This window comes from Nematolebias whitei, chromosome 13 (genome assembly GCF_014905685.2).
Source record: "Nematolebias whitei isolate Nwh7 chromosome 13, NemWhi1, whole genome shotgun sequence".
Taxonomy (NCBI): domain Eukaryota; kingdom Metazoa; phylum Chordata; class Actinopteri; order Cyprinodontiformes; family Rivulidae; genus Nematolebias; species Nematolebias whitei.
This window is the reverse complement of record NC_056510.1, coordinates 18003320-18057987: the sequence shown is the minus strand read 5'-3', so window position 1 is coordinate 18057987 and position 54668 is coordinate 18003320. Positions and strand designations below refer to the sequence as shown.

The following is a 54668-nucleotide window of genomic DNA, read 5'->3' as shown; positions in this document are numbered from 1 at the left end:
CAGCAGATTTGGCTTATTAGATGGACTGGGCCAGGTTTTCTACACAAAAATGGGGTTAAAATGGCTGATTTGTGAAAGTAGTGCAACCAGTTACACTACTAGCATAAACTAACTAGCACCAACTAATGTTATTTTGATGAAGCAAACTCAATGTCTAGTTCAAGCCAACCAGGTAAATGTCTTCTTATTTTACACTTTTACCTTTATTACATTCTAAAGCAGAGGTCCATTCTGGTCTGATTTGGTCAACTTTTGGCTTAAAATGATGGACTGTGACAAATGACTCCAACCGGACCAATTTTTGATCCATTTGATCCAACCAACCCAACCTGTGACCCAACAGCTTCAACCCAGTAACCGAGTTATTAAAATAACCCAACATTTTTTAGTGTGTGTGTTAAACCTGTATGATTTATTTCAGCTTTGATGACAAAGCTTCCACTCCAAAATCATAACAGGCCAAAACACAGGTTTATTGGTTTATTTTTTATTTGTTTTCTGAGCACAAAGAGAAGACTTTAGAGGTCAAATCAGCATTTAAAGCAGTTGTTTCAAACTCAGTCTAAACAGAGACAAAAAAAAAAAAAAACATGGTCCTAATCCAATGGCACCTCAGTCAATGTTTATTGAGTAAAAATATAACTTGGCCTCATTTTTACAATTATTTATGTAGAAATATGAGTTATGTTTTTCAGAAGGCATGTAATTTAAATTAAACAGGAACCCAAAAACGTCAAATTCAAAAGGACACGTCAATATCACTTGCTCTTGATCAGATGTTTTCTTTTATTCCATGGTAAAACATTCTAATCGAATCCATCAAATCAGCAAAAAATTCTTATTGAAAATCTGAAAATGCCTTTATTAATATTCTTTAGAAATACAAATGAACACAGTGAAAAATAAATGAAATAAAATTAGGCAGACTGGTCTGATGCACATTAACACAAGCCAAATATGTTACATATTTTCTTGGCTTCAGTGGTTTGACTGGTCCTGTTTAGTTACTCCAAATTACAGATAAATTTAAACTTAATTTATTTGACCTAAAAATTGGCTGTTGCGATGTGAAGTTTCCACTAACTTTCCTTAGTTTTGAAGCAAAATCATAGGCCATCTCTCAAGCGTTTAAAACAAGTGCTAAAACACTGTAAATAGGGCCGAGTCTGGCCTGTGGGCCTTAATTTGACACAACTGGTCTAGCAGTTTTCTGTATTTGATATCATTCAGGATGGCTGCTCTGCCGTTTGTTGGTCTTGAAAGATAAACAAGTTACATTTTTGCGCTTTGTGACGAGATAGAAGCTGTGAATTCATAAAATTATAGGAGGAACTCATTTCCATTAATGCACTGCTGGCCTAATGGTCCTTATAAAAGCCTCATTATGGGTCATTATGGGTAAAATATTAGAAATTATATGATCCTCTATTAGGAACTTTCTCTTCTGGACACCGTTTCTTCCTCACTTCTTGAAGACTGTGAAAACCCACAAACAAAACTGTTCTCATGGAAGAAATGTTTATTATCAGAGAGTGGTCACTTAAAAAAACACTTCGTTTCTGTGTTGGACAGTTTGCATCACTAAAATTTCCCTCAGTTAGAGTTAATAGAGTTCACTGGCATTGATTCCAGGCTCTTATGTGCAGAGGCAATCCTAATTTATTTTCATGTCATTATATATACATTGGTAAGGATCCAATTTTATAAGGAGCAAATTAGATGCACTGAGTTGTTTTGGGATAATGCAGCCAAAGCAATTCCCCTTGTCTCAATGCATTGCATTGTTTTTCTCTGAGTGGACAATTTGATCAGCAAAAAGACATTTAGCCACCACGTTTTTTTTTAAATGCGTGGGCCGGGGTGCCACGTTTGTTATCGGCCTCCCTTGCTTCCTTCAGCCTCAGTTGTACTGGAGTGGTCCAAGTCTCAGCTCTTGGCTGCGATCAGGCCAGTCGCTGTGAGCGTCCTGAGTCCCACTGGACATGACAGAAGTGTTCTGGTCCTGCTGCCAATACACTCCCACCCCGGCCATCTGTAGACGAGCCTCTTCTCCTGCAACTCCCCGAATTTTCCCTCTCTTCTCCTCAAACAGGGCGCTGCTCCATCTGTCAGAGGTGTCAGCACAATGACGGAGGAATATTTTCTAAACTTGCTGCTTTTTTTTTCCTCTCTCCTTCTCACGTTTCTATTTCAATCGCCATGCTTACTAAGGAAAGGGTGAGAGAACTGACCTTCACATTTAAAGCCTCGGCTTGCAGGAGAGAGAAGAGATTTCTTACACCTAGACAGGGTTGGCTAATTTATATTTACCTTTTTTTCCTCAGTCACATTAAGATTAAAACACCCACACGAGAAGGTCCTGCTATGATTTTATTGAGCCAAGTTTTTTAAGCGCAGGTCAGGAGTAAAACAGGTGGTAGACGTACATCATCTATATCAAGATTAGTGATATATTTAAAAGAGCTCGGAGTGCAGGGTGAAAAATTACAAAATTCTCTTCTGTTCAGACAAATTAGGGCGTAATATGAATGCTTAAAGGGGAATGCTTAAAGCTGATCATCCAAAGTGTTTCTGTGAAAAATGTGGGATGGAAAATTAAATTAACTCCACTGTTGCACTTCATTTGAAATGATTTGAGTGTTTCATATGATGAATAAATGAATCAAAACCTTTAATTAATGTCTTTGCACTCTCATCATTATAACAAAAACCTTAAAGAGCACAAAAAATCATTTTAATGAGCTAAAATGAACAATTACTTCATCTGCATTCAGGGAGTGAACTGAAGTTATTTTAGCCACTGTGCTAAAGGAATAGTTCAGATCTTCTGAAGTGGGGTTTTCTAAGGTTATGAAGAAATTACATCTCACCTGTCGTATAGCTCTTTGAATGACCTCCGTTTGGGGAAGTAATGTTTAATTTTGACAGGACTCCAGTACCACCATCCTTCCCACTCACTATCTTTTGTGGATGCAATGTAATGTAATCTTTATATTATTTCACACATTCCTTTTTGTTTGAATTTTTATCATGTCTTTGTATAATAAATGGTAAATTATGATGAAAAACTCAAACTTCCTGTCATCAATTACACATTAAACAGTTATTTACACTGAATTCTCGTCAGTTTATCCACTATTAAACTCTCTATCTCCTAATTGAGGCCATTTAAAGAGTTATCTACAACAGGTAAGGTATTTATTTCACAACCTTTTCACAAAACCTCATTTCAAATATTCCCAGTTTATGATACTATATTTAAACAGAAAGCACATGCATTGCTCTGCTGTTTGGTGAGCTCAGTCAACCAGGATGTGATTGTCAGTAGGTAGTGTTACAAATAAAACATCATGACAGTGAGTTCAAAAATGTCTCCATAAGATTAAAACCCCAATTTTTTATTCAAAACTTATTAAAATGTGTCATTTTTTAAACTGCCTATTAAAAATTATAGATGCAGGACGGTTGAGCACAAAGTAAACAACGTCTCAAAGAAAAAATCTGTGTTTAGCAAATACAAACTGAAGAAAAGGGGGTGATTTGTTTTATGTGTATATTTGGTCAAAAGTTGCACAAATTAGTCACAACATTAAAGTGTCTGTGACATTAAAATTTCATGATAAATGTAGATACATTATTGAAAAGCTAGCGTTAAGAGACATATTGCAAAGAAAAGATTTCATGCCACTGAGATGAACAGTTGTTGAGATATTTGCATTTGAAGTAACAGGAAGTGATGTCAAAGGGGGACACCTGCATGTAAACAATGGTATAATGGCTAACAACGCAGACTGTAGAGAAGAACTGGATGTTTCTTTAGATTACTTTGAGTCACAAAGACCAGGGAGTTGCCCTATGGTGTCACTTCCTTTTTCACTTTGGCTAATCTAAGATCAAAAGAAAACACATCAGTTATTAAAGAAATTGTGTAAAATCCTGTGGATTATGCCAATTTTCCCAAATATTAGGATGTTTTCTTCCACTCTTTGTATTTGCACTACTATTTTAAATCTAGCTGTCTTGTGCTTTCCAAAATCCCTCTGACCCATCAAGGTTTTGTCTCTGAGGGTTCAGTGGTGTCGAGTTTTGGAACTTTTGTCTTTTAGGTCCATATTTTGAGCTTGATCTGGTACATCCCATGGATGATTTAATCTGATAAAGATCTATGAAATTTAGTGAAATTTAATGAATTTCATAATTCACGGCTTAAGCGATCCATGGCAGAGGGGTACTATCTACGTTCATGACAGGGACTGTGGGTTTATCAGATTTGATGTGACATTCTCCTCATCTTTTAGATGTTTTAAGTTCCTTTATCGAGCTGCCGTTTAGAAGTTCAGCGCAGTATTTTGCAGCTTAGTTACAGTTTGTTCTTTCACTGAAGCTTCAGAGTCTAATCCTGCGCATTCAATGGTGCTGGTAATCAAGTACTTTGCCTGTCAACTAGGTGTAAGGAAAAGCTTTCATTTCACACCTGACTGAATGGTGTGCTGGAAGGCTGCTGCGCGGTGCGGCGCGCTCCATGTTTGTGTGTGTGTTTGTTCATATGATGCCCTTTAAAAAACAATTTCAATGCAAGAAGGATGTATAGTGTATTTTGCATCCATGTGGGAACTATAGGAGGGTACATTATATATACTACCAAATCAAATTTTAGTTCAACATTTATAAAATTGACTGATTATAACCATTTGACTGTCCCTTTTAGCAGCAGGCGGTAAATATAACACAGTGTTCACGAGCTGAATACAAACATCAGGTTCTGATTGAATCTGTGTTTCTTCTTCAGGGGGAGCTGCTGAGCCCGTGTCGCTGCAGCGGGTCGGTTCGCTGCACCCACCAGCCATGCCTCATCAAGTGGATCAGCGAGAGAGGTTCCTGGGCCTGCGAGCTCTGCTACTACAAATATCAGGTCATTGCCATCAGCACCAAGAACCCGTTACAGGTGAGTTTCAGGAGCAAAGAGCACCGCTGCAGAAACGTTTTCAGATCAAATCTTTCTTTGTGAGAATTCAAGTCTAGAATTGATGGAAGAGAAAAGCAAAGCCCTAACAAGTAAATACTGTATGTTTACGTGTATATTTCATTTAGTTTATTTTATTTTTGATCTTTATATCAACATTTATGTGCAACATGCAGAAATACCAAAAACACATTTTTCAGGAGTCACACAGATGCAGCTCTAGTTTTGCTTTGATCACAAACCGAGTAAAAAAAATTGAGCTTTTTGATTAAACAAGATGTTTCTCTTTGATCCTTTAAAGAGAAAGATTGCAGTTTTCTCTCAGTTTTTGCCTTGGGTGGTATGACAGAAGGATTTGTGAGGGGAATCTTTCAGGACCTTTGAAATTCTGCTTTTCAGTTCTGTTATTTTTTTTAAATCTGATTATGAAATAAATCTGACAATCAGCCTAATTAACTTAGCACACTAATACTCCCATTCATTCCTTCAAACTAATGGTTTTATTCAGAGATATTGTCTTTGCCATTTTGAGTTTTGTTTTAGTTGGGGGGGGGGGGGGGGGGGTCAGCAAAGTTACAACATAAGCTAACAATTTTATATTTTCTGTGAAAATGCAGTGTGAATGCTGAGTGCTGAATTACTTTGCTGACATTTGTTGAAGAAGCTGAAATTGATAAAGCAGAAAGAAACGGGTAACAGCTAAAAATGCTAAGTGCTAACTAAATGCTAAAAGAAGCAAAATGTTACTTAAAAGCCAAAAGTAGCAGAATGCTAACTAAGAGCTACAAATAGTAAAATGCTAGCAAAAAGCAGTACAAGGCTAGCTAAAAGCAAAAAGTAGCAAGAGGCTATCTAAAAGTAGCAAAAGGCTTGCTAAAAGATAAAGTAGCAGAAGGATAGCTAAAAGTGGCAAAAGGCTTGCAAGAAGTTAAAAGTAACAAAAGGCTAGCTAAAAAAAAGACGATAAAAGTAACAAAAGACTAAAAGTTAAAAATACCAAAGGCTAGCTAAAAGCTAAAAATAGAAAAAGGCAAGCTAAAGGTGACCAAGAGCTTAACTAATAGCTAAAAGTCTTTTTTAAAAAACTGGCTAAAGGAGAAAGTATCAAAAGGCTAGTTAGAAACTGTAAGTCACAAAAAGCTAACTAAATGCAAAAAGTAAAAATATGCCAGCTAAAAGTATCAAAAAGGAAACTACTGGTAGCTAATAGTCTTGAATAAAAATATCCTCCATTCATCTTACTTATTCAAAGAAGCCACACTCGATGACAGAAGAAGATTTTTAACCGGTTTTACTTGCAAGGACAGATTTTCACAACAGATATAAAAAAGTTTACACGCATGGATCCCAGTCACGAGAATCTGCCACGGGCAGTGTGCGAGGCTTGTTTTTATATGCTTATCAGCTCCTCCAAGCTCACAGACAGACTCAGAGGTGACCTCGGACTGCCAGCTGGATCTGCAGTATCAAATCAGCTCCTCATCCAGCTCTCTGCTAACTCAAACACATGGTTCATGGGCAGTTAACATCTCAGCCATAGTAGTTAAAAACATCCATAAACCTTGACCAAAATTCCCTAACAAAAAGTATCAACAGGCTAGTTAGAAGCTAAAAATAACATAAAGCTCACAAACACCTAAAAGTAGCTAAATGCTAGCTTAAATAAATGTGCAGAAATACTAGTTAAAGCCTGCAAAAAACTAGCTAAATGCTAAAACTATCAATATTTAAAAAATCAAAACAGAGCAAGTTTTCTGGAGCATATTTTTATAAGACTTATAAGAAGGTTAACATTCTCTCTCTTGATTAGAGATTAGAGCGTAAACGTGTTCACCACGATAAACATTCATCAGAACAGAATGACTTTTCGAGACAACGGTTACATGGCACATGACTTTAGGTCAGAGGTAATAAAAGCGACCACGGTTAGACCTAAAAGCTGTGACATGTCTTCTTGCAGTGGCAGGCCATCTCCCTGACTGTGATAGAGAAAGTGCAGATTGCAGCAGCCATCCTGGGCTCCCTGTTCCTCATGGCCAGCATCTCTTGGCTGGTCTGGTCGTCTTTTAGCCCGTCGGCTCGCTGGCAACGCCAAGACCTGCTTTTCCAGATATGCTACGGCATGTACGGCTTCATGGACGTCGTGTGCATCGGTGAGAGCCGAACGCTAATGTGCTACTTCTTTCAATTTGACTTGATGTTTATGCTTCTTCCTCTGCAGCTAATGAGTGAGAAATATTGAGCGGTTCTCACCCGCTCACACTAATCCAGGTGCTTCAGCGGGCAAAAGTAAATGTCATAAGTATTCAGCAGAGTCTGTCATTTTACCTGACGGCTGTAGAGAAATATTTGTGAATGCATTGAACCAATAACTTTATTGAGAATCAATATTGTTAATCTGTTCAGCACAGTCAGCTGCTTCAGATCAGTACGGACACTTTGGAAGCTACTGTGGTTAGTAATTGATTTTTTTATCTAACTTATCCTCCTCCATATCCCCGTGACTGCATTAAAGATGATAAATCGCAAATGTTATAAATTAAACATGAATAATTGATACGGGAAACTCCCGCTTTGCACCAAATGAAGTTAAAAGCTTCAACCTGAAATTCTGGTAAAACTTCAAAGCTCATAACGTCTGAGGGAGTTAAAGGCCTCATGTTTCTTGAAGGAATGCGATTCGCTGGATGGTCCTCCTCCTGTGCCTGGAGCTCTTCAGGTTTTGTTTTCTCACGTCAGATTAAGAAAACTGTAAATTCCTGTGCAGCAGACATCATGGTGAGAGGAGGAGGAGATTGATTGTTTCCGGTTTGGTGCCGAGGACTGACTGCGCAGTCATTAACTTGGCACTTTACAGAGATTAACTTGTCACATTGTAGATGCTGCGGAGCAAAGACCTGATTATCCCACAAAGTTAGAGGGAGAAAGGAGCAGAGCTGAGGAGCAGAGACAAGGATTTAAAAGCAACAACTCATATCTAAGGACAGTGTTCCCCTGTAGCTGTAAGGAAATATGCTACTTTATGATTTATATTAAACCCTATAGCTTTTATCCCCTGTAGTAACACTTTATTACTTCCCATTAGATGTAATATATATGCCTTTAAAATATTTTTAAACACATTCATATTTAGTTTGTCTGAAGTATTAACAAAATATCTCATAAACCATTGAATCGATTTTAAGGAAACTCTCAGAAAGTAATCAGTAGTTACATCAATCCAAATCAAGATTGTTGTCATAGCCAAGCCGTAGCTCCGTGAAATTTAAAGATATTGAGCTCATTTTTGGTGTGGTAGTAGCTGAGAGTCATCCCCAACTTATACTTTAAAAGCTAATTGATCACATGAGATCTGTTCTTAAGACTTTGCCATTTACCACTAAAGTCAGCTTAGTCTGTCTGTTAGCACAATAGCTCATGAACCAGAGAAGGGATTTTAATGAAACTCAGATCCTAACCATTGGATGTATGTCTGCAGCTGATTCACTCTGAGTTAACCCCATTCAAGATGGCCGCTACAGCCAACTAACTTTAAGAAACGCACAAATGGCTGTACTTCGGTTAAATTTACAAATATAAAGCTAAAGTTTGGTGTGGTAGCAACTGAGAGTCACCCTCAATACATTCACCAGTGCTAACATATGCATTCCTTCAAACATGGGCCATTTATTTATAATATCTATGAAGATACTTTTAAATAATGTGTTCTATTATTATTTATAACCGGTTGTAAGTATCTTGTTGTAGGGCAAATTAAAGTGTTTCCAATTACTGGAATCAAATTATGCATGCTCTATTTTTGCACAACTCCACTATGAAAAACATGCTGTAAACCCCCTTGGTCCATGCAGACAACTGCTGGTGCAGATTAACTTCAATTTTCCAGATACTGAGTTCAGTAAACATGAATCAATAAGCAATTTTAGACCGAGATAAGATGTTATCGAGCAGCTGCAAAGAACAGATGCATCGTTTCTGCCGACCGAAATCCAGAAATGGTGTTTGTCCCATAGGTTGTTCCACAACTTCACTTTATCTCAGAAATAAAGATTTTATCTCTGTGCTGCGGAGAAGTACGTGAAAAATGAGTTGCTTTGTTCTGTTCTGTGCCAGTTAATGCTTTGTGCAGGCTTTACTGCTGCGAGCTGCAGAGATATCACTCTGTGGTGTCATTAAGCTCGCAGCCAGACAGTGACTTTTGTCTTTGTGACACTCTGATCTCCACAGCATTAATTGTCCACGAGGGACCGTCGGTGTTTCGCATCTTCCACCGCTGGCAGGCCGTGAACCAGCAATGGAAGGTTCTGAACTACGATAAATCTATGGACAGTGACGACCTGAAGGAGGCCACTGTGGACAGGACTCTGTCTCAGCCCAGTCAGAGCTACCACACGGGGATCGGAGTGTCCACCTCCACCTCCTCGCTTATGGTCGTGGCCTCCACAGCCGCCGGCTCCACGTCTACGACTGTGGTGACGGCCGCAGGGGGATTCGGACCGCACCTGGACCCCGAGAGCGGCACCGCGGTGCCAGACCAACACTGTCCCTACAACATCCTCCACCTGCTCAGCCACCTGAGGCAGCCGGAGACCCGCAGCCAACCCAGCAATAGCACAAGAGAGCTGGTGATGAGAGTCACAACAGTCTGAGGAGTCCGTTGAGGCCTTATCTCACAAAGATTTCTGAACCAGCTGACAGTTAAAAAACAAGAACTATATTAACTGCACTGGACTGATACCAAGTTCTTATTTATTTTTAAAAGCATCTTTAATGTCCTTACATTGGTTGAATAAACGTTAAAGTGGTTTGATTTCCAGAAACTGTCAGGAAATTGTTATTTTGAGCACTGATTTGCATTGTCAATCTTTGAGGATTGTCAAACCTACTTTATTTTTCTATAATTCTTCTAAATTTCATCGAGCAAAACTTTACAAAAAAGCAGCTGCCACGGTTTGTATTAATTGAATTCAACAATCAGGTTTAAGTCATAAAAACAAGCAAATCAAATGAATAAAATGAACTTTTTATTTGTGGTTTAAATGTATTAAATTATCTAAAAGCAATAGAGAATAATGAGACAGAGGTGGATTCATTTAAAAAAAAAATTCCTAAATTCAAACATTTTTACTTTGACGTGTGTCTGTCAAGAAAAAACAAAACCTCAGGTGGTAGGTGAAGTCACAAATGCAGTGTTCATGTCACACTTTTGTCCAAATATCTTACCAACATCAGAAAACATCCTTTTTTTAATCAAAATTAATGAAAAGGTGCAATTCTGTTTAAAGTCACAGGTGAGAAGACCAAAAATGCCAAAAAAAAAACAACGTAGATTATAAAAAGAATCTAGAATTCAAGATGTTCATAAAAGCATGTTGCTAAGGTTGAACGTTCATGAAGGGAATAATTCACATTTTCTGTTCCTGTCCTGCTCAAAGGTTTATTTTTATTCTGTAAAACCAACAACATTCAAAGGTCTTTTCTGCAAATGTGTCCGATTAGAGGTGAAATTAAAGCAGGTTAGATGTGTATACATGCTTTAAATCATAATTTTAGAAAGTTCAAAATCAACACTTTCTTTGTTCTGTTTTTCACAGGATTTTATTTTGTTATTGTGTCGATAGTTAAATAAACCGAGCTCTTTTTAACACCTTGACTCAAAAAGCACAAAATGAGGCCTTTTTATAATCCTCCCAACAATGCACCTGATCGAGTGCAGAACATCGTCAGCTGGTTTATTTTATCGCTTCATTTATTTAAAAAACACAATTGCTGCTCCAAATCACTGGTGTTACTTATGGACCATTAGACTAAAAGAGATTCATGCTCATATTTCAGAATCCGAATTTATTGTCTTTGCACAGAAGCGCAACAAAATTACATTTCAGTAGAGCCCGTCCAAAGAAACAAAAAGACACATGGGTAGATGGGTGCCTGAGGCTGCAGCCTCATGGGAGGTGCTGCCCTTTTTCGTTAGATAAGGTTACTGTACCGTGGGGGCAAAAGGAGGGAGTCCAGCGAAGGCAGTGAGTTTGAGGGGAGTAAGTCTGTGAACACTGTCTCAGATAGCCCCCTCAGTCATAGTCCTGATAAGTGATGGTGCAATGTTTATCAGGCGGCTCGGTAGAGCTCTGACACAGGTCCACAGATGTCCTCGGGGAAGGGAATGGGTAGGGGGGAACAGAGCATCTTATTCACATAACAACCAGGAGAATTTGAGATAGTCAGCCTTCCGAGGCCGACACGGGGGAGCCAGATTCAGATAACAACAGTTGTTTTGGGTCAGGCTGACTCCGTTAATGTCCGTCTGCCTTACAGTCTCACTGGTACGTCTCAATGGTGACTCCAAACAGCCACATTTGTGGTCAACCCCGCTGAGCCGAGCTTGCAAACTTCTCTAAGGTCAATTCCTTCCTGCCATGAAGATCCAGGAGCCGCAAGTAGCCTGCGATTCTCAAAAATCGTGTCCAGCTTACAGCTCAGCTCACACAGCATTTGAGGCATTCGGCTCATAAAGCTCACATTTTTACTTTTTTCCCATTTTCATAAAGAAACAAGCTTTTCTCCGTTTGTTTCTTCATGTCAAAAATCACTTTTATCCCCAATGCATTCTCTGTTTGTTGGAGAGAACTGAGTGATACGGACATTTTTTTTTTGTTCCACAACTAACAGATTGGACCATTTCTCATTTTTGTGCAGCCTCCTAAAAAGAAACATTATGAAGCTAATAAAAAAAAAAACTCAAAAGCTGATCGTGTTGTCAAACATTTTTTAGGAGCTCTGCCTCAGATGCGTCTGAGCTCTTTCCAACACGCATTACATTAAAACATATTCATGAAAAAATGAAGCAGATATTAATTATAAGGATTTATTTAAACAGCTGGTGCTTCATTCCATGCTGTTTTCCATTTCCACAGAGCCATAACTTTTTCTTATTAATGCATCAATTCTGAAACTTTTTAACAACTTCAAAATGTTATTCAAAGGTAACCAAAAAAAGATCATCTCATTTTCTGTAAATCCAGCTCATTATGAGCTTTACTTTAGCCTGTGCTGTTGCTTTAACCATTCTCCAAATAATGCATGCCCCTTTTATCCCCCTGCTGTTCCTCATCATGATCAAACGCCAGGAGTAAAATATCTGCACCGAATCAGACAGGTAGCACCTTTATTTCCTGCTGAATTATTTAAGCCCCGAAGTGCTGATATCAATGGGTGGGAGCTGCCGTACAGAACAAACTGAGCTGGCAGGTGGCAGAGAGTTCACCGTGGATCTGCATGCCTCGCTTTTCTTTGCACCTTGTCTCTTTGAATTCGCAGATGCACGAAACGTCGAGCTCGATGAGACACGGTTACAGAAGCACAACAGCAAAATGCACAAGGTTTTATCATCTTATTATCCCTAGCATTGGGTGCAGTGCGGCTGTTTAACTGTCTCCATGTGTTGAAACATGAGAAGGCCATAAAAAACATTTTCATTTTCAAACTGTGGCTCTTGCAATTTGTGTTTACCACCTAAAAATGTGTTTAAAGTTAAATATTGACCAAATGACAGAGGGATGTTTGTATTTTGCAAGAATCTGAGTTTTCAAAAAGCCGTTTCACTCTCTCAGAATCCCTTTAATCATTGGTATAAAATTGAGTGAAAAGGATTTTTTTGCAGACTACCGAGCCTTTGAGAGTTGAATAAATTGCATATGGCTAATGTGCTATTCATGCAGGTCGACTGAAGTCTGAAGCAAAAAGCTTTATTCACCTCCCTGCAACTCTTGAAACTGAAGATGAAAAGGAGCATGTTGAGGAGTTTTTATTATTACTGAAGTGAGATGAATTGATGAGCAACAGAAGCTGAAAGCAGAGATGGTCCGTGGATCTATCATTCTCCCGTAATCACTTATTCCTTTCAGGGTCACAGGCTGTTGAAGATTGATGAGGCATTCACTGCTTGTTCAGAAAAAATAAAAACATATTCGAGTTTACTGATTGTGAGAATAAATCCAAGATCCACGAGGAAACAAACATTAGTTGCTGTTTTTCCTCCATTTAGAGTTTTTTTTTTTTTTTACTTTATCAAGAAAAGACAAAGTCGCACTTGATCCATCCTTCTTTGTGGCTTTTGGTACAAACTGAGTGAAACTAGTGGAAAAGATGAAATGCTCCCCTGTCAGAAGTGATCATCAGTGGAGGAAAGTGTTGTCTGTGGCAGGTTTTTGCAGCATTTGTTCTCCCCCTGGTGGTTAATTCATAAACTGCTCGTGACAACATGGAAAACATATAATTACTCCGAATAATAAAATATGATGCGTGGGCATTCTGTAACACAGTTATCTCATGATGGCACACAGTTTATAAAATTACTAGTAATTATGTCTCATTGTATTTATCTTTTATACTTTAGCACAATAATAATGTTTTTATGTGTTCAGTTAACATTCATCTTGGCCTGTTGCAGCACTTCAGTCACAGCTTCTCCCATCATGCATCTCACCACCATCAGGGGATGGTAAGCTAGACATTAATATAACCCTCCTGCTGCCATTGGGTCAAAATGACCCACAAGGCTTAGTTTTAAAGAGAACTGTTGTGGTTTTCTGATGAACAGTTAGTATCTTACCTGTTGCAGATAGCTCTTTGAATGACCTCGATTTGGAAAAACTTTAGTTTGAACCAGATTGACGAGCTAACGACTGGTCCGGAACAAAAGTGAATTGTTGCCATAGTCTGGTCATTTTGAAGTACTGCTCTGTTAAGGTGAATAGTTAGCGCCTTTTCAGTCTTGACTTCAGTCCTAGAGCACGGTATAAGGAGAAAGGGCCAAAGTCTTCCAGGCTAAGCTAACGGCTAGCCCCTTTTTATTGTTTTTAAGTTTTATGGTTGTTATTGAGATGAGATAATAGCGACAAACTAAATAAACAGTGTCAAGACTAGAGGGAAAATGTTAGCTAATATAGTATTATCATACCAGCATGTCATTTCTTAGAAATAGCTGTTTTATTAGCCTGAATTGATTTTTTTTTTTAAACCAGCTATTGTTTGATTAGCCATTAGCCTATTGGATAGATTCAAAGAGCTATCTATTAAAACTATTTGTTCATAACATGTCCACAGAGCCCCACTTTAAAAATGGGAACTATTGCTTTATTAATCAGCCTAAAAGGATGTCACCCCTCGCCTGAAGCAAGCCTGAGGCTTTTTGGTAAAAAGTGAGCTCTACCTTCTCACTTTTTGTTTTCTACTTTATAGTCATAATGGCAAACACAATAACTAAAGGCTCCTGATTAGTTTATTGTCATTTTAAATAACATGAGCAGCCCATGAATAATAAATGTGTTTCCTAAAATCTGATAAAATAACATCTGCTGCTTTTTAATTTTTTTTTTTTAATTTTTTTTTTTTTTTTTACAGCTACTGAAAAGACAATTAAAAAAAATCAACAAAAAAAAATCAGTTTGCATCAGTAATGACCTAATTTCACACATTATCCAGGCTGGTGAAAGCACAAGAGAATAAAAATGCAAATTATCAAAAGAGATTAGCTAATGGAATATATCATTTTAGGTATTATTCTTAATGTTTTCATTCTGATTTTGCAACTGATTGTACCCTCTTTTTTTTTTCTTAATAAATTCTGCACTTTGTGTGAGGAGGATGTTTTACATTTTAAAAGAGCATATGCAAAATACATAAATAAACCAGTGTTAAACAATCTAAGAAAGCTTCCTGCTCTGCAGATGAACTTGCATTTAATTTAGTCTCAATATTCCATATGTCATACATCATTTTGTTAACAGCGCTGTTAATAATGAAGCTTCTACTCATTCAGTTAGCACCACAACCAATGGGTCTGGTTTCTCCATGTGCACCAGTTCACAAATAGGATCAGAATTGATGTTTAAAGTTATTTTTTTCTTGCATTCTGGCAGCTATAAAAATCCTGGATCCTTGTTCGTGTTTGTTCCAGTTCATCTGGATGCAGCAGGCGTTTAAAAAGAGTGGTACTCAGGTAAAAGACTCAGATTGCTTGCCTCTTCTAATCGCTGCATGCTTACTCAGCATCCCATCAGAAACACACACACCATTCACACACACAAACAGCAGAAGAGCTCTTGTGAATAGGTCAGTGGTGATGTATTTTTTTTTTTTTCTAACTGAGCCCCATACGAGGGATTTCCTGAGCTGGCTGCCTTTGAACATTCATACAGAGAAACAGCGTCAGGCTGCAGGGAGTGACCCCGTTTAAAGACAGCTCTCAAACTGGGGCACACGTCTCTGAATTTACAGTCTCACAAAGCAGAGCTACCCCCATTTTAAACATGTCAGCCTCTGGCTTGTTTAGAAATTTACAGCAGCTAAACAATTATGTAACCCTGCCTGCTGGTGGTGAATAAAATCTGGTTTTAAAAGGGTCACTTCTCTCCTCAAAGTGAAATTTACATTAAAAACAGATTACCTCCTACTTTTAAGATTCTTCTCCCTTAATTTTCTTCTAAATATAAAATTTTGCACAACATTCTTATTTTTTTCTGATGATGGAAAAGCTCTAAATCCTACAAAACACACCGTCTGAAAATAAAGCGTTAACAAAGCAAATCAGTTTTAGCCTTTTTTGTGTGTTCATGTACGCACAATTACAATCTGTGACTTCCTAAAAACATCGACTGGGTTGTGAGATATTTTGCTAACAGCACAAACAAGCACAAAGACACAGGCAAAAACATGGTCACCCTTCCCGCCAACTGCGAAGGGCGATAACGAATGAACTCCACTCAGAAATGAGATGTAGAAAAGTGGGAAACTTGTCTATATCTAATAATTTATTAATGCTTCACATCAGTGTCTGTGAAAATACTTGAGCAACCGTTGACTCTGATGCTTGATATTTAATTTTTTGCATAAAAACTTTGGAACATTTGGCATTTTGGGTTTTAATTCATGTTTACTTAATAAAAATCATCCACCACTGTCAGCTAGATTATGCTAAAATATGTGTTTATCAATTTCTAACAAAAAACTATTCTCATACTGTGACTTTATGTTCAGAAAAGTGACATTTGTAGCATAAACACAATAAATTGAATTGAGCTCTCCTGCTGCCCTGGGATCAAAATGACTCCCGAGACGTTAGCTTTAAAACTGAGGCCTCCTGGTCATTGACCTCAGGACAGCAGGAGGGTTAAATTTGTTAATATCACCTAAATAAATCAGTATTTTATTAGTAAAAGCACACCTTCAGGCTGCTGCAGCGCTCTCAATCTTTCCTTGTCTCTTGAAGGACATTTTTCTGTCATACCCGGTGGACAGATTATGACAGACGACCTGTCTGTATTCTCATGCTCTTGTGGTTTTATTCATACTTTAATGAGTCAAGGACGAGGACGTGCCCTCTCTGCAGCAGCGGAGACACTCTGTTGTCTTGATGATTGAAACTTTGCGCTTCATTTAACCGTGACATTCAAAATGAAGTGCCGATGTGCTCAGGTGAACATGTCCTGAGAGACGTTTTAAAGACTCTCTGGAGTTTACAGCTCAGTTTGAGTTTGTCTCACAGCTGAACTCGGACCCCGATCATTAAGACGATCATTTCACGCTGAGATGCTGGGGTTCATCTGAAGAGACGCAGCTCGTTAATGTAAGTACATTTGTCATCTGAGAGACAACTTACTGTATTTTCCGCCATATAAGTCACATCAGTCCAAAAATGTCTAATAAAGTGGAAGCAAACATAAATAAGTCAATTTGTCGTATAAGACACATCTATTATGCATCACCGCTGACCACATGGAAATGTGGGCCGGTGTTGTGCCAAAAAAGGATTGGATGCCAGAATGGCAGGACTCGTTGTGCATTTCTTCGAAATTTAACAAGATAACAACCTAAAAACATTTATTTGTTTGCTCGACATTAGGTGAGTTGAACTTTTTCTTAATAAATGCACTTTAATGGTCAAATCAGCTGCATTTCGCCTGGGCAGCGCGGTGAAATGCAGCTGATTTGACGTTTGCTCCAGGTGTTCCAGATTTAGACGAAGGTGGCTGTATGGCAAGCCAAGTGTCTCATTAATAGCCACTTTTACCTATTAATGAGACACTTGGCTTGCCATACAGCTCAAGGGTCCTCTAGCAGCTGCAAATGGTAATGCTAAATATTTTTCATGTCAGAATGAATGAAATCGTCAGATCTCAGACAAAAATTGGGTCATAAATATGGGGGAAAAAAAACATATATTAGTCGCTTCGGTGTGTAAGTCGCAGGACTTACAAATTTATGCAAAAAGGTGTGACTTATATGGTAAAAAATATGGTATAACCAGAACAGCAGAGAGATGATTTATTTAAGCTTTCTATAACATCCAGCTAAGGTTGACTAAATATTAGCTGTTTCTGTGTGTGTTAGCAAAATATCTCTTGAACCACTGAGCAGATTAGAATAAACTACAGGCAAACAACACAAAATAACTTGAATTCAACCAGTATTATGGACATTGAGGCAAAATTTGATGTGATAGCTGAGAGTCATCTTTGAGCACAAGATGGCGCAAAATATTTTCCAGGTTGGACCACAACTCAAGAAGGCCTTTATTTAGTTATTTCTGATCTATGTATTGGGATGATTCATTTTGTCCATGGTAAAGAGAGGAAATTCTGACAAATTGACAAATTTAATTAATGTGTTTTCCTCTGCTGAGCGGTTAATCTAACTGTTTTTTTATTCTGCTCGCTGCAGCAGCAGTTACATTCCTGCATGACATCTCCCGTGCTGCATCACCCAGAAATGTAAACAGGGAGTGAGTGTCAGCAGCTCTCTCCATCTAAGGGTACGCAGCCGAGCGAGTGGATGCGGCGTTCGCTCTTCGGAGAACATCGGGCTGAGGCTCAGACATTCATTCTGTCAATTAACGTGGATAAATAGCTCCTTCCTGTATTTACTCAAACCCTCGTCAAGTCTCCAGAATTGTGTCTCCGTCTTAAAGAGGGAGCTGCTGTTTGTGTCCAGCTGTTGTCCCATACAACAAGTCCCTCATCTAAACATCCGAATCTGGGCTGAGCCCCGGGTGGGACCACTGATGAGAAAACTTTCCAACTGAGATGACTATCTGAAGGTTGCAGGCTTTGAAAATTACTTGAATTTCCTGACACTATTTGCATTCTTTGTGCTGCTAACCCGGTGAGTAACTCACATTTTATTATATTCTTGTGTTTAAAGTAGAACTTTTATTGTGATCTGATCTGATCATTTTTAAAAAAGTGCTTTAAACATCTTTTTTTTTTTTTATCTGCATTTGGCTTTGAAGGTTTTAAAGGTCTTATGAAAACATGAATAAAACTTTTTTTGTGTGTTTGTTTTTGGGTTAGTGGAGAAAAATTCACAGCTGAGGTGGATCAGGCCAAAGTGTTTTGTTATTTTTAGCCGCTTTTGTCTTTTTTGGCTGCAACTGAAAGGAAAGAGTTGTATAAATCCTGACAAACGTGAAGTCAAATTTAACTTCTCAGGTTTTTGCAGTGTCCCATTTATGGGTTTATAATTGTAAACACAATTATTCAATTAAATATTGAATAATGCATCATTATGCTGTTTTTATTAGCCATTTGCTCTCTGAGAATCACTTAATGGTGCCAAAATACTATTTGAAGTCAAACTGTTGTGTTTATTACATTATTTTTTTTAAAGGAAACAAACTGTGTCTTTGGAAAAGTCTGCTGGGAACATATCGACACAAAACTGGTCCATTTGTTTTGTTTGGGAACCTTAAAACACCCAAAAGTCTCCTAGCTCAAAGTTAAGAGGCCTAAACAAACACAGGAAACATTAATCTGAAAACAGTCGGGTACTGAATTACAGAGGAGTGTAAAAGCAGCCAAAGTCCAGAAAAGAACTTTGAAAGACTTTTAGGAAAACTGACTATTTCAAAGGATTACAAGAAACTCAGGCACTATGTGATAACTCAGGGGTCTCCAATCTGTGGCTCTGGAGCCACATGCGACTCTTTGGTCCCTCTGCAGCAGCTCTTTCAAGCTTTGACCAAAACTAACATAAACCTTAAGTTTATTGGTTGTTATACAAACAACAACAAAAAAAGTACTAGTTTTAGCTGTTTTCCTGTAATTTCTTTTGCAAATATGAACTTTTTGCTTTATTTCTATGCTTAATTATATTTTCCGCCATTAAAAAAAAATTATTTAGGTCTGCATAGTTCTTTTTTTATTATTTTTATTTACATAACTAGTTCCCCACCCCGCCTTTTTTCAAGATTTTGGTCTTTTCATGTCTTAAATTGTAACAATATCAACAAATGTTAAAAATCATTAGATAGTTTTAGCTGTATAATGTCATCCCTACTGGCCACAAAAGTCTCCTCCAACAAACCTAAAGTGGCCCATGGGCCACCAGTTGACTACACAGCATGTGGTTGCGGCTCTAAACCTTTTTAATTTAATGAACAAAGGTGTAAAAATGGCTGTTTTGATCATAAAGGTTGCAGACCCCTGTGATAACTGAAGACTTTGCACAGTACTTTTGAACCAAATGGTTCTTGATTACATTTAGTCTCTTTGAAACACTAGATTGTTTCCTGGGTTTGGGTTTTCCACTGTTTTCATTGTGCTTTATTCTCCCAAGATAGAATGGAGGACTTCGGCTGCACATTTACACAGAAGGACCCGCGTTTGTTTACAGGTCGATCGTTTCGCTCTGTAACTCAGGAGCTCTGCATGTTTCACATTCTGGCTCGGCTCGGTTGTCTTCGTGTGAAACAAGATTCTCTCCAAAAGGAAGTTTGTCTTATTCTCCTGCCTATCTTCCATTATCTTTACTCGCTTCTTCCTTGTCATGGGAGTCACTGGTGCTCATATCCAGCAGTCGCTGTGCGAGATGCGTGGGGACACCCTGGACAAGTCTCCAGTCCATCACAGAGACACATAGAGACAAACAACCATTCACTCTCTCTCTCTCACCAAGAGACTATTTATCAGTTACCAATTAATCTAACATGCATGTTTTTGGTCTGTGGGAGGAAACCAGAGTATTTGGAGAAAAGCCACGCATGCACAGAGAGAACATGCAAACTCCACCCAGAAAGGCCCCCCAGCTGGGATTTGACCCAGCTACCATCTCGCTGAGGTGGCAGCTCTACTGACTGCGCCACCGTGCCGCCCCCAAACTTTATTATCATTGTGTAATTTCATTATTTTACTTTTTTCTTAACACTAAGATGTTGGTTGATTCTTATTCAAAAATATTTTTATCAGGTTGTTTAATATTTGCTCATGGTGTGGTAAATTTAGTCATAATTCATTCATTCATTTAGTCAATATTCATGCTTACGTTTGAAGTACATAACTGAATGTTGTTTAAATTTGAGGTGAACTGAATTAATAAAGTTTTCAACCATTGGACTTCACCTCAATACGAGAGGAGAAAAAAAAGGAAATGATTTTTACACGTTTACCCAAAGCTTTGACTGTAAGTAGAATGAACATCTATCTTTGTAACAACATACTGACAAAGGCCAAATGCACATCACCCGCCACCTTTCATGCCAGAATTTTAGACCAAGATCATCTATGTTAAGAAATGAGTGAGTAGGGAATCTTGCAAGATCTGTTAGTGCTCAAAGTATGTGTTGTGGATGACTATCATCTACCACCACATCAAAACTTAGCTCAATATCTGTAAAATTCACAAAGATATACCCTTTTATGTGTTGGATGATGTTGATTAGGTGTGCCAGCCATCTTGAATTGGATTAACTCTAAATTGTATCATTATTTCCTCAAAGTTTCATTAAAAACTATCCAGTGGTTCATGAGTTATTTTGCTAACAAGCAAACAGGGTTGACTTTAAGAATAAACACTAAAGTTTTAAGCAAAATTCTTGCACAATGAGTAGCACTTGGTGTGTGTGCGTGGATTACTCTCAGCTACTTCCACATTAAATACTAGCCAAGTATCTGTAAAAATGACTGAATGAAAGCTATGTTTGTGTTTTATAAGCTCAGTTGGCTGTGACAGCCATCTTGAATGGGGTTAACTCCAAAAGTCAATCAGCTGTAAAGGTACATTTAATAATTATAACCTGAAAGTTTTATAGAACCCCATCAAGGGGCTCATGAGATATTTTGCTAACAGACGAACACACTAACACACACAGGCAAAAAACATCAGCCACTTTCACCTCTCTGCAATGGGTGAAAATAGCAAAAAACAATATAAGAAGAGTCCAGTTTCTTCATACTGGTTAACATGATCTGGTTTGCTGTCAGTAAAGATGTTCCTCTTGGTTTTGCTGCCAGAAATTTATGACCACACAGTTTGTCTGAAAAGAGTTTATCAAACCAAGTGTCATGTAGTTTAGGAATTCCTGCAGTGGATTTCAGTTTTATTAAATAAAAAAGCTGTAGGCAACAAAAAAGAACATGTAAATAATCCTCTTGGGGTTAGTCTGACAAAGTTTGAAGCAGAGATAAACATTCCTCAGTGGTGCGGAGACGCCTTCTGTGAAGACTCATGTCTGACAGCTGGTTCCTTCCAAAATAGAACACAAAAAAAGTAAAACTACAAAACTCTTTTCTGCTTCCAGGGAAAATGATTGGTATCCATCCAACCACGACTGTGTTATCAGGGTTCATCTTTCTGTCCCTGCTCCGAGCTGCAGCAGCTCAGGGATTTGGGCCTCGTGGACCCAGACCGGTACCAGGGCGGGGGGACAGTCCAGAACCAACTCCACCTCCATTCCCACCAGAGCCCACACCAAGACCTAAAGGTTGTGAGAGTGAGTTCACAGTAAAACGTAATAATCATTTAAAAAAATTTAAAAAGTTCATGACATTTTGGAGTAAAATTTAATTATTTTATATATTTACCATGTACTAATGAAGTATTCAGGTGGAAATACTGTTGGACTGAAAGTACAAATAAAGATGAAGTAACACTAAATGCAATCAAAATACAGAAATGAGGTAAAGATACTTAGAAGTGTTTACTCAGTATTACTCAGGTAGACAATTGTATTTTAAGCAGGAGTTTTGTGCACAACATAAAAAGTGGCATATTTCTGTACTTTGGTTGTTATTCCTCATGTACTGATGTTATTTTTTTAAATGCTCAGGGTGTGGATTGGAACTTTGTACTGATTGGCTTTTGATAATTTACTGAATCTGATTGGAATAGATTATAATTAAAATGAAATTCAATTTGGTTCATTTACCATATTTTTCAGACTATAAGGCACAAAATCCTTTAATTTTCTCAAAAATTGACAGTGAGCTTTATAATCCAGTGCGCCTTATGTATTAATTATGGTTGTGTTTACTGATCTCAAACCAGTTTTATATAATACACAGTGCTCAAAAATCTGTCAAAATGAACTTGTTTCACTTAATGTGCCTTATAGTCCAAAAAACATGGTATTTAGCACGAGTGCACAACAAACGCCTTCTCCGGGCACCACACAACAAAAATAAGTCCATTTAGGACGGATTCTGATCCATTTACTGTCAATTGAGTACAATTATACCACAAAACATTCACATACAAGTACAATATGAAATGACAGTTAACGAAAGTCGTTTATTTAAAGAAGCCAGCAGGTTACGCTGAATCTTCACTTTGTTGCCAATCTCTATCCTGAGCAGCTTATTGGCGACAGTGGAAAGGAATGACTCCCTTTGAACAGGAATAAATCTCCTGCAGAACCAGAACCAGGATCGGCTGCAGCCTTGACAGTCTGGAATTTGAGAGGACAGGAAAGAGATAATTACAGAAGAATTGATCCAGGTGTAATTTTTTTAAAAAGCAGGTTGATGATGGCAGCAATATTTGCAAATGCAAACATTGAGACAGAGTAGACAGCAGCAAAGTAAATATATATATCTGTATGTCTGAACCTATAGCAGCATAACCAAAGGATAGCTCAGGAAACCCAAGCCAACTCTAGCGTTGATTGATAAAAGAAATAGTCTTAAGCCTGGTCTTAAAACGAGACAGGACGTCAGCCTCACAGAGAGAAACTAACTAGTTCCACAAGCGAGGAGCCTGACAACTGAAAGCTCTGCTCCATTCTACTTTAGGAACCACAAGTAAACCTGCAGTCTGAGAATGGGCTGTACACAAGTGAATATGAACGTGTACTGGATTGAGTTGTAATTGGACTGTAACTGGTTTAGACCTGTTAGCTTTTGTTGTGTAGCGCCCTGAGAGGACGGTTGTTTTGAGCTGATGCTATAAAAATAAACTGCAGTAAACTGGATTAGTTTATGTGAATGTGCACGCTTCATAAAAGTACCAAGCCATGCACAGAAATTGTCCTTCAAGTACTTAAAGCAAAATTTTGTGGTTGTAGTTTTGAATGTTTCGTTTCGTGTTTAATTTGATCACATTATTTCGTTTTTGTGTGCAGCAAATCTTTTATTAGTTCTCTCCCTGTGTCATTTACTGTCAGCCATTCCTGCTCTCAGCTCTCCTCTCACACCTGCACTCCATCTGCTCATCAGCCCAGGTGTATCAGATCAGTAATCAATGCTCGCAGGTCACACAGACGCTCTTGGTACCTGCTGGTTCGTCCTCTTTTGTAACCAGTTCGCTGCACTTATTCTGTTCGTTTGTTAAAACCTTTTGTTTTTGTTCATTTATTTTTTTCAAGCCTGTGGTTTTGGTTCATTTGCTCACTGCCACATGACACAAAGGTGCATCGACTGAAATAAACATGCACAATTTATGTTTTTTCTAAATAAACTTTTATAATTTTCTCTAAATATTCAGACAAAGATATTCACACATTGTTAAAAGTTCCACCTTTATATCGCATTGAAGTACAGTTGGAGCAACAAAACATACTTTTTCTGGACCTGTCCTTTAATCTCTATGTAGCAGGGATGCAATGTGTTTTCTTAATGTAATGTTTCCAGGTTTGTAATTGTTAAAATTAAATTCAAACAGTTAGAACAAATGTAGACATAATGACATTGCATTGTATCTGTTTGTTCTATTTAAAAAATAAATTAGTCTCACAGGCAGTTCAATGGTTTAATATTTGTATTTTTTTTATTGCAAGTCTTTGTTGAAACCTGTCACCATTTGTTCTGATGTTTGTAAGAAGTTACTGAGCTCCTCTTTCAATTGCACAGTACAGGTATTTCTTCAGGGTTTTTTTTTTATTGCCAGTTCTTACACTAAAAAAGAGAAGCTCATGTGCTTCTCTTTAAAGCATGATTTTTACCTCAGCTGGTGTAGTTATTGCAAGAACAAACATGACGGTAAAGTCGTTTTTTAAATATTCCATCTAATCTAATTAAACTCCACTTGGTAGTACTATACAGGTAAAAGCTTGTCAAAGAGACAAGCAGCACTAAAGATATTTACTGATCTGTCAACTCATTTATTGTTGGAGTTCTTCTTTCTGACGCCGAACATCGTTCTCTTCTCGGTCAGAACTCATCAACTGTCCCATCAAGGTGTTCTTCACCATCGACACCTCAGAGACCATCGCTCTGCAGGAGTCCCCGCCTGGCAGCCTGGTGGAAAGCATCAAGGAGTTCACAAAAATCTTCACCCAAAAGCTCGCGGACGAGGAATACAGGGGCCAAATCCAGATCACTTGGTCCATCGGAGGCTTGCACTTCTCCCAAACACAGATGGTTTTCAGCCAGTTCACGACCAGAGAGAGCTTAATCCGGAGTCTCAGTCGGATCAGGTACCTGGGCAAAGGCACCTACATCGACTGTGCCCTCAAAAACATGACCCACCAGATGACTCAGCACTACTATTCAGGGCCAAAGGCCGTCCTCTTCTCCGTGGTCATCACGGACGGCCATGTGACCGGAAACCCGTGTGCTGGGATCAAAATTATGGCGGACAAAGCTCGAGATCAGGGCATTCAGATCTTCTCAGTGGCAGCGTCCAGGAGCATCGATGAGCTGGGGATGAGCGAGATCGCCAGCTCCCCCACAGAGATGTATCGTGATGACTACATCGTCATGGAGGTCGTTGATGGGAAACCACAACTGAGCACCAAATCCATTGATAGGATCATCAAAGTCATGGTGATCTTTATTCCTCTAAAGATTAAAATAACAAATCAGATCTGATTTTAAGTTGTCGCCCCACTAATCTACAACTGTGGCTTTTGATTTGCAGAAATATCAAGCCTACTTACAGGTAAGAAACAAAAGCAGCAAGTCGTGAGTCCATTTTTATTCTGTTTTCAGACGTTTAGGTCACTGCAAGAAACTAGTAGGTCTTGAGTCAGTTCTATGCAACAAGAAGCATTTTCCTATTAAAAAAATAATTTCAGCCACAAAAAGAAACACTGCATCCATTTTACAGAAGCCTACTTCCACCAACAAACAGGAAGAAAACTGACCTTGTTCAAGAACGTTTTCTGTACCAATGTGTTTTTAGGAAAAAAACTTGAAAAATATTCTAGGGATGCACGATATTGGATTTTTGGCCGATATACGATATGCCGATATGTTAAAACTTATTTGGCCGATAACCGATACCGATATTTTATATACTTTCATTTGTCAGAACATAGTCCTCTTATTTAGGCTTATTTGCTACAAAAAATGTTTAACAACTGTAAGAGCTGGTGACATATTTTCAGTAATAGCCATATGCATAGCACTTTAACTTATATTAAATGAAAAGTGTTCAAATGGTATTTATTAGCATTAGTCACCTGCAATAATATCTCACTTGTGGAGGCTTGTTCCAGGTTCCTAGCTGCAGTGTGGGATCCTCTGCACTCCTGTGCATGAAGGACAGCCTTTTTAAGTTCAAAGTTTTTGTCTATCCATTGTGCCGTAAGACTAATCACGCTAACGGGGCTAACACTTGACGTCCAAATGTCTGTGGTAAAACTCACCCAAGTGCTATCGACTATTAGCTTCTCAATGACGTAGAAAATGGCGGCTTGTAACTCGGATAAGGTTATGTCAGAAAAATATATCCATCTGGGGACGATGCAGCGAGGCTCGATATAGTGCAAAAATCTTTGGAATCCAACATCCTCACCAACGAACAAAAAAACTTCCACACCACCGACATCTTGAATTTTCCTCTGTCGTGAGATCAGGTAGGTGCGCGTGACGTCATCACATTGTGCTGATGCTGCAGGCATCCTTGTCACTGGGTTGTCATATAAAAACAGCGCCTTTTATGTCGGTGAGTTATTTTGATGGAATGGCCAATGTTCGATATTGAACTTTAACGCTAATATCGGCCGATACAATGCTGATAATATCATGCATCCCTAAAATATTCCATAACAATAAAAAGACATTGCAAATTGAATTAGTGCATTTTGAAATTTACTGAACAGCTGCCTTATCTTAGCAATAATGCCCTACAGTGGTTATTTCAGTTTACTGTCATCCATCAGCACAGATTAAATACACATTATTCAACACTTTAATGGAGGTAGTAACACATTTAGTTCTGAACATTCGCCAGATAATCTTTAACTAAACTATTATTTAGAAAAAGAACGTACTGAGAAATAGCGTCAGTGTGTCTTAATTCATGAAGAATGATTGTTAATGTTTATATGTTGCTTTATTTTATAGTGTTATAAGCCTACATGTTTGGCTGTTCCTGGGATCCCAGGGCGAAGGGGGTCTTCAGGTCCAAAAGTGAGTCTTAGTTCAAACTCTTGTGAGTCTGACATGTTCACTTTTGCTCACTCGATGTGTTGAAATGTAAACAGTTTTGTGTTTTTTTCAGGGCACAAAAGGAGAAAGAGGTAAGACTGGGCAAAAAGGAGAAAAAGGTAAACAGGTATGTGGAACTTTAAAACCTAATTGACTGAAATATGATTTGAAAGGTGTACATTTTACTGCAAGTTGCTGCTGAATATGATGTTTAATATTTCAGGGTGATCCTGGGATCGAAGGTCCCATTGGACGACCCGGATTAAAGGTTTGCTGAGGCCAAATAGTCGCTGAATTTTGGTGATTTAAACAGTGGTTCCCAAACTTTTTGGCTTTTTGAGCAACAAACTAAAAGTTGAGGAGACTGCTGCAAGCCAGTATTTAGTAATAGGCCATTTAACAAAGAGCATCGTCAATTATTACGTTTTTTAACTTTTTATAACCACAGTTTTTATTTCTTTGTGAAAGTTATTGAATAATATATAACTAGTAATTATTTTAAAATGTAATTCTGTAGATCTCACTTCTTGTTTTTACGACTCATCCTGAACTTTGGGAGCCACTGCTATATACTGTGGTTATGCAATATTTTTTTGTTTTTAAATCTTTAATTAAATAATTTCTCTCATTCTGCTCAGGGAGAAATTGGATTTAAGGGTGACAAGGTGAGAGCTAAATCTTTCTCGTGTTCTTTTTTCTGTCCAACTGAACTGAACGGAGTTTAAGGGGTTTGATTTATTTTGACAGGGGGAACGTGGATTCATTGGAGCAACGGTAGAAACGGCGTGTTGTTTTGTGTGCATACATGTTTTTATGTTGTATTCATGTTCAGCACTGTCATGTAAAATGTTCACATGTGTTCAAACTGTCAGGGTGTCGCCGGAGCGCCTGGCAGGAATGGAACCGATGGACAAAAGGTGAATATCAGGATGTTTGACATCACAGTGAAAGCTTTTATGTTCTAATGTCACACAAATTAATTAATTTTGGCCATTTTCAGGGTAAAATAGGCCGAATTGGAGCTCCTGGTTGCAAAGGGAATCCAGGCGATAAAGTAAGTTAAATATTTTTTTAATTTTTTTAAATACATTTATTTTAAATCATGTTCATAATCCCAGTACTTGTTTCTATATTGAAAAACATCACCAGTGGATTTGATGACCCTGTTGTTCAACATTAAAGCTGATAAAAGGATTTCTGGCCGGAATCTATCTGTAGTGTTCCCATCCTAAACCAAACCACTATTCTATTGCATCTTTAACATTGGTCCTTCGAGCCGGATACTATAGTATAAAGTATGAATCACACTGAGAAGGTTATGTTAAATCAATTATAACAAATATATTATGTCAAATTTCAAACTTTTCTGCTAAACCAATTTCTCTTTTTTTCTTTTTAAGGGGCCAGATGGGTACCCAGGAGAGTTTGGCAAGTCTGGACCCCCAGGTCACCAAGGAGAAAAGGTGTGAATTACACCTTCGTAAAGACTAAGAGGAAAATTTAAATGTGAAAAGAAAAACACAAAAATAATTTCAAAACAAAAACAAATCAATCTTCTGAACAATGTGGGCAAGCAGAACAATAAATACAGTTTTAGAAGAGAAGATTTGGTCAATGCAGACCTGCACAGGAAAGCAGGTCACACTGAGACCAGAGAACAACGTGTTAAATTAATAACTTCTGAAATTTACGTCAAAACAGATCATTTGTTCGTGTTTTGGCTGCTCAAACTTTCAAACTGAATGACTCAAGAACTCATCTTGTATCTGGTTCTTCACAGAAAAAATAAAAATAATTCAAAATTGTCAGGATGGTGGGATTTTTTATGTGAAGAACTGAAGCAGAAAAAGTAACAAACACATATGATAGAAATACAAAATCAGAATGAGATACAAAATCTAAAGAAAAATGGTGTCTCACACACACACAGTTCAGTGTTATTATCACACCTGTTGGATGAATTGAGGGCAGCACCTTCAGTTTACTGAATTTAACCTTATTTTAGTTGACAAAATTAAAGAAATGTGAATTAAATGAGTCATAGATCTATACACCACATGTAACCTGAACTCTGCTGTGGGAACTCTTGTAAAATATTGATACCACTTTACAATAAGAATCCCCTTATAGATGGCTAATAAGTAGTTTAAAGATATGACATTAATTCCTCTATAAACACTTTATAAATCATTAATAACTGTTTATTATGTATTAATTACGGGTGACAGAGAGACAAAACTGACCAGTTTATTGCCAAGTAGTGAGCCAAATCTGCCACCTATATATTTCATCTAGAGTTGTTATATTAAACATTTCAGACGAAGTTACTACCTTGTAAGCACAATAAGCATTTGTATACCTAATTTTTTTTAGGATATAATATTAGGTGTAGATACTTATAATGCAGTGATAAAGTAGACACTATTGGTGTTTATTTCCATGTAAAAACAAGCAGCTTGTTGCTCATTTGTGTATTAGTTTAATCTCCAATACTTAAAATTCTCAACATTTTGACCGCTGCACGTTTTGCTTGTATGAAGGCAGGCAATCATGTAATCACCTGTGTTTAAAGTAAAAGCTTCTTATGAACCAGTTACATTTTAACGAAGCTCACTGGATCATCTGATTAACTGGAGTGAATTCAATATAAGATGGCCGCTTCTACTATTTGACTTTAGCAGGCACGAAAATGTCTATAATTCAATCAGTTACCCAATGCTGAGCTAAAATTGGATTTTTGATGTTCTCTTTGAGTCAAACATCCAGGATTTTTTTTTCCTTTGTTCATTTTGATGTTTTAGGGGGATCCGGGACTCCCTGGAAAGCCGGGCCCCCATGGCCCTCAGGGTGAGCGAGGACCTAAGGTGATTTTTATTTTATTATAAACAAGTTTTATTGAGCTTTAAAAGCACCAGCAGTGACCTGATCATTGTTTGTTAGGGTGAGAATGCAAATCCTGGAAATCCAGGGCCACCAGGAGAAAAGGGAATTCAGGTACGTTTTAATTTCACCTCCTGCAAAATAAATAATTTTCAGAAAGCTGACCCTTAAACCAAATTCTTCTTCTTTCAGGGACCTGAAGGTGGACCTGGACCCAACGGCGACCTGGTATTTCATAACACTTCCATTTTTAAATATATATCTTCTTAAGTTGTGAAATGTTCAGACTTTTTGTTTTTCTGTTTCGGTAAATCTGAGCAGGGCAGGAGAGGAGATCCTGGAGTAAAAGGGGCAAAAGGACCTGGTGGGCAAAAAGGAGTAAAAGTACGTTCATGTTTTAGAGAAATGTTTCGTTTCATCTTTTTCGTCTTGTTAATTTTGGGTTTGAAGCAGTTTTTTAAAACAAATCCTGCAGATTTTAAGCAGCAGTGTGACTCTTTGGGCTGTAGAATGAATTTTCTGATCATTTTTAAAATGACAAAGTTTTCCAACCTTTCCTTGTTCACTTAACAAACCACCTTATGTTGTTTTCTTACATATTATTTTATATTTAAAGACAACTCTTCACTCATTTCCTCCCACTCCTTCTTTAGTTTGTTCACACTGAGCAATAATTATTAATGTGGTCCAAACTCTCACAAGCTCATTTATTTTCAAGGGAGAACAAGGACCAGAAGGAGGCCGTGGTCAGCCTGGGGAAGAAGGATTTAAGGGAGCGAAGGTGAGGAGATCATGGTGGGTGGATTCTGACTCAGCTTCATTAGAACTAAGCGGGTCTTGTAGGACCAAACAAATCCTGAATCTACAGCTTCACAAAGTGCCAAAATACACAGAGTCTGTTATCAAAGAAAGAGGCTCTCCAGATGAACTATAGACTTTGTAAAATGACTCGTCCAGCGCAGCTTCTTGGCAAGCTCACATCAGATTGAGTGAATGTGCATGTGGGGGCTGGAGTCGGTGCTGCGTCCAGTAAAAACTTTTCTGTTCCTGTCAGGGAGACCAAGGCCTACCAGGACCGAGGGGTCAGCCAGGAGAACCAGGGCCGCATGGAGGAAATGTAAGTTGTTAGTGATGTCACCGGCAGCAGGTGTTCATTATCAGCTGCTGCTGCAAGGTGAGGGTGGACAGTTATGTTTTTAACTGCGTTTGTGCATGTCTGTTAGCAAAATATCTCAAGAACTACTCTACACATTTTATTAAAACTTGCAAGAAGTTGTCATTGGGTAAACATCTGCAGCTGATGAACTTTTAGAGTCAGTGGCATTAAAAATGGCTGCCACAGCTCAATGACCTCATAAAACACTAAAACGCCTCCAATTCAGCCAGTTTTGCCAATATTAAACCAAATATTTGTGTGGTAGTAGCTGAGACTGATCCCCACACCAACTCTGAGTGATAAAAGTTAGGACAACATCTTTGTTTAAACTTTGTAATTAATTATTCGTAGTCAATGCTGTTTAACTGTTAGCAAAATATCTCAAGAACAACTGAATTGATTTTATTGAAACGTGCAGAGAATATTCCTTTGGTTTACTTATATGAATTAATAACTATTGGAGCCAACCCGAATTAAGATGGCCTCTACAGCTAACCATCCCGGAAAAACATTACAATGCCTATAATTCAAACAATTTTACAGATATTTAGTTGAAAATTGGTGTGGTACTATCTGAGACTTATTCACAACACTTAGTATAAACATAAAATCGTACTTAATATATATATATATATATATATATATATTTATAAAGGTTTGACCTGAAAAGCTACAAATTTGTCGTTTCTCAATAGATGTGCATTCCTTCAAGAAATGCAAGATAAGTAATTGGTGGAATTTGTGTTTTGAGTTTATGCAATTTTTTTTAAATCCTGCTCAGGGCACTGTGGGAAATCTAGGAGAACCTGGACCAAGAGGAGATCCTGGTCCACCAGGTCCAAAGGTGAGGCACCAATAAATCAACATCCATCCATCCATTATCTTTTACCCGCTTCTTCCATTTTGGGTCACGGGGGTTGTCAGTGCCCATGTCCGGCACAATAAATCAACATTTATGTGTAAATTTTAACTCACTGATTGTTTCTTCTTCTAAAGGGCGATAAAGGCAGATCAGGATTCAGCTATCCAGGACCGCGAGGATCCTCTGTACGGTTGTCCATTTAAAGTAAAAGATTTCCTGCTCATCGTGGATGCTCATTCAAACTTAATTGTTTCTTTTTTTTCAGGGAGATGTAGGGGATCGAGGTAAGAGAGGGCCCAGAGGAACCAGAGGAGAATGTGGCGCGAAAGGAGAGCCTGGAGAGAAAGGACCTCGAGGAGAACCGGTAAGAATAACAACCACATGTCCTAAATAGAAAAGCAGTTTTGAAAGGAAGCAGAGATGTTGTCCAGATATACGGAGAGTGATGTTTATGGAGCTCTGCTGAAACAGGAAGAAAACCCTTATCTGAAAACGCTTGCTGTGCAGACGGCTCGGCATCCATCACTTAATGACTTGTTTCATTCAAGAAGCACTTAAAAGTACTCGTGTGTGCAAAAATATTTTTTTAAAATAACGTCATGCTCATGTTACGTACTAATAACTTCAAGTGGACTTTAAATTAACAAAATAAAAGCCTCCTATTGTAGAGTGTCAGATTTTGTGATTAATTTTGCATTAATCTCATCAACTCTTTGATGATGAACTATTGTGTGATGTTGCATGTGATTTTTCTCCTCGGGTACTAATGAACTTTTCTCTCTGCACCCAATATTTCATCATATCTAATTTATTTTATTTTGTGCCGTTGCCATATGTCTGTTGTTGTCTTAATTAGATCTGAAAGTTAGGACACCTCCTCGCTGCGTTATCGTAGGATTTATCCCCACGGGATCACTTTGACGGCTTAACAGCAACCTTTTAGCTCCACCTCTGAAGTATGTCTTTAAAAATGAATAATCTACAAACCTCAGTTATAAAAAGAAAGTAGCCTAAAAATAACTCTTCATAAGCAGGACTGTTTTAGGTCATTCGAGTAGCTGTGAGGCAAAAATATTAGATATATGCACCGATTATCAGAACAGCTGCAGAGATCATGAAAACTCAAGAACCATCATCAGCTCTTAAGAACAACTTTGCAAAATCTGCGACGCGTGTTGCCTTTATCACGAGAAATATGACTTCTCAAATCATCAGCGAAAGAAATTAAAACAACTTTTTTGTTGTTGTGAAAGTCTTATGGCAGTGTCCTTTCAAACATACGCAGAGGACATTATGCTGAAGAATGAGCCATTTCTACGTACAACCTGTTTTTCTGAGTTATGAGTCACTTCTGGTGAAAAATGGTTTGCATTCAGGGAGAACCAGGCCAGCCAGGGGAGCCGGGGGAGCGAGGACCCCGGGGAGAAGCTGGAGAGGATGTAAGCATCTGCGCTGTAAACACAGCAGTGCATGCAGACTGCACACCAAACCTTACAGCTCAATCCTTGTCTTGTGTTCGTGCAGGGGGGTCCAGGACCGGTCGGCGATCCTGGGATCACTGTATGTAAAATAAACTCGAAAACAAAACGATCCACCATAAGTGTTTCACATCTAACCTGTGTGCATGTCCCTGCAGGACTGTGACGTCATGACGTACATCAGGGAAACGTGCGGTTGTTGTGGTAGGCGGATCATTCAAACACATCTGGACAGATGAGATCCTGCGACACACTGATCCACCTCCTGTTTGGTTTCCTTCCTCAGACTGTGAAAAGCACTGTGGAGCCCTGGACATTGTGTTTGTGATCGATAGCTCAGAAAGTGTCGGGCTGACCAACTTCACCCTGGAAAAGAACTTTGTCATCAACACCATCAACAGACTGGGATCTATGGCCTCCAACCCGACATCGGCAACTGGTAAACTGAGTCAAATCCTTCGAGAGACCAAGAAACAAGGACGGTCAGAAAAGATCAGCCATCTGAATTTTCCAGTACAACACATAACTGCAGCAGCATTAGAGTGATTTCCAAGTCCAAGTCAACTCTATTGTCGTTTCCACTACATGTGGCACATGAGGTGGAACAAAATTATGTACAGTTACACACAAAAATAACAAAATATAAAGTCTAAAAAGCAACAGTACTTAAGGATCTAAAACTAAGATGTACACTAAACAAACGCCAAACAATATGCCAAAAGATCTAAGATATACACTAAACACTAATAATGTACAACAATACGGCGTAACAACAGCAGCCCGACCATGAGTCTTTGGTGAGCAGATATGAATGAATACAGCAGCATGAGATCAGCAGCAGCATGAGATCAGCAGCAGCATGAGATCAGCAGAATGTCTGTCCCCTGCGAGTGATTTTTGACCCTAAAGCTCATTTACGTTAGTGTTACAGCACTTTGTACACGTTCATTTAATGTACAGGGTTTTACAACACTTTGATATTCTTTTTTGTCCAGTAGTTTTAGTGTTATGAGTTTATAATCCAGTTATATTTTTACATCAGGTCAGATTATAAATTCAGGTTTGGTTCCCGTTAGGCCCGGTACTTTTTCCCTCCCTTTACTCATTCTCACAGCACCCCACTGTTCCCAAGGCTGTGGGTATTTTTATATTTTGTCAATTATTTTTGTTTACTTAATTATTATTTTGTTTGTGAGTGGTGGCGCAGAGGTTAGAGAGGCTTGTGATCGGAAGATCGTTGGGTCAACTCCCAGTACTGACATCATCAAAATGTAGGTGGGAAAGGTGAAACCCCCACACCTGCCTCCACTCTCATTTGCCCACTCTGGGCCCTTGAGCAAGGCCCTTAACCCCCACCTTCTGCTCCCCCTGGTGCCCTATAGCAGCTCTCTGCTCCACACAGAGGGCTGTGGTAGCTCGGTGGTCTGTGGTTGTGTCAGGAAGGACATCCGGTGCAAAAATAATTGCCATGTGGGTCTTCTTTAGTTTTGCTACATTTGGTTCTGTTAACCTTAAAGTCTTTATACAAATCAGGTTATTTTTTAACCTTGGTGTAAAAAAGTCTTGTTGTAGTGGAGATTAGTTTTGGACTAAACAGTCTGTTCAAACAGCCAAACCTGCATTTAATTTTTTATTTATTTTATTTCTAATTCTTGCATTTTGTCTTGATTATGTCCCTGGTAGTTTCATGTCTTAAATTATGCCTTTTAAATTTTTTTATCTTTATAAGCAGTTGTCTAGAAATAAACGTTAAGCACTAAAAGAGAAAATATTATTTGCGTAATTACCAATTTGGCGTTTGCAGTTCTTCTTAAAGGTAAATTCAATTCAATTCAGTTTATTTATATAGCGCCAAATCACAACAAAGTTGTCTCAGGGCACTTTACAGGAACATTCACACACACAGAAAAGCCATTTAGTAAAGTTCTCTATCTAAGGAAGGAAACTTTCAAGTACACCTCTTATAAATGTAAGCTTCAGGTAATTATAGAAGTGTAACGTTATGTTTAAAATGGCCTCTTTAATGTGAAAGCTCACCAGTTCTCAACCTGAATAAACCTTGTTTTTGTTCAGCATTTGTAGGACACCTTTCGGTAACACTAAATATATTTACTGTACTTCGAGTTTTACTAGGTTTTTGCAGCCGTGTTGTAGCACTGTGCTAACATACTTGGTATCTCCTGCCCATAATAATTATATGGTATAGAAAAAGAAAACACTTAAAGCAGAACTAATCTATGTCTGTATCTTCCAGGCACACGAGTTGGAGTTGTACAGTTCAGTCACGAAGGGACCTTTGAGGCTATTCGCCTTGACGACCCCAACATAAACTCCATGTCTGCCTTTAAAACAGCAGTGAAGAACCTGCAGTGGATCGCAGGGGGAACCTTCACACCCTCTGCTCTCAAATTTGCCTATGACAACCTGATTAGGGACAGCAAGAGATCCCGCGCCAAGATATCTGTCGTCGTGGTCACCGACGGCCGCTTTGACCCTCGTGACGACGACAACAAGCTCAGGTACCTTTGCAACGACCCCGACGTGGTGGTGAATGCCATTGGGGTTGGTGACATGTTTGATAAGAAACATGATAGTGAGACCCTTGTGTCAATAGCTTGCAACAATAAGAACAGAATCACCGAGATGAAGCAATACACCGACTTGGTGGCTGAGGACTTCATTGAGAGGATGGAGACTGTGCTCTGTCCTGGTAAGACCGTTCTACTACAGCAGGATGACATCATAAGTCAAATTCAAGATTGGTCTAACCTGCAGTTTGTTTACTTTCCCTCCAGATCCAGTGATTAAATGTCCAGACCTCCCCTGTCAAAGTGGTGGGTTTTATTCCTGGCTTGGTTTTTAGATTAATTCCAAAATGGCGTGCAGCTCAGAGAATAATTTGTTCTTTCATTTCAGAGCTAGACGTAGCTCCGTGTGTTGGACGACCTGTAGATCTGGTATTTCTTCTAGATGGCTCCGAGCGTCTCGGAACGGAGAACTTCAACCACGTCCGTAACTTTGTGCAGGCTGTGACAGACAAACTGGTAATGGCGAAGGGGAAGAGCGATCGAAAGTGGGCTCGTCTGGCGCTGATAGAGTTTGGCAAAGAAAATGAAAATCAAGTGGCTTTCCCTCTCACGCATGATTCTAAGACCATCGCTCTGGGTCTATCAAGTTTAACCTACATGGATTCTTCTTCAACGGTGGGGCCTGCCATCATCCACACCATCAATGACTTCCTGGGTAAAGGAAGCACTCGCAAGACGAGGCGTGGAGCTGAGGTGTCGTTTGTTTTCGTCACGGACGGAGTCACTAACAGCAGCAGCCTGGACGAGGCGGTCAGTGCGATGCGCAGGGAACAGATTGTTTCCACAGTGATTGCCACAGGAAGTGACGTTGATCAAGAAGTCCTAACAAAACTAGCAATGGACGATCAGGAAGCCATTTTCAAAGTACAAAAATTCTCTGACGTGTTACAATCTAGGATGTTAAACCGTTTCATCCGGTGGGTGTGTTAACTGTGTCATGTGAGCATTGTAATAAAAGTTTAATTCAACATGGTGGATTTCCCAATATTGATAATTGGAGTTTTATGGCTATGCCAGCTGTAAACTTTCCACTTCAGCTGTAGATTTGAGGTTGCAAAGAGGTGTACACAATGACATTCAGTGTAAATTTTAAATAACCCAATTTCTTTTTTTTTTTTTACACTTTCCTTTCAAGAAACAAGACTTTTGCGATATTTTCAACTTGTTTTAATTCTTTTTCAAGTGTTCTGAAAGTCTTTCAAAGTTCTTTTTATGAAATTTTGCTGTGTTTTCATTCATTTTCAGACCATGGCAGAATACTGTGCAGTGTGTGGTTTAAATAAGAAGTTAGGAAAATGGAAAAGCGTAAGGCAAGGACATGTCACACCAACTGTATTCAAGAAATAGAAAAAATGTTATTGGACTACCAGACACAGAACCAAAAAGATGCATCTGTCCATTGATCATCTACTTAAGAGTTTCTCAAAGTTGGTGTCAGGACCCAGGAAACATCAAATAAGAGGTTTTGATGGTCACAAGCCTTTTCCTTATTAGTTTGTCCACGCCATGTGGTCCAGAAACCACAACCACCCATCTACTGTATGTCATAACAGCTCCTCTTTGGAGACCATCTTGTCGGTAGTTAATATTATTTTAAATTTCTGCTATTTTAGTATTTTCATATATTTAACCAAAAGAATGCAAGATTCTATTTAAAATATTTTAATTGCTAAATTACTTGAGTCAAAAGTACAGAAGTTCATGAGTTTTGGACTTTTTTATGTCAGAATAATTTAAAACTCAAAATGAACATGTCTTTAAAGAAATCCTCTAAAGTTCGGTATGTAATTAAAAATAAGTAAAATAATTAGCCAAAGTCAATAGAAAAACCTTCGAATAGATTAAGAACATCTATTGATCCAAACCAATTAAAGTTTGGTCTCTTAAACACAAAAAATGAAGACTGACCCACACTTTTACACTGCATTGTATTTGGGATAGAAAACAGAAGCTTGCAGAAGTTTTCTAAACAACTTGATTCTTACAAGCATTGTTTAAAATATTTTCTGGATGTCAATGCAACTGTAAATGGCATCTGTATTAAATATTAATCTCTGCTGAGCTAAATATCTTTTTTACTTAAGAACAAAAATAGAAAATTAATTTCAATTGCAATGCAAAATGTTTTTAATCTAATTTTGCTATTACTTGTATTAGATTCCCCTGTGAAACTTGCATGGCAAAGTGGGTTCAAGCCCCGATTTGGATCTGGGGTCATTCTTTTTTTTTTTTTTAATTACTTTATTTACCAGGAAGAAATCCATTGAGATCATCAATCTCTTTTACAAGGATGTCCTGGAAAATTCTGTGTGGAGTTTTCTTGCATAGACCAAAAACGTGCTTGCAGAAGAGATCTGTGATCTCAATAATAAGCTCAACAAAGCTTGGTTAAATAAAGGTTAATAAAATAATAATGATAAAAGAAAATGAAAAGATGTTTAGTTTACACAAATCCAACCTCATTACAGCAGATGCACGTGTGATTAAGAAAATGTCAGCAATGTTCAAATGGAAATCTCCAGCACAGCGAACACAACTGCTAATCGTGTAGTTTCTAAATCTTGCCAAAAATTAGCAGAGAAATTAATCTATAGATGCAAATGCTGATATTTGGCATTACCCAATGTGTCATGCCCCAATTAGCATGTATGACTCCCATCATGTAATGACAACACCTGACTCAGAAATTAGCCCTATAGCTAAAGTTAGCCTGTTAGCTTTAACCAATGACTGCTCACAAATACTCACAGCTTTTGTTTTAATTATATATTTAAAAACTACTACACTTTTCTGAAACTTCCTTTTCAAATAAATAACTATTCTATTTAAATTAAATGTAGCAAAAGTGCAGCATTTTTTCCCGCCAAAACTGGCGCTGAATACCACGTTAGCCTTTTTGGTGTTGCTCCAACACCTACTTGTCTTAACGTCTACAATAAATTAACAATGACCCATAGAGCTACATTGATCTCATTAATGGGAAATTCACTATGTTGAAAAGAACTGGAAATATTGTTTTTAAACAGACTGGTTTATAATGGCTCGAATGCACTGAAATGTTTTTAATTAATCACAGCATTGTGCTCTACTATATGCCACAGAAACATACACAAAAAACAAATTGCACTCTAATTTTATTATGAATCATATATACTTCATCATAAATGTACTGATTTAGCATAATAAGCAGTGCTGCTTTCAGTCCAATAGGATGCACAAACAACTTTATTTTGGATTTCCATATCAAACAACACTACAAATAAAATGAAATTACAAAAAGTCTGACATTTAAAGCTGATCGCAAAGCCTTTGGTACTCTGAACCATTTTTGTGTAATGCTCAGTCAAGTGTTTTAGAGCATGTTCAAATTGTGACGTTTACTAAAATCCCTCTCTGTGCAGTATGCTTGGAATGTTTCCATTAACAGCAACAAAGTACACAGCTCCCATAAGCAGAACAATGGACGGCTGAACTGGTTTGGTCTGAGTGGGTTCAAAGAACGCACTCCTCAAATTCTTCCTGCCTCTCTTCTTACATCATGTCCAGCTGCGCAGAGGAGAGCAAAAACAAATATATGAGTTTATAACCAACGCATTTGTAGCTTAAAACCCATAAATAATGATTTTAAACATGAGTATACATTTAAAGAAAGGCAAAAAGTCTAATACTTTTTCTGAAGGGAAAAAAAAAAAAGGTGCACAATCACATACCAAGTCATCAACATCTCCCGTATCTTCAGCTGGAACTGCAGCTGCTTCTTCCTTCTTTTCCTCAGCCATTAAAAACTAAAAACATTTAGGCTTTAGTTAGAATAAAGGACAACTCAGATCATTTTGAATTTACAGTTTAACAAGCACATATTTAGGTCACCTGATTAGCTTCGTCTCTTGAAACAGTGCTCGCTTCAACCTCAACCTTGCTGATCAGCGTTACAGCGTCTGTTCATCATACAAAGTCACACACTGAACTCTTCAACAGACTGTTTGCACCCAGATCATGCAGAAGTTTCATTTCATTCCCCAGATGAGTAATAATTTCAGAAAACCCTTGCAGCTCCGTATAAAGAGACTCATCATACCTTGAACGAGCAGGTCCCAGAAGACCTCGAGGCCTCTGCTGGGAATGCTCCTTTTCAGGGACTGAAGGTAACTGTTGAACAGATCAGCATTCCCCTGCTGAATTATGGAAGACATAAAACAGTCGGATTCCATTTAAGGAGCCAACATACTTTAAAATAATTGGAATCGGTTCAAGTCACGAGAAAGGAAACAAGACGCCGATGCTCCTAATCTTTAAGGATAAGCTGAACTATGAAGTCAAACAGAAAGCAGCACATCACGGTGAAGAGAGTGAATGTTTACTTACCTTAACAGACTGCTCTCTGAAAGCCTGGATACAGGTGATGCTTTTCATGTAGTAGTGTGTGTTCTTGTTGCTAAGCAACTGCTCAATCCTGTGAGTCAGTTGCTGACAGACTGAAAGGACACGGGGGTCAACACAACCAAAGAGAGAAACATAATTACAGGGGCTGAGCGTGAGTTATTGTAGTTTAATACACAGAGGAGGGTCTGGGCAGCTCTACAGAGAAGAATCTGGACCTCACCCTCCCCAAATGGAAGACTCTTCTGCTTGATCAGAGTGCGGAAGTCTCGGGCCGGATCAACGCTCCCCACCTGGTCGGAGAATAAAACGGGTGTTTATTCAAGACCCATCTTGTCAAATCAAATATTGGACTGCTTTATTTGGAGCATCCATCTTCGTGGTAGTTATGCCAGCCAGATTCTCTTGATACTTACAGAAGAAACAGAACCTTCAGCGATGTCTGCCAGGTTATACTCCTCTGCTTCGTCTTCCTTCGCTTTTTTAGCATCTGGCTCCTCGGAACTACGAAAGACAATAAAGCTTGGTTCACATATTTTTCATAATCAGAAAATACCACCCAGTTACACTGAAAAAAACCTTTAATGACTGATATGATTTTGTCTTAGCGTTTCCGACTGCGCTGGCATGTTTTAAAACGTGACCTTGGACGGGGCGTTGAAAAACCATCGCCCGCTCCTGAATCCAAACTTACTCTTTGCCAAAAATCTGAGCGCTCGTCTTGAGCCGTTTCTTCTTCTCCACTTCGGTGAGAGGAAACAGCTTCTTTAAAGCCTCCAGCGGAGCTTGGCAGCGTTCCTTGATGACCTCGGGGCGATCGAGAGCAGCCGCCAGCCATGGCTCCATGGCGGGAAGAGGAGAATCTGGGTGCACCGCTCGGTGGTGCAGACACTAAAAACAGAAGAGAAGGTGAAACCAGCACTGAAGACGCTGAAAATATTTCTTCTAAATGTAAAATTGCATTTCATGTACACCTCCTTGATGTTTGTAAGATTTCTCTTTTATGTTTTTTTGCATAAATATGACATTTTCCCCCTGAAAGTAGACAGAGAACCCAGTAGCACGAGTGGCAAAAGACTGCAAAGCCTTAAAGTTAACAGCTTCTATTTATTTATTTTTTACATACATGACTAAAGAGTTTAGCTGATAGTTGAGGATGTAAAACAGTTTAATGGTTCATCAGAGAAGTGGAATGTTTAAAGAAAAGTCACCACCTTAAAATATATTTGTAGTTCTGGTCTGTTTTACTGCATCTGGGCTGGATTTCTCTCCATCATTGATACAACAATACGTTCTAAATTAAACCACTTGTTCATAAAGAAAATGTCTGATGAGCTGAAGCTTTAGAGAAAGTGGGTCAAACAGCCGACAAAGACTCAAAGCACTGAAGTAATTTCCCTGAAGAACAAAGAATCACCAAGTCAAAGGCTTGAAAGACAAAAGCAAAAAAAATGTTGAAGTAAAGCAGACATCCCAGAGTTTGTCTTTTGTAGATGAATGGTTGAAAATTCAGATATGATGGACAGTTTTTCAACTTTAGTTGAAGGTATTACTGCACAAGAAGTTGTCACTAAATATTTAAAGTAAAACCTCACATTCTTTAATCACATAAAATAAACAATGAAACATGTCGTACAATAAATAAATGATCGAGTATTTTTATCCAATCTGTATGTATTTGTTCTAAAACAGCTTGTAGAGTCTGGGTTTTCAGTAAAATATCTGCAGAAAACGAACTAACAACCCTTCATAGTTGTGATAACTTATGTCGTACCTGGAAGTGCCTCTGGAAGTGCGGGTTGGGAAGATGGTGGGGCTTGAACAAATCCTTTTGGTCATGGTTTTCATCTTCTCCTACCAGCATCATGGAGTCAATGAGACTGTCTACGGCTGACAGCTGCGGCTCTAAAGAACATAAACATTAATTTACTGAGTAGATTTTTGGATTTTAGGAGAGTTGGTAGGAGACATCATATCTCTCCGGTTTTAGATTCTCTCCATTGGCTCCCTGTTAAATTAAGAACTGAATCCAAAATCTTACTTCTAACCTACAAAGCTCTCAACAACCTAGCTCCATCTTATATTACAGATCTTATTGTTCCAAATTTTCCTAACAAAGCACTTTGCTCTCAGACTGCAGGCTTACTTGTGGTTCCTAGAGTTTCCAAAAGCAGAATGGGAGGAAGATCTTTCAGTTATCAGGCTCCTCTCTTGTGGAACCAACTTCCAGTTTCTGTCTGTGAGGCTGACACATTGTCCAGTTTTAAGACGGGGCTGAAGACTTTCTCTTTGATAAATCCTATAGTTAGGGTCAGCGTGGGTTTCCCGAGATATCCCTTAATTATGCTTCTATATGCTTAGACTGCTGGAGGACAAATCACATCTTCTCACTCTGCTGCTATCTTTATTTGCTCTATCTGTTTGTATTTGTAATTATTTTTATCCTTAACATGTTTTTTTTTGTCTTTCCTCCTATAGAAAGTACACCTGGACCTGCCATTCTGTGTTTGTCTGTTCCTCATTCCTCTCCTCTCAAACCCCAGCCTGTCAAAGCAGATGGACGCTTGTCCTGAGACTGGTTCTGCTGGAGGTTTATTCCTGTTAAAAGAGAGGTTTTCCTTTCCACTATCTCCTTTGTGCTTACTCAGGATGGGAGACCACAACAAAGTGAAGATTCAACACAATCTGCTGGCTTCCTTAGATAAGAGAACTTTTACTAACTGGTTTTCTCTTTCTATATATATATATATATATATATATATATATATATATATATATATATATATATATTTTTTTTCCTACTTAGCAAGTTAAACCAGATGTGCTGTTTTAGAACAATATCATAAAACCTAAACATGGTTTGTAAACCATTATCCATCAAAATCCCATTAGGTTAAACGGGAAACCAAGACATTGAATTAACAACAGTTGGAATATTTATAGCTTTTTATTTTCTTTTGAGTTTTTGATAAAAGACCCATTGGAAACATGCCTGGGAAGGATCCTTATTTTCATTGCAACTATTAAGAGTTGTGGGAGCCCTGCAAACGTGTTGTCTGTGTTTAATTTACATGCAAACATATGTGAGTAACAAAAACAGATTTCACTCTCTGCTCTTGGAAGAAGCAGAAAAGCTCGAGTTAAAAATAATAGGTGTGAGGGTTTATGAGTTAGTGATAAAGTTGCTACTTGCGGTGTGAACAGAGATTTCTTCAGTGCATTACAACAGTACCTGATGGAGCGATCTTTTTGTTTTTGTCCAGCGACGGGAACAGATAATGTCTGAGGTCTTCCAAGAAGGGCAGCTGGACGTACATCAGACACTGTAGCGAGTGGGAGGAGCAGCGTTAGTACTCTAATCCTGCAATGAATCTAGATCAAAACTGCATTTTAAGGTTCAAGACCCGACCTCATAGCTCGGCTTGATAAACGGGAAAGCAGCGCCCACTTGAGGGTTGCTGCACCGGTTATAGGCGTATCGTACAACGGCCACCATTTTGAGTTCATCCAGCGCACGAATAAGAGCCGACAGGGCCACTGCTGCATGCTGCTCGGACAGAAGTGTATATACATAAAGTTTAACAGTTTGGAATCAACACAAGATAATAAATACCAGCTCAGTGGAGCTCACCTCATCATCTCGGGCAGGAAATATCTTGAGAACATTTGATCCCATGAACAGATGGCGAAGTATCTACAAAATGGAGAATGAATGAAGACAAACTAAAAAAGTAAATCAGTCTTAAAGTTGTATGTGTTTTAGATACCAGGTGCCAATAAAAAGGAACAATACCATGTTCTGTTTGGTGAAGCCCAGTACAGCGAAGCACTTCCCATCATGCTTGTACTTCATTTGCTCTTGATCAATTTTGGAGAAAGGAACAATGTCGCTTCCATAACGAAAACCTGCAATAAGAAAAATATGACTAGAATTCAAGAGGGATTACTAGCAGATTCATTCATTCAACCTTTATTTAGACAGGTAAATCCCATTGCGCCTCGAGGACTCATTTACAAGAGAGACCTGATCTCAACAAAGAATGATGACAACAATGGACAACAGCGACAACAATAGACAGTTATTAAAAAAAGCAAGCTCAGGCACTTTTATTCCACACAGCATCCTCACCTTGTATAATGTCCTCCCTCTGCACCTCTGTCTCGTTGTCGTCATCCAGGCAGTAGACCGTCTCTTTCTTCACGTCGTCCTTCTTTTTACTTTGAGCATCAACCGTAATCCACGTTTTCTTCAGTTTCTCCTCAGTCACCTGGTGAAGAGAAGTACAAGTTCTGGGTCAGGTTTATGTATCATACTTATGAACAATCATTGGCATTTATGCATGAAATGATACAGAATATGCGACGCTGCAGACAAGAAGTGGCTGATTTTTATCACATCAACAAGATTACATCTACAACAATGCTGCATTTTCCCCACAATTGACCTCTGCTTATCTTAAGCTTCTAATAAACCCAACTTTTATCTAAACTGTGTAAAAAGTATGAGTTATAATTAAATACAATTCAGCTTGAACTTACAGCTTTATAGCCGACAATAGGGATGGACAAGGAGCTGCCAATGGTCAGCTGACAGGGCCAAGCCACGGGTCTCCTCTCAATGCGTTTAAACATGCACAGCTGCTCGACTGCATTCCTACATTTGAGCAAATGGACATTGTGTCATGCAACACAATCATCAATCACTTCTAAATGTAGACAGAAATGTGAGAATTACGGGTGAAAAGATTAATAGGAAATAAAGCATTTCAACCTGAATGTGTATATTTCATCCAGGCCCTCCTCCTCATATAGGCTTAGCATGATGTGCTTCACCATCTCCAGACCACTTTTCTGTTCCCTGGACAGACCTTTGCCTGCACCAGGGTCACCAGGTCCTCTTCTGTCTCCATCACCTTGACCTTCCTCATCATCCTCGACAGGGAAAGGCAAACTGGAGATCCAGAAGTAGTCAAACATAGATAAATTAAGAAATAGAATGTAGTAAAACTTTCCAGTTAGAGTGGACATGGAGGTAGTTGGAGTGAGGACAGAGGATGCAGAGGACAGAGTGAGATGGAGGAGGACGACTCACTGTGGCGACCCCTGAAGAGGGAAAAGCCAAAAGAAGAAGAAAAGTTTCCTCAAGTTTACTGTTACATAGTTGGGTAAACACACAAAAATGTGTTCTTTTTGTTTTTACATAATGCATATTTCAATAGAAATTCAGAAATTGTAATTTAAATACTTATAACCCAAACACATTTAGGATAGACATTCAGAATATGTTAAAACCTACAAAAACTGCAGGGTGATTCCAGCTTTTTTCAGGTTTTCAACGATCACATCCAGGTTGTCAGAACTGGCCGCAGCGTTCAAGTCCGTCAGCAGGATGATGCTCAGACGATCGTACTTCTTCCCACTTTAATAAAAGCACAATCAAATAATCTTATCAGCACGATGAGCACTGATATACATAAACTCAAATTAGAGTTTGAATTTTTTGTGAATCGGAGGGGCTTTCAAAAAGAAACGAGCAGTTTCTTACCGAGTTTGGGTCTGAAGAAGATCCATGCAAACGACAAGAGCATCCAGCCCTGATAAAAGTTAATTAAGGAGCTTGTGGCATGTGAAAACATAGAAAAGCAGTCAACTCACAAACAATTGGGCAGAAAGCTCAACTGTTTCCTTTTTAGCAGTAATTTGATTATTCATATAAAATCTACCAGCCATCCATTATATTTACCCTCTTCTTCCTTTTCAGGTCATGGCAGTCACTGGTGCCCATGTCCAGCCATCACTGTGTGAGAGGCGGAGTACATCCTGGACAGGTCGCAAGTCCATCACAGGGACACAGAGACAAACAGTTCATTCTCTCACTACTAGGGACAATTTGGAGTTACCAGTTAGCCTAACATGCATGTTTTTGGGCTGTGGAAGGAAACTGGAAAACCCGGAGAAAACTCAGGTGTGCACGAAGAGAACATGCAAACTCCACACAAACAGGCATCCCAGGTCAGGAGGCGATTCTGTGACTTTCCTGTTGTGAAAGTAGCATTCACCAAAAATGTGTCCTGTCTCAAGAAAAATAATCATCGTCCTTCAGTTGATTATCAACTGTATGCTATGCTTTCAGCTAACAGCTCTTTGGAAATCACCTTATTGGTGATAAAATAATTTATTTCTGTCTGTTTTACTTTAGCAGTTTTTAATATGCAAGCAAAGAGATGGGAAAAAATCTTGTCTTTGCAACATCCTGAACAGCTGATGGTTTGACAACTTGTCTATCTCATACAGAAACAACTTTGTTCGAGTTAGGTGCCTGTTTATGCTTGAATCATTGATTTAAAAAAAATCTTCTACGTGGATTGGATAAAAACCATGAAAATGCACACCGTCTAAATTTTTTTTAAACAACATAAGCTCTGTGAAAATGCATTTTGTTTGAAGTCAGATATAATGATGAGTGACCAGGCTTTCCTTCTGTACTATATTTTGTTTAATTAAATCTAATCATAAATAACTATGAACCTTCAAAATGAAAAACATATTGAACATAAAGGATACAGTCTCCCTGCTGATTCTCTGGATGGAGCTGGTGTTCAATCTCCTCCAGAAGCGTAAAGTCTGGCACCATGAAGGGACAGTGCACTGTGATGTTCTGGTACTGGCCATCTTGGCTCAGAGGGTTTTTAGTAGAATCTGTACCAAACAGAACTAAACTCAGTTCATCCTTAGTTTCTGCAAAAACCTGTTGAAAAAACAAAAAGAAAAGTCCAATAAATGTTTTTGCTGATGACAATGACCTTTCTGATTAGTTGATGTTTTTGTCTTGTTTAGTCAATGTGTCAGTGTAGTACCTGGCGCTGAACAAACTTCTGGATGACTTTTTTTGCAGAATCAAAAGGAGATTCTTCCCCTGGGGCTGAGTTGGACATGGAGAAGCCCACATCCATGCACAGCACCAGAGCTGACTGCAGACAACAAACAGATCAGGTTCATCATGGACACAATTTGAATAAATAAAACGTTTCTGAAGGGAACAAAATACATCAGCCATTATAATAAACTATATTTTATCATGCCGATTAAAAATCACAACCTACGACTAAATTATCCTACACATAACTACATGTACAACAAAAACTGGGAGGTCAGGGTTTGGTCTGAACATGTCTGAACGTCTTCCTGGTTTCTGAACGAAAATCTATTTCCGTTTGTTTTTAAAACGGCAAATTTAAAAGAACAAAAACTATTTTGTAAATCAAAACTCGTGTATAATCACTTGTTTAAGTCGCGAGCAAAAAAGTCAAAATAAACAAAAAGAAAATTACTTACTTTGGAACCTGCCATTCTCGTTCTTTTTCCCTCTTTCAAAGCCTGTGTGTCTCTTTATTATGACTCCGGACGGAAACAATCGTCTTCTGCTAGGACAAAAATAAAGTTCCTCTTTGCAGCGCTGCGTTCATCTTTAAAAACTTTAAATGAATCTATTTAATTTAGAAAAAAAAAAAATTATTTACCTGTTTTAAAAATGTGCTCTAGCTTACTCAAAACATTTAAGTGTTTTTAATGGCGCTACGACGACTGACTGAGTTAAGTGAAAAGCAGGACTCAGATGTAGGTCAAACGCCCTCCAGTGATTGTGTGGCTCTGTTAAATTATGGGTCTATTTTATTTGTCCTAATAAACAAACACTGAGTGGTACTGTATAAAGAAACTAAAAAAAGTATTCATTTCCCAAATATGTAGTGCATAGTTTTGGTTTCTGATATATATATTTTTAAGAATTTTAATAGATTTTTGGAACACGGTGTTTTCTACACTGTTTTTAATATTTATCCACATTAAATATATGCTTATTGTTTTCCAGTTAAATTTATTCTGATTTTGTTTTATTTAAATTGATTTACTTCATATTCCTACAGAATATGGTTTACAGTCACTTGGCAATATTTAGCAGCAAGTTTATTTTTAATTTAGCCAAAAATAAATTTGATTTGTCCTGATCCATTGCATTAATAGTTTATTATGTTTTATGTTGTCAAGTTCAGTGTGATATAGCATTTATTAAATGTTGATTTAGAAAAATTTTGTTTTCTGAGCATTGTACCTGATCACGCAAAATCTTCACTTCACTCCTGCCCTGAACATGTAAAAAAAAAGTACAGCAATGGATTAGTTTTTATTTTAAAGTACAAAAGCAGTCTAAAAGGACCTCTCTGGGCCAAATAATCCATCCAAAAAATAAAGTTTAAAGCTTGATCTTACAAATAAACTAAGGTTTTGTGCTTCTTGCACTGGTCTGCAGCTACAAAATTTGATAATGGATTTTAAATTTAGTCTTAGGAAAGAAGTAAAAATAATATAAATTTGACTTTTTCTGCTAGAACTTCCATGAAAAATAATTCAAAGATTGCAGTGAAAGCCAAGATTATGTTATGCAGTGCAAATAAATACACGGTAAGTCGTATTCCTTCAAAATATCAAACTTCTCGTCTTTACAGGACAATTTTATTTTTTGGTCACCACCGTCAATGCATTTGTGTGTTTGGTATCTTTAGATTGCTTCATGTGTTCTAATGATTAACAACTTTGTCTTTTGTTAAACTAAATCAGTGTGACAAACTTGTTTATTTCCCTGTAATTAGTTGCATTTGTGACTTACATTTTTAAGCTTTTTTTTTTTTTTTTTTTTTAAGTTTAAACTTAAACTAGACAAACAAAATAAAACAGTTCATTTCATATTTTGGCAATTTTATTTTGCATTCTGTAGATTCACAATAAGTAATGTGGAATACAAATTCAATTCTCAACCACGGCAGTCCTTTCTTTACAAAATAAAACTGAAAATCCAGCAAAGGTTGCAGATAAAAACTTAAATAAACTCAAACATACTCCAACATTTGACTCATGTCTTTTAATGATCAGATCTTTTTAACCCAATCGGTCAGTTTTAGATGTCAAAGTGCCAGAGGTTTTCAAAGTATTCAAGAAATACACTTAGGGAACATATAAAATACAACAGTGTGGAAATCTCCAGAAGTACTTTAATACAAAAAATAATATTTCAGTGAAAACAACACAAGTAGTTCAGATCACATAAAACAGTTGTGAAAAACAGCTTTCAAATGGATAAATAAACCACCTTGTGGTGCCCTCCAGGTATTCAAAAGTTCAGAAAATAACATGCATTTATGTTCTCTGTTGACCCATCTTGACTCATGTTTTAGTGTGTTTGAAATCATTTTAGAAATATGTGAAACAAAGCAGAGATTATTTATTTTTATGAGACGGTATTTTTCAAAAATGTCTGCAAAGTAATAAAAACCCACAATGGTTTCTACTAGACCTGAGCCTAATATTCCCAGAGGTCAAACAGGTAATTACAAATATAAGCACCATTTATTAGATTATAGGCAGAATTTTCCCGAGTGCCTTAAAAACATTTGCTGTATTTGACACATTGCACCATTCCTGTGCTGACTCATTGGGGTGTTGAATGAGCAGTAAAGTGAAACTAAGACTAAAACGATTCTGAAATGTAAGAAGAAAAAAAAATATGGCGTGTAAAGAAAAACAATGAATGTGATGTTTTTAAGCAAGATTAATAGATGGGACACTTTTAGTCATTTCACATAAGGTGTAAAAATATTTTAAAAGGTAGGAAATAGATGGAGACAAACAGCCCATTTTAAAGGCAGAATAGTGTTTTAGCCAATGTGGTGCAGATGATAACACAACAGGCCAAATTTCCCAAAGTTAAGTGGCAGCTGCAGCAGAGGTTGTGGAACAAAAGCCCATCTAAGTTCAGCTATAAGTGCCGAATGATTACAATGACTTGACATTAAACGCTACTATAAAATCAAATTCCATTGCACAAATGATACAGTTATCACAAATACTTAGGTGCAGATATTTACAGATAAAGCGTCATTTGGTTTTACAGTAGACTGTTTAACAGCGCCATCAGCATGTCCATGCAAGCCGAGGCTAAAGTACCCACTGATGGCTGTTTACTGACCTGTGCAAAAAACACTTAAATATAAAAACTGATCCATAACAACCAATCATGCTCACAGTTCAATAATACGTTTGATTGTAGAAACAGTTCACTGTCTAGAGACAGTTTGGGCAGTGTTTGTTGAGTTATACTTTGCAAGAAATTGTCATATGTGCCGCGATTTCAGAATCTGCTACTAAGTTCAAACTGATGACGTCTGTGCAAATTCGCTGGGGGCCTTGCTCTGCAGAGTGCCAGAAACTGTGTCCGAGTCCAGCAGCTCCACTATGCTGTAGGGGGAACAGTCCTCCAGGCCCAGTTTCCCGCAGGCCCAGCCACAGAAGCCTTTCTCCAGGTCTCGCACGGCCTGCCACCACTCACTGAAGGCCCAGGACACCTGCACCACGGCGGAGTACAGAGCCAGCGACAGCGCCAAGGGCATAATGAGCACAGGGTAGAAGATGATGAGGAAGGGACAAATTGTGATCTTGTGCCAAAACGTCCGCTCCTCGTTGTACACCAGGAAGACGTTGTACCAGGTGAGAGTGCCGTAGTAGAAGGAAGTGATGAAGGAGAGGAGGAAAACCACAGGAGCGCACGATATGCTCCATAGGATTACATGGGGCCCCTGACACACTCCTAAGGTGCAGGTGCGTTTGGAGCCCTCTCCCGCCTCACACTCTGCGTTGAGACGCTCTTTTGACTTGGCCAACTCCCTCAGCTCCTTCTCTGTCAAAGTGACATGTATATCTACCACCTGACCTTTCTTTTTTCCACGTGTGATGGTGCCTGTCAGGGTCACGTAGCGGCTGTCCGGAGGAAGATTCCAGCCTCCTCCTGTGGAAAGATGAAACCATGTGATGGACAAGTTTTTGACAAACAGGTCTTTGTAACTCTAACACAACGTGACAGCTCTCTCACCTTCACCTGTAGGCGTGCAGAGGAACTTTGCTCCCTCTTCAGTGCTCCTCTCTCCTCCGTCCTCACCACTCTGGTCCTCTCCGGGCGCTCGCTCCACTTCCGAGCGGTACACGATGATGGACTCCGGACGTGGCTCTTTCTTCTTCCTCCTCTTCCTCCTCATGGAGGGTCCCACTTCTCCATCGTCCGCATGGCTCCCCGATGCGTCTGATCTTAAGGAGACCATCTGGGGGCTGCTTTCTCCTTCTGTCTGAGCCTCCTCTACCTGTGCCATGACCTCTTTAACACGAGTGAACTCTGGCTGTCAGGCTACTTTCACTAAAATAGGAAGTAGCAAATTACAAGGTAATGCACATTCACAAAAACAGACCAACAAAGAGAAAAGCAGAGAATTGGGAAAAGCTGGTTTGTTTTATCTTGTCTAACAATTATCTTGGTCCAGAATTGTATCTTTTTTTTTCCTGCATGCGCTGGTTGCAAACTGATTACATCCAGGAAATGTCACTAATTTGAATGAATAGAAGAAAAATACATCAAGAATGCGCGATAGCCTACATTTTTGTTCGGGTTAGGGACAGCACTGATTGTTCAAGTGCTGCAAACACATATAAAAACCCATAATCCAAACCTTTCTACAGAGTTAAAACGACCACAGACGGGTGGATCAATGCATTAACTGGCATAGGAAAAGTGTTAAATCGACAAAGCAACCCTTCATACATCTGATCCCCTCCCATTTAAATCCCACCCATGTCCGCTCTTTTGTCTGCTAAACGCCACCCGGCGAAAATGAAATGCTACTTGAACGTTCTTCCCCACAAAATTAAAATATTACCTTTAAAAGAAAAGATCTGCGGGCTAGAGAATCCGAACCGTGCGGAAAGAAACCGGATTTATCTGACACATCGCAGGAATAACACACGCATCACAGCGTTGTGTTCTTGAACTACACAGATGTATTACGCAAATTACGCAAAATCATTTCTAGAATAGCTTTAATCCCCGCCTTTACGCAAACCCCTAAATTTACGTCAATCCTCGTTCCAGAGCGGAAATGATAGTGCGAAAGCTCATGCATATGCATAGACAACCGTAAAATAAACAAGTGTTTCATAAGTCCATTTACATGTTTAAAAATACAATAATTTATTATAGATAAATAAAGCGTCAGATATTCACTCAACATTTATTATTTATTTTATTTGAGGCTAGCGGGGACTCATTTACAAGAGGGACCTGTCAGATAAATGTCAGATAAATAGTGTTAACTTACTTTTTATGTGTATGAATGTTTCTGTTCAATGCTTTGAGATGACTTCTGTTGTGACTTGGAGATATATAAATAAACTGAATTGAACTGAATTTCAGAAAATTTTAAAAGCTGCATTTTTTTTTCTTCAACGGACGTTTTTCCCCGTTTCCTACAATTTTAATGTTAATGACGTCACGAGGTCGAACTACAGTGCAACAGCGCATGAAAAAAACTAAACCAAAATCTAGTAGCTAATTAACCTTTTCCTGTTTTGTGAAGGTATTTTGATAGTTTCTAATTTAAATTAGATAACAGTTTTAACTCATATTGTTGGGTATATGATAGGTTATTAAAAATTTATCAAATAATTTTTATTTCCTTAAAGAAAAGTTTTTGTGTTGGGTTTTGCCATTTCGAGTTTGTTAGCTAACAAGCTAACATCTGGTGTAAAAATGAAGGAGGAGCAGAGTTCAATTAATAATCTCGACAGACTCGTTTTTCAGTTGGGTAAGTTAATTTTTTATGAATTTTGACGAAGGCTCTTTTCTTTTAATGTTGTTTATTTGGCCTTATGTTGTTTTTTTATTTGGTCTCATCATTAGCTAGCTAGCTACCGACAAGTTACAAATTAATGATGTTTTCCTGCTGTTTCTGCTGTTTTTGTAGCTGTACAAACTCGGGAACTGTCTCAAAAGAAGAATGAACTCAAACAGCAAATTAAAGGTACGTCTTTTTATTACTACGTTTACAATTGTCCAAATTAAGTGTACAATGGTAGTCTAGCCTAATATGTTGATGTCATTTATAAAATTCCTACCCCTTTCATAATTTCTTTTTTTTTGTTTGTTATCTTTGCTTAACTTAAAGTCCATTTTAAATTAATCACAAAACAACAATAAAAACACATAAAAAAAATCAATAAATCTTTTATTCTTTTTTACTTCAGCAAAGCATTTCCCTTTGAATGCAGACATAGTCCTGCCTCTATTGTTTAAGGTTTCCTGCTTTGGTTTTCTTTAGCTTAGACTGTATTGTCTTTAGACACAAGTGCACAAGACTCATACATGGCCCACAGAGGATTAGGATGATAAATAAAAGAAAGAAAGAAACACATCACTACACATTTATTAGAAACACTAACAAATAGTTTTACACATCTTCCTTTATTCATCAGTTCTACTCATTTGATATCAGTTGATCAATTTCCAGTAAGTCTAATTGGGTTTTGTCAACAGTCTGCAGAGATGACATTGCTGAGAAGAAGTCCTACATTGGAACAACCCAAGAAAATGTCAAGAAACTTGAAGAACGAGTCAGCGTGTTGCAGAGTGCTGTGATGAAGAATAAAGAAAATGCAAAAACGTATGATCATGTAACAATGTTGGGATAAGCAAGTGAAACTTACGCCAAACTCTGATAGATCCTTGTCAATCATAAACTAATTTTAAATATGAATGTCACAACAGGTGGATTGTATTGTGGTGTTTGTGTAATACTTTTTGTAACTCATGAAACTCCAGCATGAAGGTGACCAACGAGCGGCTTCTTCAGTACAAACAGGCGCTGAAAACAGAACTGGAAAGCAGAAAAGCCAGCTACAACAATGACCTGTAGGTTCCATTCACACTTTTATTTATGATTAAAGAACATTTTCTGCCATTATATTGAGAAAGCCCAATTGTTTTTTACTTTTAAACCAACAAGGGAGGTCTTTGAAGAGAGGATTTCAAGCTACAGGAAGACACTGCAGTCGTTCAAAGAATGTTATCACCAAAGTCCTCTTGCTCAAAAGTTACTCGCCCTGCAGGCTGAAAATGAGAAAATCGAGAGTCGAATTAAAGCCTGGGATGATCAAATAATGACCAAACAGAAGGAGCTGGATCATCTCACTGGTAATAAACTTTTGTTTCATTACTCAGTGTTCTGGTTAATCTGAAATGTTTATAGGCATTAAAAGCTTTTAATTTGTGTCTCAACAGATCTGGCAGCGAATGCTTTTTCCACTGAGGAGCCACCAGACACGTGAATCTCAGACTTCCTGAACATTAATGCGTATGGATGAAATAAAGCCCACATTTTTACTGATAAAGTTTTATTTTACTATGCAGTGTCTTTAAAGAACAACCCACAATAGAACAAGAAGAACAATCGGAGCATCAGACGAAGGAGGACAGTGATTCTTCCATTATTGACATCTCATCTATTCATCTCAACCAGACAGATGTACTTGGATACAGAATTTTGGCATTTAAAAACACATAGTTTAAGCAGTTGTGCCATTAAAAAACTAAATGTGTTATCAACTTGATATTCCAGAAAGAAGATGAAACTTATGCAAAGGCAAATACTGAAGAGATTCATGAGCAACACGCCATGCAGGATCCACCCACCTGTTTTGCTTCTCCTGAAAAAGCGAACAAAGAAACATGGCCCTATCGGCAGGTAAATGGTATTAACCTCCTAGGACCTGGCATCCACATAGGCAAGAGTTTGTGTCTTAGGAGGTTAAAGACATGTTCAGTACTGTAAAACCTGAAGCAAATTAAT

At 38.2% G+C, this 54668-nt stretch overlaps 4 protein-coding genes and 1 long non-coding RNA gene across 5 annotated transcripts in view; 3 read left to right on the top strand and 2 right to left on the bottom strand.

Moving 5' to 3' along the window:
* Positions 1-9757, top strand: part of marchf4 (membrane associated ring-CH-type finger 4) — a 15522-nt gene extending 5765 nt beyond the window's left edge. The window contains exons 2-4 of the mRNA XM_037686393.1: positions 4790-4945; positions 6924-7116; positions 9191-9757. Coding sequence (XP_037542321.1) covers positions 4790-4945; positions 6924-7116; positions 9191-9612 — 771 coding nt within the window. The 3' untranslated portion in view covers positions 9613-9757. The remainder of the gene's footprint in view (positions 1-4789; positions 4946-6923; positions 7117-9190) is intronic.
* An 11784-nt stretch (positions 9758-21541) lies between these two features.
* Positions 21542-36498, top strand: LOC119419094 (collagen alpha-2(VI) chain-like). Its single transcript, XM_037686392.1, has 27 exons — positions 21542-21728; positions 24386-24996; positions 25091-25111; positions 26521-26586; positions 26678-26731; positions 26828-26872; positions 27243-27269; positions 27352-27378; positions 27477-27521; positions 27605-27658; positions 28005-28067; positions 29406-29468; positions 29545-29598; positions 29677-29712; positions 29806-29868; positions 30203-30265; positions 30539-30601; positions 31422-31484; positions 31637-31687; positions 31768-31866; positions 32879-32941; positions 33027-33062; positions 33139-33184; positions 33267-33419; positions 35235-35690; positions 35776-35814; positions 35897-36498. The coding sequence occupies exons 1-27, from the start codon at positions 21542-21544 to the stop codon at positions 36496-36498; spliced, it is 3150 nt and encodes a 1049-aa protein (XP_037542320.1).
* Positions 36499-38883: 2385 nt separating this feature from the next.
* Positions 38884-47336, bottom strand: xrcc5 (X-ray repair complementing defective repair in Chinese hamster cells 5). The gene is made up of 21 exons (XM_037686391.1): positions 47284-47336; positions 46806-46919; positions 46513-46696; positions 45494-45542; positions 45245-45367; positions 44720-44899; positions 44488-44602; positions 44078-44216; positions 43742-43854; positions 43580-43642; positions 43358-43495; positions 43181-43271; positions 41723-41853; positions 40643-40839; positions 40365-40452; positions 40172-40241; positions 39934-40043; positions 39647-39743; positions 39439-39506; positions 39279-39353; positions 38884-39114 (listed from the first exon to the last, which is right to left on the bottom strand). The coding sequence occupies exons 1-21, from the start codon at positions 47296-47298 to the stop codon at positions 39100-39102; spliced, it is 2175 nt and encodes a 724-aa protein (XP_037542319.1). The 5' UTR covers positions 47299-47336; the 3' UTR covers positions 38884-39099.
* Positions 47337-49977: 2641 nt separating this feature from the next.
* tmem169b (transmembrane protein 169b) lies at positions 49978-51813 on the bottom strand. Its single transcript, XM_037686390.1, has 3 exons — positions 51705-51813; positions 50870-51187; positions 49978-50785 (listed from the first exon to the last, which is right to left on the bottom strand). Exons 2-3 carry the CDS (start codon positions 51141-51143, stop codon positions 50151-50153), a joined length of 909 nt encoding a protein of 302 aa, XP_037542318.1. The 5' UTR covers positions 51144-51187; positions 51705-51813; the 3' UTR covers positions 49978-50150.
* Positions 51814-53946: 2133 nt separating this feature from the next.
* On the top strand, positions 53947-54334 carry LOC119419091. The gene is made up of 3 exons (XR_005187240.1): positions 53947-54013; positions 54101-54143; positions 54230-54334. It is a non-coding gene; the product is annotated as an uncharacterized LOC119419091 (long non-coding RNA).
* Positions 54335-54668: the final 334 nt, after the last annotated feature.

Coding starts and splice junctions, on each gene's coding strand:
- LOC119419094 (XM_037686392.1), top strand. CDS start 21,542: ATGATTGGTATCCATCCAACCACGACTGTGTTATCAGGGTTCATCTTT. Junction 27,379..27,476: donor GTGGATTCATTGGAGCAACG/GTAGAAACGGCG, acceptor TCAAACTGTCAG/GGTGTCGCCGGAGCGCCTGG. Junction 30,602..31,421: donor CAGGGCCGCATGGAGGAAAT/GTAAGTTGTTAG, acceptor AATCCTGCTCAG/GGCACTGTGGGAAATCTAGG.
- tmem169b (XM_037686390.1), bottom strand. CDS start 51,143: ATGGCACAGGTAGAGGAGGCTCAGACAGAAGGAGAAAGCAGCCCCCAG. Junction 50,786..50,869: donor CTGCACGCCTACAGGTGAAG/GTGAGAGAGCTG, acceptor ATCTTTCCACAG/GAGGAGGCTGGAATCTTCCT.
- xrcc5 (XM_037686391.1), bottom strand. Junction 44,603..44,719: donor GATGAAATATACACATTCAG/GTTGAAATGCTT, acceptor GCTCAAATGTAG/GAATGCAGTCGAGCAGCTGT. Junction 43,496..43,579: donor TTCCTGCCCGAGATGATGAG/GTGAGCTCCACT, acceptor CTGTCCGAGCAG/CATGCAGCAGTGGCCCTGTC.